Source organism: Danio rerio, chromosome 23, assembly GCF_052040795.2.
Source record: "Danio rerio strain M-AB ecotype USA chromosome 23, GRCz13ab, whole genome shotgun sequence".
NCBI lineage: Eukaryota > Metazoa > Chordata > Actinopteri > Cypriniformes > Danionidae > Danio > Danio rerio.
In genome coordinates, this window is record NC_141043.1 from 45,790,634 (window position 1) to 45,862,722 (window position 72,089).

General features: G+C 38.5%; 5 protein-coding genes and 1 long non-coding RNA gene across 16 annotated transcripts in view; 5 read left to right on the plus strand and 1 right to left on the minus strand.

Moving 5' to 3' along the window:
* Positions 1-2,325, plus strand: part of cyp2aa9 (cytochrome P450, family 2, subfamily AA, polypeptide 9) — an 18,708-nt gene extending 16,383 nt beyond the window's left edge. For 2 of the 4 annotated variants that reach the window (XR_015522980.1, XR_015522982.1), the window contains 2 exons: positions 49-674; positions 1,454-2,325. Coding sequence is in view for 2 of the 4 variants with exons in the window: in XM_087306215.1 (XP_087162341.1) it covers positions 49-239 (191 nt within the window). In the remaining 2 variants the exon portion in view is untranslated. 4 annotated transcript variants of the gene reach the window in all.
* A 3,984-nt stretch (positions 2,326-6,309) lies between these two features.
* On the plus strand, positions 6,310-24,300 carry cyp2aa1 (cytochrome P450, family 2, subfamily AA, polypeptide 1). 2 transcript variants are annotated; one of them, XR_015522951.1, is made up of 10 exons: positions 6,310-6,532; positions 8,780-8,933; positions 13,059-13,211; positions 13,381-13,541; positions 13,648-13,821; positions 13,907-14,048; positions 16,522-16,706; positions 19,673-19,814; positions 23,272-23,986; positions 24,167-24,300. XR_015522951.1 is itself a non-coding variant. In NM_001025557.2 (9 exon segments), coding segments are annotated over 9 exon segments (1,497 nt in total). In that variant the 5' UTR covers positions 6,310-6,337; the 3' UTR covers positions 23,463-23,820.
* A 1,977-nt stretch (positions 24,301-26,277) lies between these two features.
* Positions 26,278-38,873, plus strand: cyp2aa2 (y cytochrome P450, family 2, subfamily AA, polypeptide 2). The gene is given in 9 exon segments (NM_001077458.1): positions 26,278-26,500; positions 29,835-29,988; positions 31,477-31,629; positions 31,764-31,924; positions 32,796-32,969; positions 33,055-33,196; positions 35,144-35,328; positions 36,461-36,602; positions 38,410-38,873. Coding segments are annotated over 9 exon segments (1,497 nt in total). The 5' UTR covers positions 26,278-26,305; the 3' UTR covers positions 38,601-38,873.
* A 5,063-nt stretch (positions 38,874-43,936) lies between these two features.
* LOC147838292 (uncharacterized) lies at positions 43,937-47,109 on the plus strand. Its single transcript, XR_015524121.1, has 3 exons — positions 43,937-45,300; positions 46,376-46,476; positions 46,551-47,109. It is a non-coding gene; the product is annotated as an uncharacterized LOC147838292 (long non-coding RNA).
* A 6,980-nt stretch (positions 47,110-54,089) lies between these two features.
* Positions 54,090-66,814, plus strand: cyp2aa3 (cytochrome P450, family 2, subfamily AA, polypeptide 3). Of its 4 annotated transcripts, none has more exons than XR_015522711.1 (10): positions 54,144-54,366; positions 54,455-54,608; positions 54,802-54,954; positions 56,192-56,352; positions 58,546-58,719; positions 58,817-58,958; positions 62,180-62,364; positions 65,289-65,427; positions 65,510-66,236; positions 66,514-66,814. XR_015522711.1 is itself a non-coding variant. In NM_198369.2 (9 exons), exons 1-9 carry the CDS (start codon positions 54,172-54,174, stop codon positions 65,695-65,697), a joined length of 1,491 nt encoding a protein of 496 aa, NP_938183.2. In that variant the 5' UTR covers positions 54,090-54,171; the 3' UTR covers positions 65,698-65,828. The 4 variants fall into 4 exon arrangements, 1 of the variants encoding a protein (NP_938183.2); XR_015522712.1 differs by having other exon boundaries at positions 65,510-66,054; NM_198369.2 differs by lacking the exon at positions 66,514-66,814 and having other exon boundaries at positions 54,090-54,366; positions 65,510-65,828.
* Positions 66,815-71,623: 4,809 nt separating this feature from the next.
* Positions 71,624-72,089, minus strand: part of LOC103909720 (pogo transposable element with KRAB domain) — a 15,455-nt gene continuing 14,989 nt past the window's right edge. For 3 of the 4 annotated variants that reach the window (XM_087307780.1, XM_087307783.1, XM_087307782.1), the window contains one exon: positions 71,626-71,947. In XM_087307780.1, the coding sequence (XP_087163906.1) occupies positions 71,787-71,947 (161 nt within the window). In that variant the 3' untranslated portion in view covers positions 71,626-71,786. Of the gene's footprint in view, positions 71,948-72,089 lie in introns of all 4 variants that reach the window. The other variant, XM_087307781.1, reaches the window with a different exon arrangement.

Consider the following 72,089-nt stretch of genomic DNA (forward strand, 5'->3'; position numbering starts at 1 on the left):
CAAGCACAAGCAATAGTTGCTGGATTGATTTGTGTGTTTGTTTTTCAGGGCCAAGGATCTGTCTGGGTGACACGCTGGCAAAGACAGCGCTCTTCCTGTTCATCACGTCTCTCCTACAGAGGATTCGTTTCTCTTTGCCACCTGATGCAAAGCCCATGGACATGGATGGCATCTTGAGTATAATCCGCTATCCTGAAACCTTTTGCATCATCTGCTGCAGTAGAGACACTAAAGAGTGACCTTAAACACATCACGTCATCACATACAGAAAAAAAACAACAACATTGAGAGCATTTCAGCTCATCTAAATCATGCATAATTAACTGTTCTCAGGTCATTTTGATAATAAAGGTCACATGGGGAAGGAAGTGATGAAATGAAGCTTTCTGAATATCTCTATCTCAGTTAACATATTCTACGCTGTGTATAATTAATATTATGTTTAATAATTTCATGTTTTTTTTTTCACGTCATACACTTGTTTTCTGAGATGCAACAATAGCAAAATACCATTTTAATTGAATTACTTTTCATTCAACATTAATATTTAACTGCTCCATATTGGAATACAATATATTCACATATAGCAAGGGTTCATTGTCCTGCATGAAAATAACAGACTAATTGGCCGATGAACACAAGGAAATTAATATTTCTAAAGGAGCTTGTCATAAGCCCCTTTCACACATACAGACCTTTCCGGAAAATTACCAGCAATTTTCCGGAAAGGTGTGTATGTGTGATCAGGCCCTTTTTGAAAATACCGGTAAATTCGTTGTGGCTATTTTCCGGAAAGAGAAGTTGTAACATTACCGGCAATTTGCCGGAATGCTGCGCTGTGTGAACGCAGAAGGAAGATTTCCGGAATAAGCGTGTGCACGTCTAGAACGTGCTGACGTAAGACGTCTGCTTTAGCCAATCAGAACAGTCAGACGCATTTACGTCCGCGCGGTTTATGAGAATAAAAGCCTTTGAATATTTTCCCAGACACATTTAGCTGCTAGAAGTTAGTCAGATCACGTTTATATGTTCTTCTTAATGCCAACTGTGTAAATGATCATCGATGAGATGCTTATGATAAGCCGTTGTTTGTTTACCTTCAAGCTTTGCGTGTGCCCATGAAACAGCCTGTGAGCGCCTGCACACGCACATATTATGAACATCTCGACATGCGAAAGTGATCCTGCGAAAGTTGTTCACAATATTGATCATCCACAGAGTTTGTAATTTAGTCAAATGTTTACAAATACAAGCGCAGCCGTTTAAAGCTCATTTGTGGTGAATGATGTCAGAATTTACCGGTATTTTGGAATGGATGTGTGAATGCTCTTTTCCGGAAAAATTCCGTAACGTCCTCGCCTGTGTGAACAGCGCTTTTTTGAATATACCGGTAAAGTCGTTCCGTAAATTTTCCGGATATTTACCGGTATCACTGTGTGAAAGGGGCTTATAGACATATGCAATCAAAGTGGCTGATGATCTGAATGTGTTTATTTTGATCAGCATTCTTTTACAATCAATTCATTTTAAAAGGATAGTTCACACGATTATGAAAAAATTCTTACCATTTTGATGACGTAGGAGAAGCCACTGTGGGCCCTTTTCCTTATATCAGTGTTGCAAACTTGACACATTTTGGCAAAAATCACTATTTTCATCTTGAAAATGGTCATTCACGTGAATCAAAGATCTGTAGGGTTAAAAAAGGATAGTCACCTTTTTCATCACGGCAATTTTTTTCGGCAATTTTGATATTTATTTCATTCCTTAGAACTCCTAAACACACACTGGATAGTCAGAATTGTATTGGTATGTGTGTGTACTGTGCACATGTAATTATTGGACACTAAACTTGTCTCTTCATTGTCACGATCAAAAGATTTTATTTAATAAACCAGTTACAACTGTGGCTGTTAACATATTTTTTTTTTTTTAGACAAAACTCAATTTTCAATTATTAAAAAACTGAATTTCGACAACAGGTGGTTTTCTTAATGTGTTATTTTTCTTAATCCTCTGATTCTGATTATTCAAATAGTCATAAATCAACTAAATATAGTCATATCCTAACATAAATCATACATTAATGGAAAGCTGGTCTTTTCAGCTATAAGATGATGTATGAATCTCAGTTTACAAAAACATACTCATGATTGGTTTTGTGGTCCATGAACACTAATGTAATTTTGTGTATATGTAATTTACGGTAATATAGTTTATTCTATTTTAATGTTGTATTTTTAAATCCATTTGAAAGTTACAGATGTATATAGATAAATTATTTCTGTAATTTTTTTTTCCATTACAATTGCTTTTTGTTCTCCACATCAGTGATCTAAGAACAGATGAAAGGGTTAACTATTCAAACTCTCGCTGTCTCCTCCCTCTTCCTTTTGTCCATTTGATTATTGCAAAATTATGCAATCTGAGGGCCACTCAGACATAATATGCAGGTCTATTGTGTGGGAGGGCAGCACGATGGCTCAGTAGTTGGCCTCAGAGCATGAAGGTTGCTGGTTCTAGTCCCGGTTGGGCCAGTTGGCATTTCTGTGTGGAGTTTGCATGTTCTCCCCGTGTTGGCATGGGTTTCCTTCAGGTGCTCTGGTTTCTCCCACAGTACAAAGACATGTGGTACAGGTGAATTGGATGAACTAAATTGGCAGTAGTATGCATGGGAGTGAGTGTACTTGAGTGTACTTTCCCAGTACTTGATTGAGGCTGGAAGGGCATCCACTGCGTATAACATATGCTAGAGTAGTTGGTGGGTCATTCCATTGTGGCAACCCCTGATAAATCAGGTACAAAGCTGACATTTTTTTGGTCATGGAGCAGGTTGGACTGTGCCCAGTGGCTGTGGCCTTCGGGTTCTGATACAATGCCTTCTGTCTCTATAAGAAGGTGTGGCTGGGTCTTCACAGGTCATTCTTTAAATTCCACTCATCAATACTAGACCCTGAGGCAACGATGACCTACTAGTTCAAATCCCACCCTTATTCAACAAACAGAAGTCTTTCTTTACCTCCAGAGTGCCTATTGCCCCTGATAAAATGTTCTTCGTGACTACAAAGATGATCACGAGATCTCAACATTCTACAGCAGTAACGGGGAATGTTGATCTTGTGGGACCGATGTCCCTGCAAAGTTAAGCTCCAACCTACAAACACAACTTAGCTGAGATCTGCAGGGGACATTAGCCCTCCAGTATCAATGATCCCCATTATTGTTCTGCAGTATTCATTCATTCATTTTCTTTTCATCTTACTCCCTTTAATAATCAGGGGTCACCACAGCGGAATGAACCACCAACTTAACCAGTATATGTTTTATGCAGTGGATACCCTACCCAACACTTGGAAACACCCATATACTCTTGCGTTCACACACACACACACACACACACAAACTACGGCCAATTTAGCCTACCCAGTTCACCTGTACCCCATGTCTTTGGACTGTGGGGGACACCGGAGCACTTGGAGGAAACCCACGCGAACACAGTGAGAATATGCAAACTCCACACAGACATGTCAACTGACCCAGCTGGGGCTCAAACCAGAAACCTTCTTGCTGTGAGGCAATCGTGCTACCCATTGCGCCACCGTGACACCCCTCTACAGTATTCAATCATTGGTTTATTGCATTGTCCAGTTTTCCATCACAGGACAAGTGTATAAAGTAGAATGATTTCCCAACAGTCGTCCCGATAGGTTTAATCTTCTTTTTTCCCTTTGCAAAAATAAACAGGATTTTTGAAATACGGCTGTTTCATTCCCTTCAAACAGCAGATGTCATGCAGTGGCTGAAAACTACTGTTTTTTTTATTTTTAATTACTTTATTTTAAGCATAATTTATATATATATGTACACACAGAACAAGAACAAACATTGGCTCGTACTTTAGACAAACAAAAGACAATATAAAAGAAAACAACAAAAAAAAAGAGACAAAAAAAAAAAAACATGCATCATAGTCACAAAACATACAATCAAAACTAGAGAGGGTGTATTGTTTAAACCGGTTAGTGGATTGCTCTTGAGATGTAGATTTGTCAAATAAATGAGGAAATTGACCCCAAGTACCCAAAAATTTTCTCGGGGAGCTAGTCCCTAAAAATCTAAGTCTCTCCATCTGAATAACAGTCTTCATATCAGAAATCCAGTTCTGGAATGAGGGAGGTAACGGTGATTTTCAGTTATTAAGCAATAGTCTTTTAGCCACCACCATGCCTTGCACTAAAGAGTCTTGCACTGTTTGAGGGACAGAAAATGTGTTTTTGTAAAAATCCAAAAATAGCAAGTTCGGCATCTGGCAGAAAAAGTGTACTATAAGCCTTGGAGTACCAGTCAAATATGTTGGTCCAGAGTCTGTTCAGTAGGGGACAGAGCAAAAAAGCATGAGCAACCGTGTCCTCTGCTATTTTGCATCTATCGCACATTGGTGAGACAGAAGGAAAGATTTTATGGAGCTTGGCTTTAGTGTAGTGTAGACAATGTATGACCTTGAATTGTATCAGTTGGTGTCTGCTGTTGACTGAGCATGATTGTAATGAAGTCAAACAATTTTCCCATATGTGTCTGCAGAGAGTCGATTCCCAAATCTTTTTTCCCAGGCAACTTTAAAGCTCATGGAGGATACTGTAGGAAACAAGAATTTATAATAAGATGCATGTTTCTGAAAGTTTTAATTAAGATCTAAGAGCTGCTTGGAGCTCAGACCCCTGAATACACTGAGGTAACTTTTAGTGCATGCCAGAGTGCGTGTATGGACACGTGATGTGCATTTTGTACTCTGGATTTAAGGTTTTTCACAAAAGCTAGATAAAGAATCACATCATTCAGGAAGAATGACATCACTGGTGGTGTAAAAATCACAACCTATGGTTTGACATGCACATAACACATGGATTAATAGCCTTTTTCCTTGTAAACTAAATCCACCATATGTATAATTGGAAAGAGGGCTTTTCATTCAAACCACATGTATGAAAACATTTGGTCATTTCTGCAAATTTAATAATTAAAAAAGGTTGTGGTGGCACCTAAAGGCTTTATAAAAGTTGTTTTCTGTCACTACTTGTTTATCCTGCATAAATGCATTTTGTTTATAGCTGCACAAATAATCAATCTCAATTCAAACACCCATGAAAAACTCATTATAAATGATGGGGATTTGCTTATGTTTATTAATCCTTTGAAGAGTTGCATTCAAACCTGCGTTTGATCGAGAGTTTCGGTCTTTTGAGTTAGTTATAAAGTTACAAACAATTAACACAGAAGTACTGGGATAAGTTTATAGTTGAGATATAAACATTGGTGTTTATTGAAAAGATTAAAATCACTATTTAATGTGCCTTTAACATGACACTCAAAATGAAAATTATAGGCAGCAATTATTTGATTTAACCAGCAATCAAATATATGCCGATGAATGATTCTTCAAAAATGAAACGTCTAGTAACGAAGCATGTTTTTTTGAGCGAGTTACTGGATCATTCATTAAAACTTTAAAACTAAATATGATGTGTTGCACAAAATATTATGTTACTTTTATATTTTTAAAAAACAGTGGTGAAGATAATTTTCAGTGTTGCAGTTTACAATTTATTTTTATTCAGCTGTTTATTTCATCATTTTGTTTTTAATAAAATTACAGGTTTCAAATACTGTTTGTTGAAACCAAAAGTTTGTGACTTAAAAACCGTAACTTGATCCGACAAGCGTTTGCGCCCTGCGCATGGACCGTCAAAATAGAGCCCTTTGTCTATTTCACTTCATACATTGATTTTGTATCTTATTCTAAATAAAGAAATGAGTTATTAAAACTATTATATTTGTGTGTGTGTGTGTGTGTGTATATATATATATATATATATATATATATATATATATATATACACACACACATAGATAGATAGATAGATAGATAGATAGATAGATAGATAGATAGATAGATAGATAGATAGATAGATAGATAGATAGATAGATAGATAGATAGATAGATAGATAGGTAGGTATTTTGAAAAATCTCTGTGTTAAACAGAAATTGGGGGGAAAAATAAACAGGGGGCTAATGATTTGGGGGGGGGGGGTAATAATTCTGACTTCAACTGTAGATAATCATATAGATAATTAATCATTTATAATCATAAATAATTTTTGTATTTTTTTTCTTGACATTTTCAGCTGGCATTTACCATTCTCCACATCAGCAATCTGCTGACAGCTGAAAGGGTTAACAGCAAGTCAAACTCTCTTTCTGTCTCCTCCCTCTTCCTCTGTTTTTAAAGCTCCTGACTTTCTGCTGCTCTTGTGTTTGTCCCGAACTCAATCTGTCATCATGTTAGTGGGTCTTGTGAAGTTAGACTTGGCCTCTGTAGGCTTAACCCTGTTCCTGGGTTTGATTTTTCTGGTTCTGTTTGAGATCTTCAGGATTCATTCCTACAAAGGTCGATTTCCTCCTGGTCCAACACCTCTGCCTTTTGTGGGAAACTTACCACATTTCTTGAAGAGCCCAATGGAGTTCATAAGATCCGTAAGTCTTTGCTGGTTTCTTGGTTGGGGTTTAACATTTAAATGTTATTAGTTCACCCAAAAGTAGTTTTTTTTTTTTTTTAATTCTGAACACCACACACCTGCTACAAACACATTTGTAACCGGTCTGTTATCACTTGCTGTTTTTACACTGCGTGTATTATATGACCTTTGCTTTACTGAAGAGGTTTATTAGTATGTAAACTGACATAGGCAGTGCCCACCACAACAGTGTGTAAACTCCTGCATTACAACAGAGTAACTAACACAACAGACAATTATAAAAGGCTAAAACACAATCAGAGATAATTACTGATGGATTAACAATATTGCTGGTGTACATCTGTCAGGGCTCTTTATATCTGCGTGCCCCTGAACGCAATCATTAGCTGGCTATAGTGCAAAATAACGCAGCTCTAGCGCTACTCAAATTCATATACTATAAATGTACAGTATATACTCGTGTTTCTGATTACATGAGTTCAGTTAATACACGTTGAGAACTTAATTTTATAAAATAACGAGCGGAAAGACACTTACCTCAGCCGAACAGGTGCGTAGTCACAGCAGCGCCAGAATCAAATATCAAAATAAAAGTCTCTAGGCGGAAAAGCGTCCAGTCAAAACACTGCAAAAAAGGCTTTTCTTACTTAGATTTTTTTGTCTTGTTTCGAGTCCAAATATCTACAAATTCTAAAAGCAAGAAGCATTTTTTTGACAAGCAAAACATGTTGTCTTGTTTTAAGAAATAATATGCCAAAATGAAGTGAGCTTTTCCTTAAATCAAGCAAAATAATCAGCTGTTTTTCGATTTATAAGATTATTTTGCTTACCTCATTGGCAGATTATTTTGCTTGATTTAAGGAAAAACTATTTTGGAATATTATTTCTTAAAACAAGACAATATGTTTTGCTTGTCTAGAAAATGCTTCTTGATTTAAGGAACTTTAAGATATTTGAACTAGAAACAAGATAAAAAATCTAAGTAAGAAAACCATTTTTTGCAGTGAACAAAAATGATTCAGACATGATTCAGACGCCTGCATTTCTTACAGTAACAGTTTATTCGATATAGATTAGTAAATGACGATAAAACATGTAGGCTAAAGCTTGTCAGATCAAATTAATCATGATGCAGATAACTTTAGTAATCAATATGAACACAACCAAAAATAATTCAATGTATAATATGCTTACACATATTTTCACATTACACATCTTACACAGGCCTAATAATACTTTCTGGTTCAGCCTTAGCGTAATGACGGCATATCTTTGCAAGCCTTTCATTTTTCAACCCTTTCATTGGTTTTAACTAATTTATTGCTGGCTTATTTGCTGTCTATTATTAAGATATAGACTGTTTATTAGTACTTATGAAGTATGATCATTATTCTACATTTCAGATCTTACCCAATACAACCCAACTTGCTTACTAGCTATTTATAAACAGCAAATTGGTTGGTAAAAAATTAGTTAATGGCTTGAGAATGGGGTATATGCCGAAGCATGCTAATAGGACTTTTAATTTGCCAGTAACCTAGGTTAAGCCTTTCGTCAAATTGAATGCCAATGCAAAATCCGGTGCGTTTAAGGTCTGTTTTCTTTATAAATCAGCGACCTCCACTAGCTGAGTAATATCCGATTTAAAGTGGGTCTCAGATTGTACAAGAAGCGCTGTATTACATTACATTTCCCCCGCCATATCTTTATAATATGAGCATTTGTTTTACCCCAGTATATTCAATGGAGCTTCTGCGTTAGCCTGTCGATTCTGACGGGCGCGTGCGAGTAAATAGCTTTTTGTCTCGTTTTACGCTTGAGCAACTAAATAAATGCTAAAGTTTATTTAACTGAATGTATTTTAATGACATTACAACATTGATGCTGTATAAGGAACCGTATAAAATGTTAAAAAGTTCTCAATAACAGGTCACCGGAAGTGTATCAGCATGGGAACTGCACTAGCTCGGCATATACCCGATTGTCCCTTAAGTGTGAGCTAAGTTTTTTAGTTGTTGTTGTTGTTAATAAAATAGGTGTGTTTGCTTCATTTAGCTTTCCTCGCTGAAATAATAATAATAAAAACTTGTCTTGTGCCCACCAGTAAAAAAAAAAAAAAAAAAGAAAATTCAGTACAATACAAAACAGTTGCAAGTATTTTAAAGAAAAATGAAATGTATTACATACAGGTTGAGAAAAGTTCTCTGTAACACATTGAACCTGAACCTAATTGTTTTCCAAACAGATGCCTCAATATGGAGAAATGACCACTATCTTTTTTGGGAGAAAGCCGGTAATAATGCTTAATACAATCCAGCTCGCTAAGGAAGCCTACGTTCAGGATGTTTTTTCTGGAAGACCTGCTATACCTCTTTTTGACTGGATAACTAATGGACTCGGTAAGTAACACTCCTAACAATAATTCTTCCAAAATAGGTGTAAGAGTTTTTATAGAAATAAGGCTGCACGATATTGAAAAATAATAATTCCGATATATATACACAAACATATGACTTGAATAGCTCTTTTTGGAAATAATTTGTCATTTTGGAATGGTTCGGATGGTTATGGAGGGCACCAGTGCCGGTTCTAGTTTAAATGAAACCACCCCAAACATACCCCCTACCCAGTCCCCCAAGAAATAAAGACACTATGTGGTTGACTTTATATATATTTAAAATATTTAAATATACATTTTAAATATAAACATTGAAAATAATTATTCTAAATACATTTAAATTTATTTATTTTTAATAAATATAACAATTTGTTTATTATTTTTAACAATTATTATTCTAAATAAATAACAAATCAATTCTAAATGTAACTGAACAACAATGTAAAGACACAACTGGAGTAATATTCTAAGACTTTTGCATGAATATTAATTATGACAGTTCTACAGAATACAAAGAATATATGTTTCATTGAATTATCTGTCGTCTTAGATCGACTCATGGCTGAGCGCTAATGTTATGATGTCTTAGTTATGTCCCTGATGCATTATTCCTTCTTTCTGCTTCATAGCCATGCTTAGTCAAAGTAACATCATCATAATATGATATAAACTTTAGTTTTGTCAATGCATATCGGTGTGCTTTTAAACAACTGGGATCAGGAGCTGCGTGTGTGAGGCGCACGGGAATGGCTTTCTGCGCATATGCGTCAATTTGCTTTCACCAGGGCTGCTTCTGTTGCACATAAAGAATAACAAACTTGTGCGTGTGCAAAAGACGCCAAATGCAATAGTATCTGGATGCAGCCTTTATGATTCAAGCTGAGATTGCATCACTCAGCGATGCAATGTCAGACACGATGCACTCAAATGGAGCGAGTGACGTCACTGTGACGGATGGGGTTAGGTGAGCCCATTAAAAAGCATTGGATGCAGCTCAGATTGCACTGCACCAGATCTGCATCCAGACCCCTCTCGCCAAATGTGTATAGCTCCTAACACCTTTATTCTGTGATAACCACTCTAAATTAATACACTTGCATAAAGTAAATCTTATCTCAACTTTTACTGGGGCACTTTTTTTTTTGCACCACCTCCCCATGCCGCCTCCAGCAAGATGTTGCCCTGGGCAATCTCCTATACTGCCCATGCCTAAATCCGCCACTCATGCATAGACTAATTAAAATCAAATAAAGTGTGTTTTTCTGAGAAGTCATACAGTATTCAGGCACAGAACCTGAATAATCAAATATTACTTAGTAAAATATCCCTGTATATTCTTCATCTCGTAAATATTTAAATATAATCTTTGTTTTAAAATGTATTGTGCCTTTAAATTCTCTTGGAATCTACTTGATTGTCACAGGTCTTGAAACATTCACAACATTATGGATATACTTTGCAATGGTAAAATATGGTACCTTATCAGCTATAATGCACACTGGACTTTGCACATGCTGCTGTGTAAAGAATTGCGGGTGTGTACATTGCAATATCGATGCTGAAACCATATATTGTGCAGCCCTAATAGAAATGTAATGGAAAAACATTTTGTTTCCTCGAAGTACTTTTCAGAGAACAGGTATTAAAACTACAACTTTTTATGACAAGATCCTTTATGTAAGGAATCATTTAGGATGGTCCTATTAATTATTTATTGAAATAATGCACACATGAAGTGGGGATGTGGCCATTATCCGAAGCATGCATTATTTTCTAATAATTCAATTGACCAGAGTCAATTATTCTGCTTGTACTGTGGTTACCACATTGTTCATATTATGCATTTAAAGACATTTGTCCTTTTTTTTCCTCACACAAGCTGTGTGTAGTAATAGTTTGTTATCTCAGCTAAAACCTGTTATTTTGTTTTGATGTATTTTTTGTCTGATGTATCTGTGAAATAACACATTTAGCTTAGGAACTAAATTAAGGTAGACCTGCAGTCTGGATCAAATGCAGGGCTTGAAATTACCATTTTTATTTGGTAGCACCTGTGCTTCCGACATCAATTATTTAGGAGCACCAGAAAAAAATTAGGAGCACCCACCAAAAATGAATGAGCACCACTGCAAATTGTATATTAGGGATTTATTTTATTTGAATACAACATCAATCAGGACTAACAAATCAAAATCTGGCTGTCCCACAATTTTTTATTATTAAATGAGGGTAAAACAGAAGTGATTGTCTTCAGCCCAGCTTTAACTTCAGATTGTCTTATTGATGACAATAATACTAACAATGAATTACATTTCTCATGATCATGCTGCCTTGAATGTGCTTGAATGCGAGTAATATGCTATAAAAAGTCCTACTGTTACTTTATAAAAATTAATTTATCAAACAAAAATGAAGCATTGCAGTAAGAAATATTTATTTTGTACTATTGTTTTTAAATGCATGTCACTAACACCACTTCCGGCAAAATAAATAATAAGTAATATTTCTGCTACAAAACAAACGAAAGACTATAACAAATCATTCAAGTCAATGCTGAAAGCTGCAAAGCAGTCATCAGTAACGTTAACTAAATAGAAAAATAATACACATCTCAAGAAAGAACGGATAAAAAGTAAAAAAGTCTCACTTCTGCCTCTCTTTAAAGGTTTTTGTTTCGGTTTGTGTCATTGTAAATGCTCAGTCTCGTTATGCGCTGTTTTATATTATTTTGTGTTTGTGGAATAAAGCAGGCGAGTCAGTCGACCCTATAGCGGCACAGACCCCGATTCGTCCGATAACCACCAGTGAATACCTTAGTTATAAGCAGAAGTTTCAGTTTAAACTTAGTAAAGGCGAGCTTCTTTGGCGATGACGTGTACAGTGTTAGATTTTACATTTACATTTAGACATTTAGCAGATGCTTTTATTCAAAGCGACTTACAAATGAGGACAAGGAAGCAATTTACACAACTATAAGAGCAGCAATGAATAAGTGCTGTAGGCAAGTTTCAGAATGTAAAGTGTAAGAAGCAAAGCATTAGTAAAAAAAATTTTTTCTGTAGTACAGTTAGCGGTGGAGCCAGAGAGGCAATTGCAGATTAGGAAGGGAAGTGGAGACTAAATAGTTGAGTTTTTAGTCGTTTCTTGAAAATAGCGAGTGACTGATGCAGTTAGGGAGTTCATTCCACCAACTGGGCAGATTGAATGCGAGAGTTCGAGAAAGTGATTTCTTCCCTCTTTGGCATGGAACCACGAGGCGACGTTCATTTACAGAACGCAAGTTTCTGGAGGGCACATAAATCTGCAGAAGTGAGAGCAGATAAGGAGCAAAGCCAGAGGTCGCTTTGTAAGCAAACATCAGAGCTTTGAATTTGATGCGAGCAGCAACTGGCAGCCAGTGCAAACGGATGAGCAGTGGAGTGACATGTGCTCTTTTAGGTTCATTAAAGACCACTCGTGCTGCTGCATTCTGAAGCAGCTGAAGAGGTTTGATAGAGTTAGCTGGGAGCCCGGCTAGTAGAGAGTTGCAATAGTCCAGTCTGGAGAGAACAAGAGCTTGAACAAGGAGTTGAGCTGCATGTTCAGATAGGAAGGGTCGGACCTTTCTGATGTTATAGAGTGCGAATCTAGCTGACATTTGCGCTAAACACGCAGTTAATGCAATGCGTAGACATTTTGGCACCTTCTCCGCAAACACTTGATTGATCTCGGCAGACGGATCAACATTCACCACATGATCGCTGTCACCGGCGCTAATATTTGTAAATTTAAGTGGGGTTTGCATACCTGTGTGCTTTTCACCCTTCGGCCATTTGTATTTCCCGCCGTCACAAAAGCTCCCTATCATCTGACAGCGGAAAGCCTTGAGAGATTGCCAGCTAATGTGAACTTATACAGCGGCATAAAAGACTTTAGAAAGTTTGCACCACAACCACTATATGCAGTCACACGAATGCTCCCAAATATATAATGAGGTTGCGTAGATTAAATTTCGGGCGCATATGGTCGCAATTTCAAGCCCTGAAATGTAAGCCTTATTTTTGAGTGTACAGTTCTTCTTGGGAGCTAAATGAAAGCATTATGCTAAAGATGTGTGGGTTTGAAGGTGTGTTTCTCTCTTTTTTAGGTATCGTGATGGTCACATTTAACAACTCGTGGAGGCAGCAGAGACGGTTCGCTCTGCACACACTCAGGAACTTTGGTCTGGGGAAAAAAACAGTAGAAGATCGTGTGTTAGAGGAAAGCCGACATCTAATTGCTGAAATGCTCAAAGAAGAAGGTACATATGTAAACAAGCTCTTCTGTGCTTTCTATCGTTTTATGAAGCATTTTGGATTTGTGATAGTGTTGTAGTATTCAGTAAGTGTTGTAGGTTCAGGCTTCTTTTTGTTTATTTCCCATTGCCTAAATAATATTGTATTGGAAATAGCCTCTTTTTTTGTTTGTAGGCAAGTCAATGAATCCCCAGCATGCCCTACAAAATGCCATTTCCAACATCATCTGCTCCATCGTATTTGGAGATCGCTTTGAGTATGATAACAAACGCTTTGAATACCTTCTGAAAACCCTGAATGAAAACATCATGCTCGCAGGATCAGCTGCAGGACAGGTATGATCTAGTCTTTCTTTATGCAACTTTATAGAAAAATATTATTTTCAAAATAAACCTCCAATGGACAATTTAAGAATGTTTAATTGTGGTTTATCTGTCTTAGATTTTCAACTTAGTCCCCTTCATCAAGCATTTCCCTGGTCCACACCAGAAGATCAAGCAGAACGCCGATGAATTATTAGGTTTCATCCGAGACGAAGCTAAAGAACACAAACAAACTCTGGATCCAGACAGTCCACGAGACTTCATTGATGCATATCTACTAGAGATCGAGAAAGTGAGATCATGAAAGAAGGCTTCTCATACGTATTCATTTAATTGTTATTTCAGCAAACTAACACTTTTTTTTTTACCTGGAGCAGCAAAAGCCAAGCAAAGACTCCACGTTTCACGAAGAAAACCTGGTTGTGTCAGCATCTGACCTGTTTCTGGCTGGAACCGACACCACAGAAACCACCATCAGATGGGGACTCATCAACTTGATTCAAAACCCAGATGTACAAGGTACTAAAGCAAATTTATATTGGTCATTATGCCATATTAAACGCTATATGGAATCTGTATGGGGTAATCTGTGGCCCTTACAAGCCATTTCTGATTGTGGGGATTTTGGCTTAAACCAGCCTAGGATGGTTGGCTGGTTTTAGCTGGTCAATCAGCCAGGTTTTAGAGGGGTTTTAGCCACTTCCAAGCTGGTTTCTAGCCATTTCCAGCCTGGTCTTAGCTAGTCAGGCTGGAAAGTGACCAGCTAAAACCATCTTAAACCAGCTTGACCATCCTGGTTTAAGCTGGACATAGCTGGTTTTGGCTGGGCTCCCAACCTGGCTAGGCTTGTAAAGCTGGTTTTAGCTGGTCATCTCCTAGCCTGTCCAGCTAAAACCAGGCTGGAAATGACTGGAAACCCACCTGGAAGTGGCCGAAACCCCTCTAAAATCAGGCTGGTTGACCAGCTAAAACCAGCCAACCATCCTAGGCTGGTTTAAGCTGGATTTTTCAGCAGGGTTTGGCTGCACTTCCAATGTGGATTATTCATGTGGTCTATTAGGCTGCATTTACACTGTATGGTTCAAGTAAGCTAGAAAAAATAATCACATCTATTCCAATATTCTCAGAACAGATTCTTTGTTCATGCATGGAAATTTATGCCCTCATATCTGCATTGTAAACTGATAGATTGGCAGGTAAGCAGGTAGAATTTTGTTCACTGTAAGTCTCAAGTATATGAAAAACAGTAGCAAATGACATCAAATCTGACACTGTCATCTCAGAACAGAGCTCTTCAAAAAGAGTCCAAAAACTTAAACCTCATATACAAGGACACAAAAGATTTTATATTGCCACTTATCACAAATCCATTTAAGCATGTTAACTAGCCTTCCAGTTCTGTTCGGGTCAAATCTGACCGATTTACAACTTAAATCACTCATAAATATTGTGTTTTACATCTGATTGCCTCAAGGCCTTATAATGTCCTCCACATTATGCATTCGAACATTATGCATTCACAGATATAAAAGTGATGTCGCACTAGGCCGACAAGAAAATGAATGAATGAATGAGTTTTTCTATAGATGCTTTACAGATTATCATTATACATTGTATGTGTTTGTATAATTATATGTATTTTCCATTTTTATTTATTTTTTCTTCTCTCGGTCTTTTCCCACATATGCAAGTGGGTGTTTGTGTATCTATGCTGAATTTATGATGATAGTAGACTTTGCTTGTTAAATTATTTGAGTGCCATTTGAGATGTTTAAATGAGTCATGTGACCGTAGTACTCAAAAGAGACTCTAGACGCACCTGATCACTGTTACCCTGATGAAGGCAGACTTCTGCCGAAACGTAGGTTTTTAGAGATTTAGCCAAGTGAATAAAGGCTTTTTAATTTTTTCACTTTATTCGAGTGCCTTGGACTGATTCTTGTTGCTGTTTTGATGAATTTCCTACCCAAAGAGCACCGACCATACATTTGAGCTCACCCCAGAACGATTTTTTTGTTTGTTTTTTCTAGATTAATATAAAAGTGATGATCATCTCTTTCATTGAATTTTGAGTGTTTTAATCAGCCTTGTTACACCTGTGGTGTTCCCGGTCAAAAGTGACCGCCATAGGAAATTAATGGGTATCCAGGCTAAATTCATCCCTTAGACTACAAACAAAAGTTTTCTTTATTAAATATTAAACAACAAAATGGTATCCATATGTTAGATTTTTTTTTTTTTTTTTAGTTTAAACTTTGTCCGTTCTGCTTGACACAGAAAGGAAATTGTCTTCAACACTGGATTTAAGACAACAATTACAAACATACAACGACCACACAATAACAATATTCATCAAGACAACAACATAAGTTAAACGTTTAAAAATCAAATAAGCCTCATGAAAAATACTGCAGATCATTCTTGGCTACATTTACTTCAAACAGTGATCCGATTTAATATAACAGTTGCCACAGGGATAAATGACTTTTTACAAGCATTTCTTCGTGCTTTAGGAATTCTAAACCTGCGTCCTGATGGTAACAATTCAAATGCTGAGTGAAGGGGATGTGTATTATCTTTAAAAATCACAACTGCTGTTTTTTCCATAAAGGAGTCAAATAAAATCTGTAATGAATGTTGTGTGTGACCAGTTATCTTATTTGCCTGATTGATAATTTGCGATAATTTCTTCTTCTGTTTAAGTGTTGTGTTACCAAACCATGAAGCAATATTACATGTGAGAACACTATTTATCAATGATCTATATGTCATGTTTAAAATCTGTGTACTAACATTAAAACTTCTCAACTTGCAGAGAAGATAGAGGCGCTGACTTGCTTTCTTATAAACCACCTCTACATTACTATTAAAATTATGTTTATGATCAATAATTATTAAATATTATAATTATTATGGGGACATTAGGATAATATTTTGTGTTTAATGGGTCCTTAACTTTTTTTCCCTTTTAACCTTTTGTCGCCTAACACAGAGAGATGTCATGAGGAGATTGTTCGGGTTCTGGGTTATGACCGCTTGCCTAGCATGGATGACCGTGACAAACTACCATACACTCTTGCCACAGTTTACGAGATTCAGCGCTGTGCAAACATTGCTCCTAATGTGATGCATCAAACCATTCTACCCACAAAACTACATGGATACAACATTCCTCAGGTAAATAAAAAATGGAGCCTCAGTGAATGAAGTTCAGTTAAAAACCAGACAGCCATCTCAACTGGATTGATCTAGTTCTAATGTCGAAGTAAACTTTAGTTTAAACAAAAACACTTAAACTAGATCATTTTGACATGATGAAGATGACTAAATTAGACTACTTCTATGCCACTAAAGCTCAGTCGTGCCTAGCAGTAAGCAGCTTACCATCTTCTAAGAGGCATTTAGGGCCCTATCATAGACCTGGCGCAGTGTGGCGCAAGGCGCAATAGTCTTTTGGTAGTTTCAGCTTGGCGCAAGAGTCGTTTTGAGGCATTGCTCTACGCTGTTTAAATAGCAAATGCATTAATGCTCATTTGTGTGTCCATAGGCGTTCTGGTCTATAAAGGAGGTGTTCTGAGGCGGACCGCTGGCGCGTTGCTATTTTGAGAAACTAAAATAGATTTTTCATAAGACCAAAACAAAACCCAGTCTAAAGTCCAGCGCAGAGTTGCGCCTCGCTTACACACTGCTTAATACGCACAAGAGATCAATAGGCAAATATCTTTACATATGAAAAAATTTAAATATTAAGGATATATATATAGGATATAATAAGAATAGATATAGGATATAAATATAAAGGATTAAAATATTAAAAAACATTATTTTCTAGCCTACATAAATAGGAAAAATCACTGCTTTTTGAGCACACTTTGTTATTATTGTTCATTTATTCGTTTGCTGGAAATTAGAACTGAATTTAGAAATAGTTTTGAAACGAATATTTGCGCTTAACAATCGCAATGAATTATTTATAGGCTAATTGATGTCTGTGTGTAAAGGTTTCCCTATCCAAGAGCGAATGTGAAAGTAGATCCATTATCTCTCATTCTCACGCAGTAGATGCTCTGTTTAACAGTTTACAGCAGTAACTGTTTGCTGGTGAAATGCTAATTTTTTCCACTTAGACTTACTTTGCGTCCTGTAAATAGCGAATGCGCTCTTGGCATGACGCAGCTGACTCTTAAAGGGAATGGGAGATGAGACTCTAATTGGTTTATTCTCAAAACACACCTATAACTCATTAAGAAAATAAACTCAACCCTTTTAGACCATGCGCCACGGCGCAAAGCGGATTTTCCCGTCCTTAAATTAGCAAAAACGCTTCCTGACACGCCCTGAAAGCGTTTGCGTCCTGCGTTTTGCGCTCTGCGCATGGACCGTCAAAATAGAGCCCTTAATGTCAAAATATTTCATGTCTTGGGCTAGGGAGTGATTTTTCCTGCAGCCAGTTCTCTACCTTCAATTATGTGAGGTGGCTGTGTATCTCGTTTACTCCACAGTCATGTGAGCAGCCCCACTAATCGATATTCGATCGATTTCCAACTACAACAGCATTCAATAACAAAAAAATTCATTATTGATAATTATGGATTAGTTGTTGCAGCCTTCCAAACTTTGCTGAAGTTTTGTTACTGTAGTTACTTTGAATAGACAAGTCTAGTATACTGTTGCTATTGATCTGAATGAGAATGCCACTATATTTTGCCATCATGAATCATTCGTTGTTTGAAGATAACCAGCGATTTCTAATGTCTAAAAAAAGTAATGCTCTTTAAAATTGTTCAGCGTATGTAGCTAAAGCACTAATAATTTGGTATCAACCTTCTTCAATTGAAGTGCTTTTTTTCATGCACAAACACAGAAACTCCAGGGCATGATACAACAAGAGTAATGTAACCTGAAATCACTTGCTTTCTTTGCATAGATATCGTCCCATATAGTGACATGGATATTGAGGGAAAACACGATTGAGATGTCTTCACTTGGCATTTTTTAGACAGAAAAAAGCCTTTTGTGAGCAACTTTGAGCTGTGTAGCTTGGCAGATCTTGTACATGCACAATAATAATTTAGCTAGGCTTTATAACACACTAAAGAAAAAAGCATGCAAATGCTTCAACTTACCTCCCTAAAATAGTACATTATCCTCCTGAGACCCGAAGAATTTTTTTCTGTTTTTCTTTTCTTCTATGATTTCCTACATCCATTGGGTTAAAAACAAATTCTACAATTTAGAGTTTTTACATTTTGTTTTTAATTTTACAGCATGTCCACTGTGAAGGACCACAGGACCATTTTAGTTTGAAACGACCGCCACTCAGACAACAAAACTGTACAGGATATGGCTGTAAAGGGATATTAATCCAATATTTATGTAACAAAAAGTAAACAAAAGCCTTTTATAGAAATTTCTGAAACAGTTTAGTCTGAAAGAGAGCCGGACTCAAAAAAACTAAACAAAAACAAAAAAAGAAATGATGTTAATCCAAAACCATAAATCTAATTTACCATAAAAGTGATTTAAAACTGATTGTCATTCTCTAATTGTCTTTAATTCTCTAATTGAGAGTCTAAATCAGAGTCTCCCTCAACTATTTTATAAAGAATCCTCTCTGCTTCAGTTATGCCTCCTACAACATGCAGTTATTAATTACATTAAGATGGTCCTGGTGTCCACTATAGTGGTCATTTAAAAAAGTAGGATATTTTAAAACACACACAAAAAAAGCTGATAACTATTTTAAAGTTAATAGCTTTGAAAGCTAAATGTATTGTTCCTGACACTTTAATAAACAAATATATATGTAATAATAATAGTAAAATACATGTCTCCTTCCCATAAAATTAGCTTTTTTGTATGTCGGCCATTTTGGATGCAGTGCAAGAAGTGGTTCCCAGCCAATCAAATGACAAATCACTAGAAAGCCCAGGATGTCCTCTGAACAGTACAACAGGACTTGCCAGAGTAGCTCAAAAAAAGTCAAAGAAAATTGATAAAAACACAATGTCCACTACAGAGGTCAATAGGTGGGGTCTCAGAAGGATATATGATAACATAATGTATTCGGATATGGCATACAAAATAACCATTTAATCTGTGAAAAATATCATTATACTTTGCCAAACTTTTTTTTTATACAGGGAACTATAATTCTTACAAACTTAGCTGCAATTTTCAGCAATAAGGAGCACTGGAAGCATCCCGATGCATTTAACCCAGAGAATTTCCTGGATGAGAACGGACACTTCAGCAAGCCGGAGTCTTTCATTCCATTTTCACTGGGTGAGTCAGCTGTTTGTCAAATTAATTACATATTTAAAGGATTAGTTCATCCAAAAATGAAAATTGTCATTACTTCTCATGTCATTTCAAACCCTGGAGACCTTTGTTCATCCTCTGAACACAAATTAAAATATTTCAGATGAAATCTGAGAGCTCCCTCATCTACCATAGACCGCAGCGGTTCAGTCAGAATATTATCAAGCTGCAAAAATACTTTTGTGTGCACATAAAAATTAAAACATAAAAATAATAACTTTGTGCAGCAGTTTCTTCTCCTTAGTGTCAGAAGAAGGGGCTGTTCATATATCACGTCTTTTGTGTGTGTAAGTTTGTTATTTGTGACTCACGTTTTCCAAGCGCACTTATTTCACAACTTGTCAGAATACAGCAAGTGGGTCATGTGACTAGAACTAACCAATCAGCTTCATAATTTGCATGGAATATACACATTTCATTAATAACGGTAGATTATTATAATTGCCTTAATCACAGAGCACCCACACACTGCTACAGTTTTAAATTTCTTAATGAATAAAACTTGATTGTTTGTCATCCTATGAGAAAATGGTTGACGGTGATATAGCAACAACACATAGATATATACACTAGATATCGCATACGGACCCTGAGTATGCGTCAATAGCGTCGCCACATTTGTACAGTGCTTCCAACACAAATGTCATTCAACCGCACTAGTCAAGAAAGTGTGACAACGTGAAGATACTGGACTTTTAGCGCTGTGTACTGGTATAGTAACAAGCAAGCAAATATTACAGTAATATTAATAATAGTAATTTAAAAAAGATATTTGCATAATGACCAGCTGGAAAACTCCCGATCATATATGTATATATGTGTATATCTCTGGATCTAGATGGCCACAAACCTCCACTGCAGGTTGGTCCCGCATTCATTTCAAAGTAATTGCTACCCTGTACTAAAATGGCGGCTCTATTAATGCTTTCCTTATAATAGACAACAACAGGGTAGGCGACATCTAATGTAAATATCTATGGCAACTACTTTAACCATGAGGTATACACAAAACAAAACTTTCCATCTGGAGCTCCTTCACGGGACTCCACACTTGTAAACACTCGCTCCATCGGGCTCGCGCGGCTCTCAGTCCCACCCACACTGGTCAGCGCTACCAAGCCGACCAATCACAGAACTTGCACTACACGTTGTTGCAACGTGTAGTTACATTTTATGAGAGGTGCACGTCAGCGACGTCGACGGCCATGGCGCATAGGCTGCGCCAAAGCATACGCGTGCGCTTGACATAGAAGTATAAATCAGCCTTAAGGCGTGCACCCTGAACTGGCTGCGTTTTCATAAAAAGGTTCAAATTAAACTTGTATGCAAAACTGGAATACAGTATTGCATTAAAAAAAAATTGCAAAAAAATAATAATAATACTAAACCACTGTGATGACTGATTTTGTCTGAGGGATTTTAGAATAAGCAAAACAACATTTCAGAAGTTTTTCTGGTTGTTTTGTCAACTAATGCCATTCCATCTAGCCCATTTTTATAATTACGTGATCTATTAAAACAGAATCACGTGACTCTTTTGATGCACATACTAGAATTTATTCGATATATGTGTTTGTATATTCTTTTCTTATTGTGGAAAAAAGTTTCTCAGTTGTGTGCACACCTTTATTTTTAAATGTGCGTTTTCAAAATGTATACTAGTGGTGGGCCATTATCTGCGTTAACACGACACTCTTATCGGGCGATTAAAAAAATATCCGTTAATCTATTCTCAAAGTTGGGTTGGTAGCTAGGTCTATTCTACACAAGCTATGATGACTTTCACCTTGATATTTTAGCAAAGATGTACAGTTGAAACCAAAAGTTTACATGCACTGTAAAAAAAACCACGTAACCATTAAAAAAAAAGTCAGATGTTAATTTGACTAAACTTTCTCTTTTCTTTGTAAGTTATCATATTTGGGTCACACTTTACAATAAGGTTCATTAGTTAAAGTTAATTAATGCATTTACTATCATGAACAAACAATGAACAAAAACATCTACTACTGTATTTGCTCATGTTAGTTAACGTTAGTTAATGAAAATACAGTAGTTCATTGTTAGTTCATGTTAACTCATGGTGCATTAACTAATGTTAACAAGCATGGACTTAGATGTTAATAATGCATTAGTAAATGTTCAATTATGATTAATAAATGCTGTACATGTGTTGTTCATGATTAGTTCATGTTAGCAAATGCATTAACTAAGCTTATTGTAAAGTGTTACCCAAATTTGTTTCTAATATGCTTAATAGCAGAATAATGAGAGATTTTTTGAGAAATTGGTAAAACCTTTCTTGAAAGTCAAGTTTACATACAATAAGATTATTCTGCCTCTGAAAAAGCTCAGATGATGGTGTCAAGGTTTCTGAAGTTTCTGATTGGCTAATCGACAACATTTGAGTTAATTGGAGGCACAACTGTAGAATAGTATTTAAGGAAAACCCCAAACACACTGCTTTCTTGTGTGACAACATGGGAAAATCAACAAGCCAGAATCAACATTTACAATTTGCTGAATTACACTGGGAACAATAATATTTTTTGGAGACATGTCCTGTGGTCTGATGGAACTAAAATTGAACTGTTTGGCAAAGCTGCCGATCTGTCTAAATCACAATAACATTCTCTGCTGGCTCAAAAAGGTGTCCTCTCGTCATTCACTACACAATGCAGATCAAAAGAGAGTACGGTTACATCTGCATACTCCACGTCTTAATTTAATTTTTGTTCAGTTCAGTTGTGACTTTAGCCTGATTAAGGTCTAACCACTAAAAGCATGTGGTCTGTTTTGTGGAGTACATCAAATTGTGGATTATCTCATATGGTCGCCCACTGAAGCTAAGCAGGGCTGCGCCCGGTCAGTACTAGGATGGGTGACCACATGGGAAAGCCAGGTTGCTGCCGGAAGTGGTGTTAGTGAGACCAACAGGGGGTGCTCATCCTGCGTTCTGTATACTGATAGGGACTCTATACTGCTCAGTGAGCGCCGTCTTTCGAATGACATTGTTAACCGAAGTCCTGACTCTCTGTGGTCGCTAAAAATCCCAGGATGTTCTTCGAAAAAGAGTAGGGGTTGAACACTGGCATCCTGGTCAAATTTGCCCACTGGTCTCTGTCCATCATGACCTCCTAACCATCCCCATATGATAATTGGCTTTATCACTCTCCACCAATCAGCTGGTGTGCGGTCTGGTGCAATATGGCTGCCGTCGCATCATCCAGGTGGATGCTGGTGGTGGATGAGGAGTGTCCAGAAAAGCGCAATATAAATGTAGGGAGTTATTATTATTTTATTATTTTCTGAAGATGAAGAGCTCAGGGGTTTGGAAAGACATAAGCATTTTTATTTTTGAGTGAACTAACCCTTTAGGCACAGGCAATAGTTGCTGAATGTATGTGTGTATGTTTATCAGGACCGAGGGTCTGTCTGGGTGAGACACTGGCGAGGACGGAGCTCTTCTTGTTCATCACGGCTCTCCTACAGAGGATTCGTTTCTCCTGGCCACCTGACGCAAAGCCCATAGACATGGATGGCATCATGGGTCTTGTTCGCTCTCCTCAGACCTTTAACGTCGTCTGCCACAGCAGAGACAACGTAAAGTGATCTGAAACAAATCAGACATCATATAATCACACACAAAAACTCAACAATACCAACAAGCCACTGAGGCACACCAGACCACTTTCTAAACCTCAGGCTACAGCTTTTTCTTTGCAGTTTGGCCAGTTGTCCTCATGTTAACGCAGTATCAGGTCATTGAAAATGAATATTTGTGAAAACCCATTGCAGGGTGAGGATTTTCAGAAACTCTGGTTACAGTGTTATGTTGGAGATTTTACCTCATGGCTGTTTTCTCCTTTATTTGATGTAAGCTTGTGTGCCGCCATCTCTCTTTTTCAGGATTTTTGCATTTTCATGTGGATGTGGATTCTTTAAATATGTAGAAATTGTTAAAAAAAAACAAACAAAAAAAAACAACCATGTGCATGTGGACATGGCTTAAATGTATAATTAACTCTTCTAAGATAATTCTGATTATTTTAGTAATAAAACAGTTAATTTACTTATTTATCTTAATATGTTTAAGCACAGATATGTGTTTATCCAACACAATCTCACGGCAATTCGTAACTTTTTGATTTAGTGGCTAATTCGTATGAATTCGTACAATCTACTTCAAACAATTTAGTACGAATTGCTCATCCCCCAATGACAGTTGGGTTTAGGGGTGGGGTCAGGTGCCACGCCTCCTTTTTAAAATCGTACAATTTCATACGACTGAACTCGTACGAATTTATACGAATTAGCCACTAAACTGGCAAAACGTAAAATACTTATGTTTTCTCATAAGATCATGCTCGTTTATCTATTAAAATTTGAAAGGTAAATTTAATTTTTGTTCTAAAAATTTTTTAATTAAACAATTTATTTTGTAATAAAATTTATCCTCGTGTGTGTGGTTTGTATAATGAGCTTTTTGGGGGGGGGGTAGTAATGTAAAGTGCAACTTTTCCCTCTTCAGCTTCAGATACACATCTCCGCAAACTCCACCTAGACCTATGGTTCTCAAAGTGGGAGGCCACACAGGCACCTAACAAAAATCATACATCAATGAAAATCTCACTTATTCAGCTTTAGGATGATATTCAGCTTTAAAGATATATCGTACCCAATCTTTCACCCGGCGCAAGATACGGCGCAATTGTTGTTTGCTTGTTTTAGCTTGGCGCAAGAGTCGTTTTGACGTATTCCACCACGCTGTTAAAATAGCAAATGCATTTGCGCTCATATGTGTGCCCATAGGCGTTCTGGTCTAAAAAGGAAGGCGTGTTGAGGCGCATTGCTGGCGCATTGCTATTTTGAGAAACTATAATAGAACTTTCAATAGACCAGAACAAAGCCGGTCTATTGTCTGGCGTAGAGTGTGTTAGTTGTGCACTTACACACTGCTTAATACACACAAGATGTAGAGCAATAGGCAAATATCTTTACACATGAAAAAGAATTTAAATATTAAGGATATATATAGGATATAATAAGGATATATATAGGATATAAATATAAAGAATTAAAATATTACAAACATTATTTTCTAGCCTAAATAAATATAAAAACCACTGCCTTCATGCCTTCTTCATCTCGGGAGGCTTTTTCAGTTCATTCATACATTTATCATATCCATATTTATATTTGTTTTATTAAAAGCAAGCTTATATTTGTCCACCTGTCAGGTTTTAGACCATATGGGGCACAGCATGTGTATTAGGATATAAGTCAGGTTTTTGAACACACTTCATTATTATTGTTCATTTATTTGTTTGCTGGAAATTAGAACTGAATTCAGAAACAGTTTTGAAACGAATATTTGCGCTTAACAAACAAAATTAATTATTCATAAGCTAATTGATGTCTGTGCGTACAAGGTTTCCCTATCCATGAGAGCGAAAGTTAAAGTAGATAATGAGAATTGGCTTATCTCTTATTCTCGTGCTGTAGATGCTCTTTTCTTGCTTGTGAAATGCTCAGTTTTTCCACTTACAAAGCCTTCATGTAAATAGCTAATGCGCTTATGGCGCAACGCAACTGGTTCTTTAAGGGAATGGGAGATGAGACTCTTGATTGGTTTATTCTCAAAACACACCTATAACTCATTAAGAAAATAAGCTCAACCTTGTTAGACCATGCGCCACGGCGCAAAGCAGATTTTTTCGTCCTTATAATTGCAAAAGTGGATTCTGACACGGCCCTAATGTGTTTGCAACCTGCGCTTTGCACTTTGGTTGGTCAAAATAGAGCCCATACAGTTGCAGTCAGAATTATTAGCCCCCTTTTAATTTTTTTTTTCTTTTTAAAATATTTTCCTAATGATGTTTAACAGAGCAAGGAAATGTTCACAGTATGTCTGATCATTTTTTTACTTTTGTTTTATTGCTGCCAGAATAAAAGCAGTTTTTAATTTTTTAAAACCATTTTAAGGCCAAAATGATTAGCCCCTTTAAGCTTAATATTTTTTATAATCTACAGAAAAAACCATCATTATACGATAACTTGCCTAATTACCCTAACCTGCCTAGTCAACCTAGTTAAGCCTTTAAATGTCACTTTAAGCTGTATAGTAGTGTCTTAAAATATCTAGTCAAATATTATTTACTGTCATCATGGCAAAGAAAAAAAAATCATTTATTAGAGAGGAGTTATTAAAACTATTATGTTTAGAAATGTGTTAAAAAAAATCTCTCCGTTAAACAGGGGTAACGCTTTTTTACAACCCGCAAAGTGACATAGCTTGCACTCTCCACATCTGTGATCTGATAACAGCTGAAAGGGTTAACAGCAAGTCAAACTGTTTTTTTTTTTTTTTTGTAGTCTCCTCCTCCTTGTTGCCCTGTTGTGAAGCCCCTGACCCTCTGCTGCTCTTGTATCTGTCTTGAACTCAATCTGTTATCATGTTGGCGGCTCTCCTTAAGTTAGACTTGGCCTCTGTGGGCTTGACTCTGTTCCTGGGCTTAATTTTTCTGGTTCTGTTTGAGATCTTCAGGATTTATTCATACAAAGGTCGATTTCCACCTGGTCCAACACCTCTGCCTTTTGTGGGAAACTTACCACATTTATTGAAGAACCCGATGGGCTTCAAAAGATCTGTAAGTCTTTACTGTTTTCTTGGTTAGGGATTAACATTTATCTGTTTTTAATTTAACCAAAAGTTGATTGACTAAATCCTAAAATTAAATAGTAAAAGCAAACACACACAGACACAATTTGTAACCGGTCCGTTATCTCCTGCGGTTTTTGAACTGCATGTATTAAATGACCTTTGATTCACTGGAGAGGCTTATTAGCATTTAAACTGACATAGGCTGGGCTCTCCACAACACAAAGAGTGTGAACTTAAGCATTATGCATTAAACACAATAGAACAATATAAAAGGCTAAAATGCAATGAGAGAATTACTAATGAATTAACATTGTTGCTGATATCTGCAGTTGAAATTATACTATATAAAATATACTATGCTATGTTTATTCTTTTTCAAATTTTACTGAACAGATTGCAGATTTTTTTTCCATAGTATTTCCTATATTTTTCCCTCAGGAGAAAGTCTTATTTGTTTTATTTTGGCTAGAATAAAAGCAGTTTTTCTGCATATTCCTGAAAAATATCACAAATATACTCATAGTCTTCACGCTATATTCAAATACATTCGTACAAAAGCGCTTATAGGCTCGGGTATATTTAAATGTTGAAACTGATACATTTTACACACTATAAGAACTTAATTTGTCAAAATACCGAGCTGCAGACACTCACCTCTGCCAAATTCACGAGAGGGGTGCAGTGCATCCTGAGCTGCATCCAATGCTTTTTAATGCGCTCACCTTTTTTTTATTTTTAAGCAATTTGAAGGCCCCGTGCCTCTGAGTTGCTTGTTTTTTTTGTTTGTTTTTTTTTTATTGTAGTATTTACTAACATAGTACAAGAGAATACATCTTACAACAGTTATGAACATAATAAAAATAAATAAAATAAAATTAAATAAATTCTTTCAGTTATACAAAGTATAAACAGATGCCAGGGGTAGAAAAATACATAGGTAAGATAATAATAATAATAATAATATATATATATATATATATATATATATATATATATATATATATATATATATATATATATATATATATATATATATATATATATAAACTTATTCTATCAATTGAAATTTTTTATGCGCTCACCTAACCCCACCCCTAGCCATCACAGTGACGTCACTCACTCCATTAAGTGCATTGTGTCTGACATTGCATGGCTGAGTTATGCAATCTCAGCTTAAACCATAAAGGCTGCATCCAGATACTATTGGAATTCACTAGCTGCACCAGAATCAAATATCAAAATAAAAGTCTCTAATCTGAATAGAGTCCACCTCCATTTCATACAGCATTTTTTTTTTTTTTTTGCTATACAGCAGTTTTGCCTGTAGTTAAAAAAATGGAGCTAAAATATACAAACTCTTTGCAGTCAGCTCATATTTATCTTGATAATGTCAGATAAATTCAGCTTATTGTGTGATAATTTACCAAACACAATCTAAAATAATTGAATGAATTAATAGTACATTGTTGGTTCACCCTTGGCCCAATGACCCGCTTATCTCTGCAAACCTTTCATTTTTACAATTTGAGAACTTTAGTCTTCTTCACTTTCCATTGTTTTTTAAGTCAACTGTATGATGTAACAATTTTGTTTAAGTATTAATTGCCACTATGCTGGCCTATTACCTGTCTATTATTAAGAAACTGGCTGTTTATTAGCAATTATAAAGTAAGATCTTAATCTACATTCCTAATTTCACTCAATTCAAACATTATTATTAAATAATTAAAAAAAAAAAAAAAAAAAAAAAAAATATATATATATATATATATATATATATATATATATATATATATATATATATATATATATATATATATGTATAACTGATTATTTGCTAAAATTGTACCTATAAAAATTTACATAACTTTTTGTGTGTGTGTGTGTGTGTGTGTGTGTGTGTGTGTGTGTGTGTGTGTGCGTGTGTGTCACGGTTTACTTGGTTTTGATTTCCTTAGTTAAAGGGCACATAGTTTACCTCTTTTTTTAAGATTAAATATTAATATTATGGTTCTTCTGAGTGTGCCAGTTTAGGTTCAGTTCAAAACACAGTTCAGAGGTGTTTATTACAATGTGTTAAAAAGTGTCAGGTTGGGCACGTGTACACAGCTCGCTGTTTTTAGGCGTGTGTTGCTTCACATGAAAATTAGTTTCGGCTTCCCGCCCAACGTAACAAGGGGGCGGAGCCAAAAGCTCCCACGCTCTGTGTTTGCAACAGACAGGCAGACAGAGAGAAGCTAAGCTCCATGAGAGGATCAGCATTCAGCCGTACATGTCAACTCGGACACAGAGTACACAATCATTTGTGTCTTTGTATAGTTTTACAGCCAACTGTTTGCTAGTTTCAAGTGCCGAGCTTGTACACCGAGACTTATAACCACGCACACTGAATTATTTTTGACTAAGGCACCGGATGCGCTGCTCAAAGCCGCGACAGGGCACACCAGATACTCTCAGTGGGGCGGCAGAAACATGAAGTTTCCCGAATCGACGCGCCACGCAGCGCCATGCATTCCAGAACTCCAAACAAAGGCCTACACCAGGGCAAACACAACGGCGGCCCAAGTCGGCGTGCACCCCGACAGAAACCCACGCCCAGAACTCCAAAATGCACGGCGCCACGCAAAAAGGCGCTTTTGGTGTGAGACCTGCAGGCAAGTTTGTTATTTTATTTCCAATGGAGGGACGCACACATCGGGCAACGCGCTTGCACTTTTCCAGCTGTTAAGATCACAGGGAGCTTCTGTGATGCGACCGGCTGAAGTTTAAGGTGGACGCAATGAAAAGTTCACGTTTGCAAACCTACCAAAAGGTACAAACAATAATTCAGATTACAGCGATAATGTGGAGAAAATTGATCTTGTGTTGAGCCCAATGAGCCTTACATCTAAAAATAGAGCACGGGTGTTCCTTTAGAGATATCGCTTTGACTCACATGCTGAAAATGGCGGACGTGAAACAACAACCTGAGAATACAGATACGTGCCTGTCAATTAATTTTGGTGGGCGGAGGACCGCACTTCACGTCAAGTTGCAGTCGCTCTGAAAACCGCTCCAATTAGTCCACCGTTTTTCTGTTGTTAAATTGAAAAAAAAGGACTGTGTGTGTTTATATCACCCCAATATGACAGTCTTTACACTATACTTACACACGTCTGTCCAAACAGCTTGAAAAGTAGATTTTTCACAATAAGTGCCCTTTACATAAACTAAAATAAAAAATAAAGTGCAGTTACAACATTTTCAATGGAAAAGTATTACATGTTGTACTTTTTTTAATCATTTACAAACTGAATCTGCTGTAAATGTTTTCCAAACAGTTGTCTGAATATGGAGGATTGGCCACTGTGTTTATTGGGAGAAAGCCAGCAATAAGCATCAATACAATCCAACTGGCTAAGGAAGCATTAGTACAGGATGTTTTTTCTGGAAGACCTGCTTTGCCTATTTTTGACTGGATATCTCATGGACTCGGTCAGTAACACTTTCATTAACAATACTTTCCAATGAGGATTTAATAGAAATGTAATAAAAAATTAATAATATTGCTGTAAGTTGAAGCATGAATTCATTTCTAATAATTTAAGGGATCAGAGTCAATTATTCTACTTGATGTTCTATATGTTCATAGTTTGCATTTCAAGAAATGTATCTTTAGGTTTGGTAACCATAACACAAGTAGAATAATTGACTCTGATCCATTTAATTATTAGAAATGATTCAATGCTTATAGTTTGCATTTAAAGAAATTCAGTTTTTCTCCCAGACAGCTTGTGTGCAGTACTAGTTTCTCATCTCATCTAAAACATGTTGTATTGTTTGATTGGATTTTTGTCTGCCTGGAACTACTTGAAGTAAAATTAAACCACGTGTTAGTCCTCTCAAGATGAAACAAAGGCTTATATCGTTCTTGATTTTAACTGACATTTATTTGTACACAAGTCTGTAGCATGTCTTGTACATTCTAGCCTTGCATTTCTTTATGTCAATAAAGACAGTGCCGTCAGAACTACGAAAAGAAATTCATACTTAATTTAACCCTTAAAAGATGATGTTGCATGTAATGAACAAAATACATACAACCAATAAAAAAGTGCACATTCAACATGTAAGGAGATACACTTAAGTGGAGTCTCAAAAACTCATTTCAAGAGGAGCACATGATATGATTGAGCACGACTGGCTGCTCATCTGTAATCAGTAATAATCCAGAATCAGAGTGATCTTAGTTTACAATAAATGGATCGTTTTCTCCTTACTGCTCTATCTTCGTTTTGGAAGAATCCCCCCTTCCACCCCATCTCCTCCTTTTCCTCCCTTTCCCAATGGGAAGCTCTCGAGACCTACCTGATCTCGGATCTCCCGATATGCTTATTTGACCGGGCGGGAGCCTTGGGCTCAAATATCTCCGAGCTCAGGGTTCTCTCCCGGGACAGCATGCCAAACCTGCTATAAACGTTAAGCATATCTAAGTGGGAACTCTATACATTAACATACTGACACATAATACACGTTCACATACGTTAACACTATACAACACATACCTCATTGGCCTCTCTAACTCAAGAGGAATAAACTTGAAGGGTTACAGTTTCTTCTTTGTACTTATTAATCCTTACAAGCGTTATTAGTACAACACCTTGTGGCTGTACTAGAGGTGCATCGGAAGAATATTTTGATTGCAACAATGAAATAATTCTCAAGCTAAACATAACAAGAAATAGCCGCCCACCCCCAATAGTTTTAGTTGAATAATTTTAAAAGAATTAACATGTATAAACATCATTTATACATTACTTATTCTAATACTTACTTGAACATTTTAACAATTTTTTTGACTTTTTATCTGTAAAGTGCATGTTATAGTGTGTAATATATGAGAATTGCTTCTGATGGCAGCTACACCATGTAACTATATGCTAAAGATATGTATGTCTGATGGTCTGTTTCTCTCTTTTTTAGGTATAATAATGGTCACATTTAACCACTCTTGGAGGCAGCAGAGACGGTTCGCTCTGCACACACTCAGAAACTTTGGTCTGGGGAAGAAAACAGTAGAGGATCGAGTGTTAGAGGAAAGCCAGTATCTGATTGCTGAAATGCTCAAAGATGAAGGTATGAAATGTTCATGCTGGTTTTGGAAACATTTTAAGGTTTGTGATAAAAAGTGTTCTAGTATACTAAAGGTTCAGGCTAATTTTTGCAAATTATTTTGAAAAAAAAAATTGTTTCTTTCTTTTCTTTTGTAGGCAAGTCAATGAATCCCCAGCATGCCCTACAGAATGCTGTTTCCAACATTATCTGCTCCATCGTGTTTGGAGATCGCTTTGAGTATGATAACAAACGCTTTGAATACCTTCTGAAAATCCTGAATGAAAACATCATGCTCACAGGGTCAGCTGCAGGACAGGTATGATCAAACTCTTCATTTTTCTTTTTGTGCATCTTCATCCTTATCCTTGTAGTTTTTTTTTTGTTTTTGTTTTTTTTTTTAAATAATTGATTATCTGCCAAAGCCAAAATTTGGTAGAATTTAATTATCAATGCATCCCTTCCATAGCTTTATCAGTTGTGTCTGCATTGCCATGAGAAATACCAGAGTAGTGTGTCCTTGATTATAAATTCAAAATGTAAGATGTTATGTATTTGGTATTTCATGTTTTTATTTTGCATTTGATTGCATCATGGGACCTTAATCTTTCTTCAAACAACCTTTAACCTTCGAAAAAGTTATTTTTATTAACATTTTTAATAGTATAAAGTGATATATTGTCTGGGTTGATGTTGTGTATTATGATGTTGTGCTGGAGGCACAGAATATCAGCATGACATCATATTGACGTTGTGCCCCAGTGTTGTGGAGACATTGGCTTTAAAAAAAAAATCGGGTTGACGTCAATGTCCAACCTAAAATCAACCAAATATCAACGTCTAATAATGTTACACCTTGACGTTGTGTAGACGTTACCACTATGACATGTATTAGAATGTTGGATTTTGGTTATTTTCCGACACAATCTAAAATCAACCAAATATTAACGTATATTTGACGCTAGACGTTGAATTTTGGTCACCTGACGTCATGACCTAAATCTAACCTAATATTAACGTCTTATGATGTTATGTGCCTGCTGGGATGCTACAAAAACCTTGTAATAAACTGCCCATACATTTTCTGTAACTTTACAGACCTATTTCTCTATATATTATTTCTTATACATTATATTATTTTGAATACTAAAAGGTTTAACTGATATTTATAACTGGTTTATCTGTCTTAGATTTACAACTTAGTCCCCTTCATCAAGCATTTCCCTGGTCCACACCAGAAGATCAAGCAGAACGCCGATGATTTATTTAATTTCATCCGAGACGAAGCTAAAGAACACAAACAAACTCTGGATCCAGACAGTCCACGAGACTTCATTGATGCCTATCTACTGGAGATCGAGAAAGTGAGATCATGAAAGAAGGCTTCTCATACGTATTCATTTAGTTTTTGTTTCAGCAAACTAACACTTTTTTTATTACGTCGAGCAGCAAAAGTTTAACAAAGACTCCACGTTTCATGAAGAACACCTGGTTGTGTCAACATCTGACCTGTTTCTGGCTGGAACCGACACCACAGAAACCACCATCAGATGGGGACTCATTTACTTGATTCAAAACCCAGATGTACAAGGTACTAAAGCAGCTTTATACGGGTCATTATCCAATTCAGAATCTTTATTTCTATAGTGCTTTTTACAATCTAGATTGTGTCAAAGCAGCTTAACATAAATGACGTTCTAGTAAATTGAAATGGATTCAGTTCAGTTTCCAGTTTAATTCAGTTCAATTTAGTTCAGAAATGTAAATGTCACAGCTGAAAGCCCAAACAGTCGGGTGACATTGCAACATTGGGTGCACACGGTCCTCCAGAATGGTTTGGTAGTCCTTGGCATTGACTTGCCCGTCTAGCACAAGTATTGGGTCTAGGGAATGTCATGATATTGTAGTCCAAACCATCACTGATCCACCTCTGTGCTTAAATCTGGGCATACAACAGTGTTACACTTCTTTGGGGCTTCTCCACACTGTAACTCTCCCAGATGTGGGAGACAGTGAAGCTGGAATTGGCAAAGAAAAACACATGTCCACAGCCCAAGATTTTCACAGCCGGCATCATTGAAACAGACATTTGCCATTGGCATAAGTGACCAATAAGTTTGGCTATAGTGTAAACCCGCCGGTCCTACAGCACCCAACCCGCTTTAAGCAGGATCTAACCTGGCGACCTTCCGCACGGGAGTCGGTTGCTCTGCAAAGGAGGCTAAAGACCATGGCCTCTAGCATCTGTCACTAGAGCACCTTTTAGAGGTCAGAGGTTTGCCTGCACAGCACTTCACTAGCTGTCCTCCGTTACACTCACCCCCTAAACCTCACTCCCATCCAGGTCACGGCACCAATGTAACCCCGCCAGTCCTTCACCACCCAACCCGCTGTGAGCAAGTATCGAACTGGCGACCTTCCGCATGTGAGTCGGTTGATCGACCAAGGGGGCTAAAGACCGTGGCCTCCAACTTTACTAGCTGGCCTCCGTTACAATAGCAGCTCGGCCATAAATATTAACGGTGTCGAGATCCCGATGAACACTTTTGATGGAAGCAGGAGAGTTCAGGTGTATATTTAATTCTACAGTGAATTGGGCAGCTGTGGTTTTCTGTTTTTTTATGGATACACTCTGGGTTAGCACCCAGACATCTCTTTCAGACAGCTCGCTTTTGCGTCCACAGTTACTCCTGTTGGATGTGCATCTTATTCTTGGCGGTTTGCTGACATTACTCTGGATATTGCGGCTCTTGATAATTGCAAAGATTTGCTGTCTTGTTCACAGATGTGCCAACGAGATGCACACCAACAATTTGTCAGATTTTAAACTCTGATATATCACTCATGATGTTGTGTGCATGGCAGTATTTTAAGTAAAACTGCACCACCAACATATACAGTAAAGAGGGCTTAATTTGTGCCAGAACACACCGGATGCGACACCTATGAAATCTGATCCAGCACCTCATTTTACCAATCCCCCTCCTCACCTGCCCTCCTCCCCCATTCGATGTTCACTTTCACTTTGTTTTGTGCCTCCCCAACCCTCTTCACTTTCGTCTGTGACAACCAACTCCACCCCGACTCTTAACTTAAGTCCGCAACACCCCTCCGCTATCCAACGCCTCACATTGAGATTTATGTTTTGATTTATGTTTTTAAAAATGTATCCCTGAGAAGAATTGTAAGGTATTTATCATACATCAATCTGAAAATTCATCTGATATTTTTAAATGTACTTTTTTATATAAGCACTTATTGCATTAATGTTGTTTTCTGTATGTAATAGTGTTTTTTTAATCTATATTGATATTGCTATGAAATTATATGGCATTATATGTTCTCTTCTATGTTGTTTTTTAAGCTGTTAGAACATTCTGGAAAGTTCTGGAAAGTTTAGTTTTTGGTTACCAAAAAAAAAAAAATAAATAAATAAATCCATAATATTCTTATTTGATTTCCAAAAAACAGCCAAATGGTAAGGGAACGCTTGTTTTTGCTGGGTCCTTTGTTTCTAACCATTTGTCGCACAACACAGAGCGATGTCATGAGGAGATTGTTCAGGTTCTGGGTTACGACCGCTTGCCCAGCATGGATGACCGTGACAAACTACCGTACACACTCGCCACTGTTCACGAGATTCAGCGATATGGAAACATTGCACCAAAATTGTTGCATGAAACAATTCGCCGCACAAAACTACATGGATACGACATTCCTCAGGTAAAAAAAGGAGCATGGGTGGATGAAGTTGTTTAAAATTTACACTACCCTTTTTTAAATAGAAATTTTTCAGGATTTCCCACATGATGTAAATATGAAGGTGTTTTTACCTGGTGTTTTCTTTTAGATTTTGTGGCCAACTTAAAGGGATAGTTGACCCAAAAATTTACTTTACCTTGTTTCAAACCTTTGAGTTTCTTTCTTCTGTTGAACACAAAATAAATAAAAAAAACTAACAACCAGTGATTTCCTTAATTCTTATATCTCCTGCTGTGGATTTCAGTGGTTACATGTTTACAGCTTTCATCAAAATACCTTCTTTTGCATTCAACAGAAGAAATAAAATCATAAAGGTTTGAAAACAATTGAACAAGTTTTAATTTTGGGATGACATATCCCTTGAGGCTACATGACAAACTAAAGAAAAAAACAACAACATGAAAAGGCATCATCATGTATTTCAAGAGTTCACACTTAGCTGATGATTTAAAAAAGCTTGTTTGGCATGCTGTCCCAGGAGAGAGCCCAAGGGCTCCTCGAGCCCGGGGCTTCCTCTCGTTGGCAGAGCAAGAGAGAAGCCTGAGCTCGGTGGATCTCAGTACTCCCCTGCTGCGGTAGCTAAGGGAACACAAGGGATTAGACAAAGCTTGATTGTTATGTATGTTGAATGTCTTTGGATGGTGGGAGGAAACCGGAGAACCCGGGGAAAACCCACATGGACACGGGGAGGACATACAAACTCCTCACAGAAACACCCACCGGTCCTGTGGAACCAGGGCTGGCAGTGTTCTTGCTGTGGGGCTCACAGTGCTAACCACTGGGCCGCCGTGCCGCCCAATCAGAGGCAAAGGAGGAGAATAGGGGAGGAGGGGGGTTTCTTCCAAGTGAAAATAAAGTGAACTAAAAACTGAGGCTATTTATAGTAGCTTAGGGCTCATATGATTGGAAGATAGTGATTAGCAAATGCGAGACTGGCCGTGATAAATCATAAGCACGTGATCCTCTCGAAATTAGTTTATGAATAAACTTCACTTAAAAGATTTCACCATATGATACAGTACATGTATTCAGATAGGGGAAGCAAAATAACTATTTAATCTTTAAAAAGTTTCATTCAACTTTCCTCACACAGGGAACTACAATCATAGCAAACTTTACAGCAATGTTCAGCGATAAGGAGCTCTGGAAACACCCTGATGCATTTAACCCAGAGAACTTCTTGGATGAGAACGGACAGTTCAGCAAGCCAGAGTATTTCTTTCCATTTTCACTGGGTGAGTCAGCTGTTTGTGAAAGTATTTACCAGATTTAAATGTTTAGTTCACCCAGAAGGATTATTCTGTTATTAATTATTCCCCGTCATGCCATTTCAAACTCTTGAGACCTTTAAGTTTATCTTCTGAATACAAATGTAAATATTTTAGATGAAATCTGAGACAGTTAAATATAGCGGACTTCGTCTCTCATCATAAAGAATTCCCCAACACCACTGGCTTTAGTGGATCACGTCTGCAGTTTATTAAAGACAGGACAGAGATAATCACCACACAAACACACTCTCAGTTCTCTGTTCTGTGAGAGTTGCATAAAGAGAAAAGTGAACCGCTGTCCCCATTAACACTGAAGCAGATTAACATTCATTCATTTGGCTTAGTCCCTTTATTAATCCGGGGTCACCACAGCGGAATGAACCGCCAACTTATCCAGCACGTTTTTACACAGCGGATGCCCTTCCAGCTGCAACCCATCACTGGGAAAGAAGCAGATTAACAACTCAAAGATAATACATGACTACAAAGACACAACCTGAACATAAAATGACTATTTATTGACAATTTTAACTGCATGATGATTTAATGAATATATAATTCGCCATTTAAAAATTGGTGCGGACGGTAACTTGAACCAAGTCATTAACAGCTCATAACACCAAAGTCATTATATACTGAAAAACAATGCTTAACAGGCACACTATTCGACTCAATCCAGCATCAAAACATGTCATCCACTCATATGAACAAAATTTTAACTTAATCGGCTATATTTTAACCCCGGAGCACATTCACAACGTACCCGTCTCACTCAAGTCCAAATCTGTTCTGACGAGAGCTGGACAGAATCCGAGGGAAGTGACATCACACAACATAAAACTGATTTTAAAACAAAAAATGCACATTTCCCATATACTTATAAAAATACTTTTATAAGGTTATTAATAATGTTATTTGGACGAAAAAGAAAATAATAAGAAAATAAATTAATATAGTTATTATTTTAATTAAGTTCACTGGAGCAATCCAAACAAAAACACTACATAAAGGTACAAAAACAGGCTAAAAAAATCTGATTCTGTGTGGGCCTACTTACAGTATACCCTCATATCGTGAACACACACCTAGTACTAATGGTCTCAATCTCAATTCCTGGAGGGCCGCAACTCTACAAAGTTTAACTCCAACTATCTCCAACTCACACCTGCTTAATAGTCTTTAGTAGTCTTGAACACCTTGATTATTTGGATTGGCTTTGTTTGATTAGGGTTGAAGCAAAACTGCAGAGCTGCGGCCCTCCAGAAGTTGAGTTTGAGACCTATGTCCTATACAAGGGGTCTCCAAACTTGTTCCTAGAGGGTTGCTGTCCTGCAGATTTTAGTTCCAACCCTAATCAAACACACCTGAAGAAGCTAATCAAGTTCTTACTAGGTATACATGAAACATCCATGCAGGTGTGTTGAGGCAAGTTGGAGATAAACCCTGCAGGGACGCCGGCCCTCCAGGATCGAGATTGGTGACCCCTATCCTATACTGACACAGAGAAGAAGCTGTTGAATAAAGTCATTATTTGAGGGCATCTGGTCTGTTTTTGGGTTATTTGTTTTGGGACTTCAAATGTCTCTAAATGTTGCTGTCTATGGAGGATGAGGGAGCTCTCAGACTTAATCTACCGTATCTTAATTTGCGATCAGAAGATGAAGCAAGAGCTCAATGCTTTGGAAGGACTTGATAAATTTCATTTTTTAGGTAAACTAAGCCTTTTATCACAATAAATATTTACTGAATTGATTTCTGTATGCTTTATCAGGACCGAGGGCCTGTCTGGGTGAAACGCTGGCAAGGACGGAGCTCTTCTTGTTCATCACATCTCTCCTACAGAGGATTCGTTTTTCCTGGCCGCCCAATGCAAAACCCATAGACATGGATGGCATTGTGGGTATAGTTCGCTCTCCTGAGCCCTTTAACATCATCTGTCATAGTAGAGACACCAAAGACTGACCGAAACATGTTGGACATCATATAATCACACACTGAAGATCAACAATAACAACAAAGCTGCAGAGAGACACAAGACCACTTTCTAAACCTCACGCTGCAGCTTTTTCTATGCAGTTTGGGGATTTTTCCACATACAAACACGAGTATAGTGTCACTAAAACTGAATCTTTTTGAAAACTACAACTTGAGTGAAGATTTATAGCAACTTTGTTTACAGTAGCTATATTTGGAGATGCCAACATGTGAATAACATTTGAAAATGTGCATTAAAAACTTTATCCAATAAGAAGTTTTGTGCATAGGTTTGATTTATATTTTTGGATGTAAACATAGCTACTAATATTGTGTAAGAGATTTTACCTCAACATCAGACTGCACGCTGTCTTCCTCTATGATTGATGTCAGATCGTGTGCTATCTTAATATTTTTACTCTCAGGATGCAGTCTCAGGTTATATATCCAAGTCTGCATCCAGATACTTTTGGGATTTTTACATTTTCTTGTGGATGGGGATTTTTTTTTAATGGGGTACAAATTATTAAGTGAAGCTTATTTATAAACTAATTTCGAGAGGATCACATGCTTATGATGGAACACAGCTGGTCATTTAATAGCCAATTCATGATTCACCAATCAGACGATTCCTAAGCCACTATAAAAAAACGTAGGTTCCATATCACAGCCATCTTCGTTTTGAAGAATCCCCCCTTCCACCCCTTCTTCTCCTCCTATCCTAGATGGGTGGCTCAGTGTTTAGCACTGTTGCCTCACAGCAAGAATGTCACTGGTTCTAGTCCTTACCAAGCCAGCCGACATTTCTGTGCGGAGTTTACACATTCTCCCAGTGCTCACGTGGATTTCCCCCGGGTTCTCCGGTTTCCTTCCACCGTCAAATAACATGCAACTTAAGTTAATTGATTAATCCAAATCGGCATCATAGACATGCTCCTAGTAAATGGTTATCTCTTAAGAGTGATCACTATCTGTTCATTAGCCACTACAGCAGGTGAGTTCTCGAGATTTACCTGAGCTCAAACTCCCCTCTTGCTTTGCAAATAGGAGGGAGCCCCGGGCTCGAGGATCTTATGAGCTTAGGGCTCTCTCCCAAGACATCATGCCAAACATGCTTTATAAATAATCATCAGCTAAGTGTGAACTCTTGAAACATAAAAATAACCGTGTGCTTGTGGGCATGGCCTAAATGTATAATTAACTGTTCTCAGGTCATTTTGATAATTAAACAATGTTCAACATGTTTGAACATTTAATTAAGCCCTGCTGTGTTTATCCATTAAACTTACACTAATTTGAAATGGGACAGGTTTATTTTATTTTTATTATAACAATTCTGTAATTAAACAATTTATTTTGTACGAAATGTATCCTCATGTATATCTTTTGTATAGTGAACTTTTGTATAATGGCATGCCGTTGAGCAGTTCTCATTTAAACTATGCATAAATTAAAGACGACATGCAAGAAAGCACCCAGAACAACCCCTAGTCCAGGGGTGTCCAAACTCGATCCTAAAGGGCTGGTGTCCTGCAGATATTAGCTCCAACTTGCTTCAACACAATTGCAAGGATGTTTCTAGAAACCTAGGTCTATAGTTTTTAGCTAACCCAGGTGTGTCTGATCAGAGTTGGAACTAATCTTTGCAGGACACCTTCCACCCAGGACCAAGTTTGGGCACCCCTGCTCTAGCCCATTTTGACATCTCCTTCCTTTCTGGTATGGAAAATGGTGTGAACTTTTGTATACTGGCATGCGGTTGAGCAGTTCTCATTTAAACTATACATATACTGAAGACGACATGCAAGAAAGCACCCAGGACAGCCTCTAGTCCAGGGGTGTCCAAACTCGATCCTAAAGGGCCGGGGTCCTGCAGATATTAGCTCCAACTTGCTTCAACACAATTGCAAGGATGTTTCTAGAAACCTAGGTCTAGTTTTTAGCTAGCCCAGGTGTGTCTGATTGGGGTTGGACCTAAACTTTCCAGGACACCTGCCACCCAGGACCAAGTTTGGGCACCCCTGCTCTAGCCCATTTTGACATCTTCTTCCTTTCTGGTATGGAAAATGTTGTGAACTTTTGTATACTGGCATGCGGTTGAGCAGTTCTCATTTAAACTATACATATACTGAAGACGACATGCAAGAAAGCACCCAGGACAGCCTCTAGTCTAGGGGTGTCTAAACTTGGTCCTAAAGGGCTGGTGTCCTGCAGATATTAGCTACAACTTGCTTCAACACAATTGCAAGGATGTTTCTAGAAACCTAGGTCTATAGTTTTTAGCTAACCCAGGTGTGTCTGATCGGAGTTGGAACTAATCTTTGCAGGACACCTTCCACCCAGGACCAAGTTTGGGCACCCCTGCTCTAGCCCATTTTGACATCTCCTTCCTTTCTGGTATGGAAAATGTTGTGAACTTTTGTATACTGGCATGCGGTTGAGCAGTTCTCCTTTAAACTATACATATACTGAAGACGACATGCAAGAAAGCACCCAGGACAGCCTCTAGTCCAGGGGTGTCCAAACTCGATCCTAAAGGGCCGGTGTCCTGCAGATATTAGCTCCAACTTGCTTCAACACAATTGCAAGGATGTTTCTAGAAACCTAGGTCTAGTTTTTAGCTAGCCCAGGTGTGTCTGATTGGGGTTGGACCTAAACATTCCAGGACACCTGCCACCCAGGACCAAGTTTGGGCACCCCTGCTCTAGCCCATTTTGACATCTTCTTCCTTTCTGGTATGGAAAATGTTGTGAACTTTTGTATACTGGCATGCGGTTGAGCAGTTCTCATTTAAACTATACATATACTGAAGACGACATGCAAGAAAGCACCCAGGACAGCCTCTAGTCCAGTGGTGTCCAAACTTGGTCCTAAAGGGCTGGTGTCCTGCAGATATTAGCTACAACTTGCTTCAACACAATTGTAAGGATGTTTCTAGAAACCTAGGTCTAGTTTTAAGCTAGCCCAGGTGTGTCTGATTGGGGTTGGAACTAAACTTTGCAGGACACCTGCCACCCAGGACCGAGATTGGGCACCCCTGCTCTAGCCCTTATTGACATCTTCTTCCTTTCTGGTATCGAAAATGTTTAATTGAATTTGTCTCTATATGGTGGAGTGCCACTTGTTCAGATCCAAGACCTGTGATGAGATGATGCCAACCCTTAGAGAACTTTGAGATCTTGCTGACCATCGAAGAACCTTGAGTACAACAAACATTTAATGCACAAACACACTACATACATTAGTGTAATGTATTATTATTACATGCTAATATTTTTCTTGTTTTGGAAGGTCACTATGCTGTATAACGTAGGTAACCACAACTCCTTAAGCTTTCTGATTTTGACTCTAATGTAATGATGTGCACCATTTGTAAAGCTGCTTAGATAGATAGATAGATAGATAGATAGATAGATAGATAGATAGATAGATAGATAGATAGATAGATAGATAGATAGATAGATAGATAGATAGATAGATAGATAGATAGTGAATTACCCCTTGAAAGGAAGGTACGGCAAAATCAGAAATATTTGATATAAATATTTGATAAATATAAAAGAAAAGAGATCTGGATATTGGACAGCATGTGATTTCCAATCCCATGCATTTAAAAACAGTTCACTACATCAAAGCATTAGGACAGGGGTCACCAATCTCAGTCTTGAAGTGTTGGTGTCCCTGCAGAGTTTAGCTCCAACTTGCCTCAACACACCTCTCTAGAAGTTGCAAGTACACCTGGTAAGAACATTATTAGCTTGATTAGGGTTAGAGCTAAACTCTGCAGGACACCAGCTCTCCAGGAACAAGTGACCCCTGCATTAGGTTTTCCAGCTGCACCCAGCACATCAACCCACACTGTCCACAAAAGGGCATGTTACCATGTTCATCAATTTGGGAATCCCCTCCAGCAACAGTCACCTTTCACACACAGCCATTTCTTTCCATCACACACCACACACACATCCAAATTCTTGAAATTCCACTCATCAGTGCTAGGCCTGAAGCAATGATAAGCTAATAGACTAGACTATGGGGGCAGCCATGGTCTAATGGTTAGAGAGTTGGGATCCAATAGTTCGAGTCAAAGTACCAGTAGGGATTGTTGGTAGAATGAATATCCACCTCAATACCACGGCTGAAGTGATTCCATTAGGAAGGCACCGAACCCCTGCTGCTCCCTAGGCAGCCCACTGCTCTAGGTGTGTGTTAATGGGTGTAAGTCACTTTGGAGAAAAGCATCTACTAACAATGCATATGTGACGGGTGGCAGGTGGGCGGATGGAGCTAAACCTCCAATCTAACAATATTAATGATTTACCCGACTACGCCACCTTGGGAATTTCACCCAAAGAATTTAAATACACGCACCACCCATATAAAAAGGCACGCACAAGTTCGTTCCACCAAAGTGCAGTCAGAGACATTGGCACGGTACAAAAATAGATTTCTTTATTTTCAAATCTCAAATAAAAACAGGATTAAAACCAATATGTCGACATTGACATGACAGTTTGTAAATTTATGAAGGTGCCCCAGGGCCAGAGCTTGCCAGCGTTAGGGAAAGTGGCCAGGCTATACTTCAGGCAAGTGAAAACCACTACAATCCCCTGTGTAAAAATAAGAGAGCACCCACACGCACAAACCAGCACACAGTGATCACTACACACTGTGAGAAATTCTAAAATGTCCAATAAAATTAGCCTCCCACCCCAGGGAGCTCTGGCTCTGTCACCGGCCTTAAAGTCGGACCACTGGCCTGCAATTAAACAAAAATATAAATCAGTTACACAAGTAAATTATTAGATAAACAAAACACACAAAAAATGTATAAAGTTGATAAATGAAAACGAAGAAAAAGCAACTAAATTCCACCTTAAAGGGAGGAAACAATTAAATCTTAAACCAAATTAATTAAAGAGAAAATAAAACAACAACAACAACAACAATAATAATAATAAAAAAATACAACAGTAAAGATTTACACAAAAAGCACAAAAATGTAAGGAAAAATCAAAACATGCTGGATGAATAAGTCAAAATAATAAAGAAACAAATAAATCCAGCCACACTATGTAAATTTATCCTATAAAGAAAATTAAACCCAAACAAACGAAGATAGATAAAAATGTACCAACAAAAATAAGTTAAACAATCCTTGTGTAACCAAAAACAGAACTCAAAAAGATAAACAATTAGGAAAACAAAACGAAAGACCAAAATCTAAGACAACATGAAAAAAAAAACACGGGAAACAGGACAGCACTGTAGCCGCACACGGACGCAGAGTGCCCGACGGAGCTCCCCTCGCGGAGTGCCACCCAGCCTAAACAAATAAGTCAATCGTCATGATAAAGTCCAAAATCTGCTATAAGCCATTTGCAACTACATGTAAACACCTACCTACTACTCACCGAAGGGAATCGGGGTTCAATCAGTCACTCAAAAGGTAGATAGCACGTACATTTCAGTCAACAGCCGGCACAGCCAACAAACAGTCGCGCACCTGCATCTGGTTCTCGCAGCTGAGAAAAGCGGACACAGCGTTTCCAAAACGATCGCGACAACCAAAACATGAGACAGACGCTTGCTTACCTTTTCCAGTCCTTACACGCGTTCTAGCGTTGGCGATTGCAGCCAAACAATTCAGGCGAAGCAACTTCCAGCCCGATCAAAACCCCTCACCGCCCTCAACAGGTGTGGGAAGTGACGAAGCGCGTTCACGGCGCCGCAACTAATCAAGTGACGCATCCCAGGTAGCAAATGCTTCCCTCTTTTTATAGCCCGTATGCCGTATTGTGATAGGACAGAGAAAAGGACCCGTAAATTAATGACACTAGGCAACTAATTACCTCTCCTGCCACACATAGATAGATTGTTAATCCAACCCTAACTCAACACACAAAAGTCACAGTCTAACTTAATCTCAGGAGGGACTTTTGCTCCTGCTTGACTTCCAAACGCTCCCACCACTCACAACCTGCTTCGTTGTGTGGTGATCAGTATTGTATGCCTCTTTTCAAACCATAGGTCTCAAACTTGATTCCTGGAGGGTCACAGCTCTGCACAGTGTTGCTCCTAACCTAATCAAACACAACTGATTCAACTAATTAAAGTGTTCAAAACAACTATCGAGACTATTATGCAGGTGTAAGTTGGAGGTGGTTTGAGGTAAACTATGCAGAGCTGCGGCCCTTCAGGAATTGAGTTTCAGACCATTGTTTTAAAAAGTCCCTTGGTATTCTGTCCACAGGTTAATCTAATCAGAGAAGATTCTCCAAGAGATCTTAACATTCTACAGCAGGGTGGGGAACGTTGATCTTGTAGGACCGATGTCTCTGCAGAGTTTAGCTTCAACCCATCTTCAGCGTTGGAGATGAACTCTGCAGGACAGTGGCAAAATGACAGAAAGGGAGAAGGAACGGTTTGCTTCTTTTTTAATAGTCTGTTACAGTGCCCTATATACTATATTGTTTTATTTCAAGGTTAGGTGGTAAATGAAGAATATAAGCATTTAAGCAAACGTTTACTGTTAAATCTGTGTATCTGTACAAAACTTACAAATTGCAGATTCATTCTGCCTCAAATTAAATAATTAACTAGTTTTAACATATTTTTTTTAACACAGGCCATTCTGAAAACGTAGCACCACGGACGTTTCTGGAGACCGCCAATTACGTAGTCGGCGGTACGTATGGCTGCATTTCATTTTTTTAAGGGAACACTGCGGTGTGACTGCGTTCTTTTGGTGCTTGCCGGCTGGCCGCTTACCTCTGTGTGGAGGGCTTTCCCGCAGTTACCAATCTGTCCAGTTAGCTCGTCAAGTAAGTTGCTGGACTTTAGACGCAGAGAGAAGTTGACCACGATGACGTCTTCCAGGGAAGATCGGTTCCAGAAATCAGGGAAGACAAAAACAGAATCCAAAAAATTAAATTAAGGAGTGAATAACAGGATGAGAATTTGTGGTAAAATCCAAAAACGTGTTGAAAAATCAGACGAGGGCTTTTCTTTTTCTGGACGACTTTTGTAAACCGTCGGTTGGGTTTAGGGGAAGTAAGCGGGTGGGCAGGTCAATCGGTAAAATTGGTTGGGTTTAGGAAAGGAGGAGGGTGGGCCGGTCGCCCAGTCAATCATTCAGTTGGTCGACTTCTGGTGGGTTTATGCGAGAACAGCGCAGGCGTGAATGGCACTCGCAATTTAGAGATGCGAAAATGCTCACACAGGGACCTCTCGTGGATTCACGAAAGCAAAAACTGCAAAAATACGTACCTCCCAGGATGGATTTCGCGGTCTCCATTATAATTTAATACTTTTTTTCAAATTTCCCCAAAATGTTTGTAGTTTCTGTTGTTTGTTATTTTTGATTTATTTGGATGAAGACAGGGAAAGTTAACAACATGTCAGTCACTCTCTGTCTCCACCCTCTTTTGCTTCTACTATTATCAAGTTCCCGACAGTCTTGGTTAATGTTAAAGAAATGCCGCACATCTAGGATATGTCTGCAATCACAGTAATGATAACCTGAAACCATGCCTCCTTTCTTTGGGATATCAAACAAAATGACAAATATATTGAGGTAGAATTCAACTGAGCGGTTTTCACCAGGCTTCTTTTAGACAGAAAAATCTTTTTGTGGGCAAACAAAATTATCTGTCATTTTTTAATAAATAAACAAACAAGCGAGAAAGAAAAATAAAGAAAAAAAGCTTTATGAAAAACTTATAGGGAACTGCAATCGTGACTAACTTTGAAGCAATTTTCAGCAGTAAGGATCACTGGAAGCATCCAGATGCATTTAACCCAAAGAATTTCTTGGAGGACGAACACTTTAGCAAGCTGGAGTCCTTCATTGCATTTTCTTTGGGTGAGTCAGCAGTTTGTGAAGTTTTTAAATAGATTTAGGCACAAGCACATTGATTTGTGTGTGTTTTTTATCAGGACCTACTGTAGGTCCTGTCTGGGTGAGATGCTGGTGAGGACGGAGCTCTTCTTGTTCATCACGTCTCTCCTACAGAGGATTCATTTCTCCTGGCCGCCTGACGCAAAACCCATAGACATGGATGGCATCATGGGTCTTGTTCACTCTCCTCAGACCTTTAATGTTATCTGTCGCAGCCGAGACACCAAATAGTGACTGAAACATGTCAGACATCATATAATCACATGCTAAAGAGCATTTCCTTTATACGGGCCTCTGAATGGTCATCATGGCTTTATTATTGGAGTTGTATCACCACCTGCTGGTCTGGCGTGCTCTTGACAGTGCATTATAACATGCTTTTGTGTTTTCATGTGAACAGAGATTTTTTTTAAACAGAGGAAAATCTGCTTTTTAAAAATTATTGAGTACAAAAGAAATCTGTGGATATGGATTGAATGTATAATAAGATTTTCTCAGGTAATTCTGATTGTTTTAATAACAAAAAAGTGCTAAATAAAAAAGCTGACTGATGTATCTTAATCTGTTTGAACATGTAAATACAGCCATATTTTTGTTTGTTTGTTTCTTTGTTTGCTTTATTTATAGAGCACATTTAAAAACAACAGATGTTGACCAAAGTGCTTTACAAAACGACCAGCATACAAAATCTATACCTATATATAAAAAATTTGCAAAATATATAAAACAGATTAAAATTAATTACAATCAAAGGCAAGAGACAGAAGGTGATTTTTTAGATGAGACTTAAAAGCACCAAGTGAAGAACATGACCGGATCTGTAAAGGCAGACCATTCCACAGTCGGGGGGCTGCAGCAGAAAAAGCCCTGTCACCTCTTGATTTCAACCGCGTTTTGGGGACAACTAGCTGAAATGTGTTTTCAGACCTGATTGGCCTCAATGAAGTGTGCCAGTGAAGAAGCTCAGAAATGTAAGTCGGTGCCAGACCATTCAAACTTTTAAAAACTAGAAGCAATAATTTATATTGAATTCTAAATTGGACTGGGAGCCAGTGAAGAGACAATAAAACTGGTGAGATACTAGAGAATTTTTTTGTCCCAGTTAAAAGCCTAGCAGCTGCATTTTGAACCAGCTGCAGGCGTGCTATTGATGCCTGTGAAACTCCAGAATACAAAGAGTTACAGTAGTCCAGTATTGACATAATAAAAACATTAATGACAGTTTCCAGCTCTTTAAAAGAAAGAAAAGGCTTCAATTTGGCAATGTTCCTTAATTGATAGAAACCACTTTTGACGACTGAGTTTATTTGCTTCTCAAACTTTAACTCAGTGTCAAAAGTAACTCCAAGATTTTTTACGTGACTGTGGACCTTAGGCTTGATCGAACCTAATTTATTAATTGTAGATTCACAGACACTCGGAGGACCAAACACTACTACTTCAGTTTTTGATTCATTCAAGTGTAAGAAATTACCAGCCAGCCATTCCTTAATCTCGTTAAAACAGGTGAAAAAGGACTGTAAAACAGAATTTTCTCCCATTTTTATAGGCAAGTAAAGCTGAGTATCATCAGCATAGAGGTGGTAGCTTACATTATGCTTCTTACAAATTGCTGCCAAGGGAAGCATGTAGATAGAGAAAAGAGCTGGGCCCAAAATTGAACCTTGGGGGACACCACACTCCAAACGTGCAGATGAGGAAGAAAAGTTACCCAATTCAATAGAAAAGGTCCTCCCTGAAAGATAAGAACTAAACCAATTTAAAACATTTCCTTGAATCCCAGCCCACAATCTTAAACGCTCAATCAAGATATTGTGATGTATTGTGTCAAATGCCGCAGTCAGGTCTAGTAAAATTAGAAGTGCGCATTTTCCAGAATCAACCGTCAGAAAAATATCATTAGACACTTTTAGGAGAGCTGTCTCAGTGCTATGCCGTGTCCTAAAACCAGATTGAAATTTGTCAAGAATGTCATTTCCAATTAAGTGACTAGAAAGCTGTTGAAAGACAACTCTCTCCAAGATTTTAGACTGAAAAGACAATTTTGAAATTGGTCGATAGTTTTTTAAATCTGATGAATCCAGATTGGTTTTTTTTAAAAGGGGTTGTACTACAGCATGCTTAAAACAAGAAGGTACGACTCCACTCAGCAAACTAGAATTCACTATTGATAGAAGGTCTAATCCAACCACCTCCAATACCTGAATGAAAAGATGTGGAGGGATAATATCCAGTGAACAATGGGAGGGCTTCATATGGAGGACCAAGTCCACCAAATCATGTAACGTGATTGGTTTAAATTCTTCCAAAAAGTGTGCTAGTGAAGGTGGGGTGGTACTGTCAAGGAAAGCGTCTTGACGCAGAATCCCAGCTCTAAGGGCTGTGTTACAGAAAATGCAGTAATGCAACATGCAAATAACATGCAGTCGAGCAGCTAATGAAAGGTTCCTCTAAAATCTGGTCCTCTTAAGTCTGGTTCTCTCCAGACTGGACTATTGCAACTCTCTACTAGCCGGGCTTCCAGCTAACTCCATCAAGCCTCTTCAGCTGCTTCAGAACGCAGCAGCACGAGTGGTCTTTAATGAACCTAAAAGAGCACATGTCACTCCGCTACTCACCCGTTTGCACTGGCTGCCAGTTGCTGCTCGCATCAAATTCAAAGCTCTGATGTTTACTTACAAAGCGACCTCTGGCTTTGCTCCTTCTTATCTGCTCTCACTTCTGCAGATTTATGTGCCCTCCAGAAACTTGCGTTCTGTGAATGAACGTCGTCTCGTGGTTCAATCCCAAAGAGGGAAGAAATCACTTTCCCGAACTCTCGCATTCAATCTGCCCAGTTGGTGGAATGAACTCCCTAACTGCATCAGAGCGGCAGAGTCACTCGCTGTCTTCAAGAAACGACTAAAAACTCAACTATTTAGTTTCCACTATCCTTCCTAATCTTCAATTGCCTCTCTGGCTCCGCCGCTAACTGTATTACAAAAAAAAAAAACTAATGTTTTGCTTCTTAGACTTTACACACCTGAAACTTGCCTTTAGCACTCACTCATTGTTGCTCTTATAGTTGTGTAAGTTGCTTCCTTGTCCTCATTTGTAAGTCGCTTTGGATAAAAGCGTCTGCTAAATGACTAAATGTAAATGTAAAATCTATTACACAATATAATTATTCAGACAATCAAGGATCAACCTACACTGAACACTTCCACTATATGGAGGTGTGACTCTTTCAATTCATTCATAAGCTGTCCAGAGGCTGACCTTAATTACTCGTTCATTCGCAAAATCCCAATCGTTCCTTCAAAAAAGGTGTTACTTTATAGGTCCTTTTTGAAAGTCCACTCATCAATACTAGGCCCCGGTGCAATAATGGGCAGGGCCAGACAGAATCTGCGGACGTTTTTTGCTATTTCTGCAGAGAATTTTGGTAAAAATCTGCGGATTTCTGCGGAATTATTTTGGGAGTATCCAGCGGAGTACCATAACTAAAACCTTTAATATATAAAAATATATTAAATAAAAAGTAATACATTACTGAATAAAAACTAAATAAATTCAGATTTACACATTTATTCAAGTAAATAAACAGAATTATTGATAGGCTAAAAATCTGCGGAATTCTGCGGAAAATCTGCGGAAAATCTGCGGAATTCTGCGCGCACAGATTCCGTGTGGGCCTAATCATGGGCTACTAGATTGTTAATTTATTCCAACCTCACAACTCAGTACCTTGAAGCTCCTGCTTCTGTGTTGTGCATCTCTATTTAAAAAAGTCTATTTGCATTCTGTCCACAGGTTAAATCTAATCAGAGCAGTCACATGATCTCGAGATGTCAACAATCTACAGCAGGGATAGGGAAAGTTGATTCTGTACTTTAGCTTCAACCTACAAACACAACTGAATAAGCTAATCAAGGTTTTATTAGTCACCATGAATTTTAAATTTACTCTTCTTATTTTTATGTTTATAATAGCTCTTGTGATAAACAATGTATCTGTGCAATTCATTATTTTATAAAAATTGATTTGGCCTCATAAACTTTAGCCAACACCATAACCTTCCCTCTACTTAGAATTGACTTTCTTCACCTCCTGATCACATGAAAGTTGGGGTTATCGGTGGGTCTCGTTTCTGCCCTGAGTTTGTCCATTTGTCAATCTTCCTGCATTTTGTCAGCAGTACTTATCTTTCAACAATTCCCAAAGAACAAAATCACAACTCTACATTTTTCTCAATGTCACGATAGTGGGAAAAAAAGGCACGCTTTTGTCAACTTTAAAGAGCCCCTATTGTGCATTAAATAAGTCATATTTTAGTTTTGGGAGTCTCCAACAACAGACTGATATGCATGCAAGGACAAAAACACTTTTATTGTCTTATAATATGCATTTATTTTTACTTGATTATCTCAAAGACTCCCATATGATTCGTCCAGCAATTCATTTGTTTCCAAACCCCTCCTTAGCACGATGCGAATCTGCGCTGATTGGTCCAATGACCCAGTCTATTGCGATTAGTCGACTGCATTCACTGCGCGACAGAGAGAAACGGCCACCGAAGCTTATCCACAATTTTAAAGCAGTCAGAGTGCAAAGTGTATGTGTGAGCATACCTGCCAACACTCCTGTTTTTTCCAGGGAGTCTCCTCTATTTCAGACTCATCTCCCAACACCCTCCCGTTTTGTTATTTCTCCTGGTAAAACTCCCATAATTTAACCCGTAATTTAAAGTACTTGAAAACCCTTGTGAACTTTGAGTTTTTTTTTCTGTAAAAGGAAAGGAAATGAAACAGGAAAAGGAATGTCTTTCTCTTGTAAAAGACTTTACTGCTGTTTATTTTTGTATCAGTGTCAAAACTTTAGGAATTCCAGATTCGTGGAGAAAACTACAATTATAAACTTGCGTTTGCCAAACAAACCAAAACGTTTTTAATGTGTTACTTTGATGAATGCTGCAAGCAGAGAAAATTTTAAATATTATATATTATTCATTTGTTCCTTAACCCTTCTTTAGCATGATGCTAGTCTGAGCTGATTGGTCGGATGACCCAGTCTATTGCGATTGCATTTAGTGCAAGACAGAAAGAAACGCCCACCACGGCTTATCCACAAATTTGAAGCAGTCAGAGTGCAGAGTGTATGTGTGAGCGTACCTGCCAACACTCCTGTTTTTTCCAGGAAGTCTCCTGTATTTCAGACTCATCTCCCAACACCCTCCCGTTTTGTTATTTCTCCTGGTAAAACTCCCGTAATTTAACCCGTAATTTAAAGTACTTGAAAACCCTTGTGAACTTTGAGTTTTTTTCTCTGTAAACGGAAAGGAAATGGGAAAAGGAATGTCTTTCTCTTGTAAAAGACTTTACTGCTACTGCTGTTTATACTTGTATCAGTATCAAAACTTTAGGAATTCCAGATTCGTGGAGAAAACCATAATTATAAACTTGCGTTTGCCAAACAAACCAAAACGTTTTTAATTTATCACTTTGATGAATGCTGCAAGCAGAAAAATTTTTAAATATTATATATTATTCATTTGTTCCTTAACCCCTGCTTAGCATGATGCTAGTCTAAGCTGATTGGTCGGATGACACAGTCTATTGCGATTGCATTTAGTGCAAGACAGAGAGAAACGCCCACTATGGCTTATCCACAAATTTGAAGCAGTCAGAGTGCAGAGTGTATGTGTGAGCATACCTGCCAACACTCCTGTTTTTCCAGGGAATCTCCAGTATTTCAGACCCATCTCCCAACACCCTCCCGTTTTGTTATTTCTCCTGGTAAAACTGCCATAATTTAAAGTACTTATAACCCCTTGTGAACTTTCAGTTTTTTCCTCTGTAAAGGGAAAGGAAACGGGAAAAGGAATGTCTTTCTCTTGTAAAAGACTTTACTGCTACTGCTGTTTATACTTGTATCAGTATCAAAACTTTAGGAATTCCAGATTCGTGGAGAAAATTATAATTATAAACTTGCGTTTGCCAAACAAACCAAAACGTTTTTAATGTGTTACTTTGATGAATGCTGTAAGCAGAGAAAATATAAAATATTATATATTATTTACTCTTGTAAATAACAGTCTTGTGATCCGATCTATGCTAATGAATGACTGCTGACTTGAAGAGATTGCTGTATGGTAATGTACTTCTCCCCCTCTCTATCTCCTCACCTTTGATTTCACAATGCTGATACTGGGGGTTGGTATTTCACTCAAGGTAAGAAGAAAAGGCAAATGGTTTTTAACCCTGTTGTTTTTTTCACATACCAGTTAATAGCCTGATACAGTAACAAAGTTCTTAACTGCTACTAGACTGCAGCTCTACACAAGAAGTTTGGCCAGTGGAGAAATGGTCGTGCCCAACTGAGCATGATTTCTCTCTAGGTTTTTTCCCCTTTACTTTCGTCACTTGGTGAAGTTGGTTCCTCACCACTGTCGCCACTGGCTTGCATGGTTCGGGACTTGTGGAGCTGCGCATCGATGGATTTTCTCTTTAGTGTTTGGACTTTCAGCAGTGAAAATTAAACCACACTGAACTGAACTAAACGGAAATTCAACTCTGAAAACTGGACTGACACTGTTTTAATTTACTATGATCTTCTATGTTAACCTGCTTTGACACAATCAACATTGTAAAAGCGCTAGAGAAATAAAGGTGAAAGATGAAAACATGCTGGACAACAGTAACAGACTTTTATATATACTGATTTGCATTTTTCATCACCAAGGACAATGTTTTTTTTGTATGGCCCGAGGGTAAGTAAAATTTTCATTACTATGCAGAAAAGACACTGCTTTGTTACTTTATAACCAGCCTAATCTCACGAGAAAATGTAAGTATTTTACGTTTTGCCAGTTTAGTGGCTAATTCGTACGAATTCGTACGAGTTCAGTCGTACGAAATGGTACGATATTAAAAAGGAGGCGTGGCACCTGACCCCACCCCTAACCCCAACCGTCATTGGGGGATAAGCAAATCGTACTAAATTGTACAAATTAGATCGTACGAATTCATACGAATTAGCCACTAAATGAAAAAGTTACGAATTGCCGTGAGATTGTGTTGGTATAACAGTATGTTATACGGCTATGTTATACGGCTATGCACTGGTGTGTCAGAGAAGCAGGGTTTACTCTGGGTTACCTGGTTCTAACAAAGCAGTTTCAGTGTCTTTTCTGCATAGCAATGCATAAGCTACAGTTAAGTTTCTTCATAAACTGTTAGTATGTTTCATTCTACTGAATGCATATTTAAATATGCAACCTAATTAACAACTTTTAAGGCAATGAAACTATTTCTCATTAATGTCTCAATGATAACAACTTTAATGCAGTCAGATTAATTATACAGTAGTCTGATAAGTAATTGTTTTATACTGCTCCCTCCTCCAATTATTGGCAGTGCAATAATATATAATGAGATAATTTTTCCACAATAATAAATTTGTAAGTGATTATTTTAATTAAATAAAGTGATTTGAGGAGATATTTTTGCAAATCAGCAGGTTTCAATTATAAGATGTGGGGCTCTGCATGAGTGGGGGTGAAGACAGGGCTGAAAGGCGCTGACAGCAGGTCAATCACTCTCTGGCTCCTCCCTCTTCTGCTGTTATAAAGCACATGACCTTCTGCTGCTGTTGTGTTTGTCCCGAACTCAATCTGTCATCATGTTTACGGCTCTCCTGAAGTTAGACCTGGCCTCTGTGGGCTTGACTCTGTTTCTAGGCTTAATTATTCTGGTTCTGTTTGAGATCTTCAGGATTCATTCCTACAAACGTCGAACTCCACCTGGTCCAACACCTCTGCCTTTTGTGGGAACCATACCTCATTTCTTGAAGAATCCATTGGGCTTCATAAGATCGGTAAGTCTTTGCCGTTTTCTCTCATTGTGAAGCTCTGCTGCTATATTCTGAAAAACATATACATGCATTGTTTATGTCCTTCAAACAGATGTCTCAATATGGAGACATGTCCACTATGTATCTCGGGAGAAAGCCAGCAATTTTCCTTAATACAATCCAGCTTGCTAAGGAAACCCTGGTTCAGGATACTTTTTCTGGGAAGCCATATCTGCCTGTTATAGAGTGGATATCTAAAGGATTCGGTCAGTAACACTTTACTTATTAAAGCTTCCAATTGAAAGATTTCACAGACATGCAATAGACGAACCATTTTGTTTCCCTAAGGTCAGTTTATAAATCCCAGGATACATTTTGTAAGAGTGTACAATTGAGCAAAATTAAACCATGTCACTATGCAAAAGATGTGTAAGCTAGATTTGTTTCTCTCCTTCTTAGGTATAGCAATGGTCACATTTAACCACTCCTGGAGGCAGCAGAGACGGTTCGCTCTGCACACACTCAAGAATTTTGGCCTGGGGAAGAAATCAGTTGAAGACCGTGTGTTAGAGGAAAGCCGATATCTGATTGCTGAAATGCTCAAAGATGAAGGTATGACATGTTTATGTTCTACTTGAGCACATCCCCCACTGTGTCAGGCTCCAAACAAGCTCACCGGTGCTTTTTAAATGTCAAACTATTCATTCATTTTCTTTTCGGCTTAGGGCACACTCACACTATGCTATCCAAACCGTGTCCCGGATTGTTTGAGAAGTGTGAGTGCACTGAATTGGGCTCAAGCATGGTTCACTTGGCTGGCCCTGGCCCGGTTGGAAGAGGTGTGCCTGAGCACGATTCACTTGGGCTTTGGCGCGGTACACTTGTGTGTGAGTGCAAAACGCAACTAAGCCCGAAACTGAAAGCGAGACGTGACTTTTAAGGGACTGTTTCATATGGATTATTTAATCATTCTTACCGTTACGAACACAAACTGTCGTAGTTTATTAAAGACGCAAACCCCTCACTACACCACAGCTGCGCGGCTTCAGCAGACCTCCTCATTCCTGCAGCACGAGGACATTATGACTGTTTATGAGCGTCAAAAGTGGCGGATCTGTTCGGCGAAATATTTGACTGTGTGTCACCGCATCCCAAACAACTAAAACAATATAACTAGAGAAATCTCCACTGTGTTGAGCGAGAGCACTTCCTAAACTTTGCATTGATGATGCAAGCATGCCCAGGCCTGAATGTAATGTGAGTGCAGGCCGTGGGGGAGACGGGAGGGGGGACAAGCGTGCTTTGGCCCGGTTCAAAGCAACTGTACATAGTGTGAGTATGCCTTAGTCCTTTTATTAATCCGGGGTCGCCACAGCGGAATGAACCACCAACTTATCCAGCATGTTTTTACGCAGTAGATGCCCTTCCAGCCGCAACCAATCTCTAAGAAACATTCACACACACATTCACACACACACTCATACACTACAGACAATTTAGCCTACCCAATTCACCTGTACCACATGTCTTTGGACTGTGGGGGAAACCGGAGCACCCGGAGGAAACCCACACAAATGCATGGAGAACATGCAAACTTTACACAGAAACGCCAACTGACCCAGCTGAGGCTCGAACCTGTGACCCAGCGACCTTCTTGCTGTGAGGCAACAGCACTACTTACTGCGCCACTAATGTCAAACTAAATCTAAGAAACCTTTCCGAAACATTTATTTTATAATATGGATATTTAAAAGTTCAGGGTTATTTATGCAGATTTTACACAAATATTTGTCAATCACTCAATCATATGTATTTTTAATCTAATTGTAGTCTTTTTTTGTGTTTGTAGGCAAGCCAGTGGACCCCCATCATCCCATACAGAACGCAGTTTCCAACATCATCTGCTCCATCGTGTTTGGAGATCGCTTTGAATATAATAACAAACGCTTTGAATACCTTCTGAAAATGCTGAATGAAACCATCATGCTGGCAGGGTCAGCTTCAGGACGGGTAAGAGCAAAGAGCAACATTTTCTTAATTATGAATGTACATTTGGATCTTCATCCACCTGGAGTATTCATATTAATTTTGCTCATTATTTACCAAGACCATTCTATGTAAAAATAATTATAAGCAGAATTAAATGTTTAATATGATCTTTTTTTTTTTGTTATTTTTTAATAACTGCTCTAATATTACCTGTATATTGTTGAATGTTCACTTGTAATTATTATTATACTATGGGAATATTAATTGTTAAATGAACAAAATGCATGACTAATAAGCATCAATATTGGGAAAATTAATAACATGTAGAACAGGGAGAGGGGTCTGGCTGAAGACTGTGCAGTACAACCTGAGCTGCATCCAATGCTTTTTAATGCTCTCACCTAACCCCAACCCTAACCCTACCCATCACAGTGAAGCACTCACTCCATTCAGTGCATTGTGTCTGACATTGCATCGCTGAGTCATGCAATCTCAGCTTGCATCATAAAGGCTGCATCCAGACACCATTGAGAACAGGGGCCTGTTTCAGTAAGGAGGTTCAAACAACTCGGAGTTTAAACTTGAACTCTGAGTTGATTTACCGAAAGATTAAAAACTCAGAGTTTCAGAATAGCTGATCTGAGTTAGATCAATGAACTTTGAGTAGACCAACTCAGAGTTAAGCGCACACACCGTGACTATAAAAAGACATTATCAATGGAGCACAGATATTACGAGTGACCATGGCAACATCTTAAAAAAAAGAGATCACCATTTCTTTCTCCGGCTGAATTTGATCTACTCATGCAAAGTTTTAGCAAATATGAGTGTATATATTTAAAAAGAAGCAACCATCAGTGAAACAGACAGTTAGCGTGAGAAAACAGCTGCTCAAGTTAATGCGTAATTTTTAATTTAAAGTATTTAAATATTTAAGTATATTAAAATAAGTAATGTAATGTGTGACGTTTATAAAATGTTTCTAAACTTTTATACATGTTTAGCAGTTTTAATAGATTTAGCAGTGCACTTGTGTGTCTGCCTTTTTATTGATCAAGTGATAGAGGTTGATATGACATTTAGAAGGTAAGCAGTGCTAAAAATACTTTTTAGAAAGAATAATAATTCCATTAATCTAGTAACAGTACATGTCAACGGTTAAGCTAATTATTTGTGAAAAAAGGACGAGCCAATCTAGTACGTGACTTTGTTCTGTGTGTGACAAAAATGTAGGTAATATCTATGTTTCCATCCAAATATATTACATAAATTTGTGCAAAACTGGAATAACGCTTAAAAGATGCGAATAAAGCAGCGTTTACATCCAACAAGTCAAAGAGAACAAAATCATCACTTTCTGATTAACTTGCGCCAAATATCCACAGTAAAAACAGAATTTACTGCGGTAGAAGAAGCTGCGCCCATTATTTTTATTTAATAAATGTACTTGCACCTCAGACGACAATGCTGACACACAATGAACACGTGGGAGTGTTTGAAGCCATGAGATGCGGAGATCTTGACACGCTCCAGACGCTCGGAGGTAATTAATAACATACACTAATACTGAAACTGTTCAGGCATTGTAGAATGACCAAAACAACATTTAAGATGTTCTGCAGTGTGCTCAGTCTGCTGGTTTGTCTATTCACACACATTTTCATCATCATCTCTAACAAACCTTTTTTTTATTGCACATACTGTAATTTGTTAAGTGTTTCCTTCGTAGTTCCTGCGCATCTTTTCTTATCAAATAAAAGTTTAACCTACTCAGTTATTCACATGTTTTATTATGCATATTTTCAAAAGTTATGTGAATCATGACGTTTCCATCAATCGTTTTTATGCACATCTCCAAAATGAGCTCTAAAATGGGTGCGCTGAGACGTAAGGCTAAGGTGAGAAATACGCTTCATCTTTAAAAAAGGGGGAGGAGACCGACAGAAACTCAGAGTTTAGAGATTAAAACCTGCTCCTGACCAGGTTAGATTCACAGAGTAAGTTACCATGGTAACTGACTCTGAGTTAAAGTTACCTTTCTTTCAGAAACAGGCTTGACTTACCCTGATTTCTCCAGTTTAACAAACCTGCCATTTTGAAACGGAAAATCCAGAGTTTCTTTCATTTCAGGGTTAAAATACTAAGAGTTTTCACTTAACCTCCTCTCTGAAACAGGCCCCTGGTCTGTTACCTCATAATGGTTTTCTGTTTTAGATTTTCAACTTGGTGCCCTTCATTAAGCATTTTCCTGGTCCACACCAGAAGATTAAGAAGAATACAGATGATTTATTAATTTTCCTCGGAGATGAAGTTGAGGAACACAGAAAAACTCTGGATCCAGGGAGTCCACGAGACTTCATTGATGCCTATCTGCTGGAGATTGAGAAAGTGAGATCATCTTTCAATACTTTCCATATTTATTAATGTAGAAACTGGAGCTAGCTGGAGCTTCAGTTAACTAACAATTTTGTTTGATTTGGAACAGCAAAAGTTCAACAAAGACTCCACGTTTCATGAAGGCAACTTGCTTGCGTCAGCAGGTGACCTGTTCATGGCTGGAACTGACACCACAGAAACCACCATCAGATGGGGACTCCTCTTCTTAATTCAAAACCCAGATGTACAAGGTACTAAAGCAAAACATCAGCAGTAGACAATATGAATTGTAATGATTGAATTTGTACTTTAGCCTTTATCACTGTTTTCTAAAACTATTAGCTTAGACACATGTTAATAACTCAGTGTTTCCTCAGAATAAATGCTGTTTTTTGTGTTTGTTGCTACATTAATGTAAATAACATGGCACTTTTTACAATGTAGATTGTGTCAAAGCAGCTTAACATACAGCGGATGAAGAAAAAAAGAGAGTAAAAGCCATATACAGGATTGGCTAATCGGGAGGACCGGGAGAATTCCTGGTGGGCCGGTCTGTTTTTTTTGGCCATGAGGGCCGGTGTCCCTAGCTCCAGAATCTGTTGCTCTCAGCACTCACACTTTTTTAATTAATTTATTTATTTGACCACAGTCTTCTTATTCATTATTTTACCGCAGCTCTGCTCTGTTTATATATAACCAGCCTGCAGGTTATTGATGATATAACTCAGATGAGTCACTTCTTGCTATACAACTTCTGTGGTCCAGTGGTTAGCATGTTAGATTATGACGCCGCTGATTGGGTTTTGATCCTTGTCTGAGTATGTTTTTTTTTTTTTTTTTTTTTTATTGTTAAGACATATAATGCTGTTAGGGTTGTTGAACATTTCAAGTTCTAAAGCAGCTGTTTTCTTAAAAAAAGACGTGATATTGTAATTAGAAACTGAATTGGAAATGACCTTATTTTAATATAGTCAGTCGTGAACTGACACATGTCTTGTGCTGGAAACCAGGGCACCCGAAGGAAACCCACGGCAACTCGGGGAGAACGTGCAAACTCCACAAAGAAGTGCCAACTGAACCAGCCGGGACACAAACTGCGACCTTCTTGCTGTGAGGTTATTGTGCTACCTGTGCCACCATGATGCCTAGCTCAGATCATTCATTCATTTTCTTTTGAGCTTAGTCCCTTTATTAATCATGGGTCACCACAGCAGAATAGTCCGCCTACTTATCCAGCACATGTTTTATGCAGCGGATGTTCTTTCAGGTGCAACCCATCACTGAAAAACACCCATACACTCTTGCATTCACAAACATACACTACAGACAGTTTTAGCTTACTCAATTCACCTATAGCACATGACTTGTCGGGGAAACCGGAGCACGCAGGGAAAACCCACACAAACACAGGGAGAACATGCAAACTCACAGAAATGCCAACTCGAACCAGCGACCTTCTTACTGTGAGGCGATTGTGCTACCAACTACACCACCGTGACGCCTAGCTTGGATCAGTTTATTGCAAACGTCAATGGTGAAGGAAGATCCACTGAAGAGCAACTTCTCCAGTCTTACGCCCCATTCACACAAGGCTTCAGCATTAATGCTTGACTGAAGGCGTGTCTGAAGTTGGGGCTAAAGCGATCGTCATAGAAGCGTCAGCCAATGAAATTCAGTCAGCAATAGGCCACTGTCTAGCTGGTGTATTTGCATACAGCGATCTGATTGGCTGACACTTCTGTTGGCGCTTAAAGTTGAGCTAGTCCCAACTTCTGCAGCGAGCAACGTCTCTGAAGCAGCGCCGACGAATCCACAATGCAGTTCGGCAACGCCTATCGTCACCCATTCGAAGTGAAAGGGAAGCGTTGACGCTGACGACTCGTGTGAATGGGGCGTTAGCCAAGAAAGCCAGAAGTGACAGTGGCAGGTAACAAACTTCACCAATCAAGGAAAGTGGAAAAAAAATTAACCGTGAGATAGGGCTGTGCAATTAATCGAAAATCAGATTTCAATTTCGATTATGGCTTCTAACGATTATGAAAAACCATTAATTGAGATAAACGATTATTGCATCATATACCAAAAGCGCGAAAGACAGCGTGCTTATGTTTGTGTGCAACACGCGCACACGCATAATCGCGCGGTCAGCATTCGGTCTCATTCACACACTGAGACGAGCAAAGGAGCGCAGACATCGAAAGTGATCTTAACATGAGCGCTTTATTGGTCAAATAGGTGTGAAAACGCGGTGATTAGTGATTATTCATATTAACCCTCATTTGCGTAATAAACAAACTAGTTGAGAATCAAAAGACACGTGAAAGAGAAACCATTAAAGTGACAGTGCGAAATGCTGCCACCTGTTTTATCATTAATCAAACGACGAGAACATCCCTTACTGCTCCTGACTGAAGGATTTTTTTGTAGCTAAAGTGTTTTTCTGAGGGTGAAGATGCTTAAAGCACAGTTTGTTTTATATTTTTATTCTATTGTATTTATTTCTCTTTCCTTTGCAGGGTGGAAAATAACTGTATATATATACAGTTGAAGTCAGAATTATTAGCCCTCCAGAATATTAGCAACCCTTTTCCTCCCAATTTCTATTTAATGGAAAGAAGTTTTTTTTACTTATTTCTGAACATAATAGTTTTGATATATCATGTCTAATTACTGATTTGTTTTATCTTTGCTATGATGACAGTACAAAACATTTTACTAGATGTTTTTCAAAATACAAGCATTCAGATTAAAGTGCAATTCAAAGGCTTAATTAGAGTAATTAGACAAGTCATTGTATAACAGTGGTTTCTTCTGCAGACAATCAAAAAATATATTGCTTAAGGGGGCTAATAATATTGACCTTGAAATGGGTTTCAAAATATTTAAACCTGCTTTTATTCTAGCTAAAATAAAACAAATAAGACTTTCTTTAGAAGAAAAAAAATATTAGAGGAAATACTGTTAAAATTCTTTGCTCTGTTTAACATAATTTGGGAAATAGTTGTTTAAAAAAAAACAAAATTCTCAGGAGCGCTAACAATTTTGATTTCAACTGTTAATTGTTTTGAATAATCGTGATTACAATTATGACCAAAATAATCGTGATTATGATTTTTTCCAAAATCGAGCAGCCCAACCGTGAGAGTAATCAGGCTCACCTGGGCATAACCGGTTCATCTCTGGCCAAACATCTTGTGCGGAGTTGCAATCTGTGGATGGTGGAGGTTTGATAAGCATCCATCTTACAGTATGTCCAAGTAGGTTTTTAGGCTGGTATTCAGACTAGCCAAAGGGATCAGTGCAGGGACTCGTCTGTCACTGGGGTCTTTGCAGGAATCAGATGCTTTCGACACAACATCGATCTGCCAAAATTATGTAGCCGTAATAAAAATAGATAGGCTAACATGATCATAGATGCCATTAAAATTACAGTGTCTCTTTTTTCCCCCTAACCCTTTGTCGCACAAAACAGAGAGATGTCATGAGGAGATTGTTCAGGTTCTGGGTTACGACCGCTTGCCCAGCATGGATGACCGTGACAGACTACCTTACACACTCGCCACTGTTCACGAGATTCAGCGATATGGAAACATTATACCTATTTTGATTCACGAAACAATTCTGCCTACAAAACTACAAGGATACAGCATTCCTCAGGTAATAAATGGAGCATGAATGAATTATTGAAGTTATTCAATTCAAATCACTTTTATTGTCAATTTATTCAAGTGATTGTTCACGGTAATACTTGACATGCATCTGTGCTTTCATGTTTAAGTTGTTCATATTGAAATTTGTTTGGTTGATTAAAAAAAAATCCATCTAAATGATTTGTACACAAATAACAAGATAAAGATAAAGCTTCAGGCATTTTACACACTTCATTTTGCATAAATGTATTTATACAGATGTTACTGTGGAGCCAGGTCAGTCTTTCAAATTAAGGTCATCTGGCCTAGAACTGCTGAAACACAACTTCTACATACACAAATCATTGGAATTCTTGGTTGCTGTCGAAAGTGGTGTTAGTGAGACCAGCAGGGGGCGCCCAATCTGTGGTCTGTGTGGGTCCTAATGCCCCAGTATAGTGATGGGGACTCTATACTGCTCAGTGAGCGCCGTCTTTAGGATGAGACGTGAAAACCGGGGTCCTGACTCTCTATGTTGTTAAAAATCTGCCCACTGGCCTCTGTCCATCATGGCCTCCTAACCATCCCCATATCATAATTGGCTTCATCACTCTGTCTCCTCTTCACCAATCAGCTGGTGTGTGGTGTGCGGTCTGGCCCAAAATGTCATCCAGGTGGATGCTGCACACTGGCGGTGGATGAGGAGATTCCCCCAATGTGTAAAGCGTTTTGAGCAACCCAGGCTCATCGTGGAAACGTAGCCCCGCGGATGTTTCTGGAGGCCGTGAAATACGTCCCAGGAGCTACGTATTGGTGCAGTTTTTGTTTTTGCGAATCCGTGAGAGGCAGCTGTACCGTGCTTTTTCGCGTCTCTAATGCCTCTCGGGAGTGCGCGCCGTTCGCACCCATGCTGTTCTCGCGCAAAAAAGCCGCTGAAGGCCACTGTCGGGCAACCGTCTGTCCAAATGACGGGCTGAATGACTGAACGATCAACTGAGCGGCCGGTCATTTGGCAGACCCAGCCACCCTCCTCCTTTCCTAAACCCAAGCGACGATTTACAAAAGCCGTCCACATAAGAAAAGCAAAAGCCCTCGTGCGATTTTGACTACGTTTTTAAAATTCGCCGCATTCTCCTCCAACTCGTTCCCTTTTATTTTTTGGATTCTGTTTTTCATCTTAGCTGATTTCTGGAACCGCTCTTCCCCGGACTCGAACCCGTTCGTCGTCACCGCGGCCGGCTCCTCCTCCTCTGGGCTTCCGCTCCGCCGACGTGACAAAGCGAGCTAAGCGGACAAACTGGTTGTGGCGGGAAAGCCCTCCAGGTGAGCTGTCACAGCCGGCGAGCGCGAAGAAGAGGAGCGGCGTCACACCGCCCTCCAGCGTTCGCTCGAAAAAACCAAATGTGGCAATACGTACCATCGGCCATGTAAATCGCGGTCTCCAGAAACGTCCGCAGGGCTACGTTTTCAGAATGAGCATGGGTTGGTTTTGAGTGTCCAGATAAGCGCTATATAAATGTAAGGAATTATAATTATGATTTTTGCCAGGTCATGTTAAGAAATAATTTTGCTCAGCAGATTAGTAACATCCCCTTTCAAACCCTATGATTAGTCCGTTCACTAGCAGGGCAAGGGCCTTGTTACCAGTGTAAAGTATATTCCCTTTTAGCCAAGTGTAGCTCACTGTATGATTCATTTTGAATCGCATCAAAGAATATGCATGAGTTCCTTTAGACACTCTATTAGCAAATGATTAATTCAATAAAAAGCATGGCCAATAAATGCACACTTATTTTCATTATATATGTCAGGAAATGGTAACCAAACATGAGCAGCTCCTTCACAACTGAGGTGTGCTGGCTCTCCAGAGGTCAGGTTATTGCTTATTAAGCATCAATTCAAGAACCAATAGGAGCTCTGAATTTGATGGCGCGATTCATGCGACAATTCAATTGACCGCAGGGAATTTTTCTCCTGGTTTTATTATTGAGACGCGCTGTGTGCAAAATTGCAGCTACAGATTGTGTAAGTTTGCTGTGAGGAGTCATTTCAGAACACGGGATAGTGAAAATGTCACAGGTGGATGACGTCCAAATCTGGGAGAGTTTCCGACCGTGTTTGGTTATCTTCATCGGCTGTTTGGCTGAGATCATCCAGTGTGACATGAAAGCCATGTTGGTGCAGTCTGACATGCTACAAACGTTTAGGATTATAAAAAATCTCGCAGTGTGAGCCGGCCTTTAGATATTGAGGTTTAATGCAACTTTTCATCTGGCCTTCTCTTTTAGACAGAAAAATCCTTTCGTGGAAAACTTTGAGCTTTGTAGCTTTGCTTATCTTGTGCATATACGAACAGTTGGTAACATAACAAAGTAAAGAAAAACACAAAACTCATCATATGACCCTTTTAACACTATTTTCATTATGTGATACATGGATAGGGCATATGTAACCCCGTTGGTCCTACACGACCCAACCCGCTCCAGGGTGGGATCGAACTGGCGTCCATCCGCATGGGAGTCGGTTGCTCTACCAAGGAGGCTAAAGACCATGGCCTCTAGCATCTGTTGCTAGAGCACTTTTTTTTTTTTAGAGGTCAGAGGAGTGAGGTTTACCTGCACAGCACTTACTAGCTGGCCTCCGTTACACTCCCCACCTAAACCTCACTCCCATCCGGGTCACAGCACCAATGTAACCCTGTCAGTCCTACACCACCCAACTCACTCCGGGCTAGGATCGAACCAGCGACCTTCCGCAAGTGAGTTGGTTGCTCTACCAAGGAGGCTAAAGACCATGGCCTCTAGCATCTGTCGCTAGAGCACCTTTCTTTTAGAGGTCAGAGGAGTGAGGTTTACCTGCACAACACTTACTAGCTGGTCTCTGTTACACATACGAAATCATTTGTAAAATAAATAATAAAAAAAAGCTTAATTAAAATCTTTTATCATATAGGGAACTACAATTGTGACCAACATTCAAGCAATTTTCAGCAGTAAGGATCACTGGAAGCATCCAGATTCATTTAACCCTGAGAATTTCTTAGAGGACAGACACTTCATCAAGCCGGAGTCCTTCATTATGTTTTCTCTGGGTGAGTCAGCTGTTTGTGAAATTAATAAACAGATTTAAGCTCAAGCCATAGTTGCTAAATTGATTTGTGTGTGTGTTATCAGGACCAAGGTCCTGTCTGGGTGAGATACTGGCAAGGACGGAGCTCTTCCTGTTCATCACGTCTCTCCTACAGAGGATTCATTTCTCCTGGCCGCCTGACGCAAAGCCCATAGACATGGATGGCATCTTTGGTCTTGTTCACTCCCCTCAGGCCTTTAATGTTATCTGTCGCAGCCGAGACACCAAATAGTGACTGAAACATGTCAGACATTATAACATGCTGAAGAACATCTCCTTTATTCGGCCCTCTGAATGGTCATCATGGCTTTATGTTTAGAGTTATATCACCACCTTCTGGTCTGGCGTGCTCTTGACAGTGCACTATAGAATGCTTTTGTGTTTTCATGTGGACAGATTAAAAAAAAAACAGAAGAAAAACTATTTATAAAAAAATATTATTTGTACAAATGTATGTGTTGACATGGGTTAACTCTATAATTGGCTGTTCCTAGGTAATACTGATAGTTTTAGAACAAATATTGCTAATTAAAAAACTGATTTATCTTCCATCCATCCATTTTCTTTATAGTCCCTTTATTAATCTGGGGTCGCTACTGCAGAATGAACCGCCAACTTATCCAGCATGTTTTACACAGCGGATGCCCTTCCAGCTGCAACCCATCACTTGGAAATATCCATACACACTCATTTACACACATACACTACAGCCAATTTAGCTTAACCAATTCACCTGTACCACACGTGTTTGGACTTATGGAGGAAACCAAAGTACCCGGAGAAAACCCACGCGAACACGAGGAGAATATGCAAACTCCACAGAGAAATGCCAACTGACCCAGCCAAGGCTCAAACCAGCAACCTTCTTGCTGTGAAGCGAACGTGCCACCCACTGCACACTGGTGTTGGACAAGAAGATTCCCCCCAATGTGTAAAACATTTTCAGCGTCCAGAAAAGCGCTATAGAAATGTAAGGAATTATTATTATTATTATTATTATTATTATTATTATTATTATTATCATGTTACTGGTTCAAGTCCTGGCTAGGTCAGTTGGCATTTCTGGTTGGAGTTTGCATGTTCTCCCCGTGTTAGCATGGGTTTCCTCCGGGTCCTCCGGTTTCCCCCACACTACAAACACATGCACTATAGGTGAATTGAATAAGCTAAATTAGCCATAGTGTATGAATGTGAATGAGTTGAATGGATGTTTCCCAGTACTGGGTTGCATCTGGAAGGATATCCGCTGTGTAAAACATGTGCATGTGGTGACCCCTGATAAATAAAGGGACTGAGCAATACAGGAAACTGAATAAATCAAGTTGGTCTGTAATAAAATGTAGACAAGAGTACATCGTTTGTAGTGAAATGTTTTTTACTACAAGAACATTGCAAATAACATGCAGTTGAGCAGATAAAGAAAGGCTCCTTTAAAATCTATTACTCAACTCTCCAGCCAGTCAGTTGCCCCTTCCTGAGTGAGCACTGAGGATTCAACCTCACCTAGCCCTTATGTTAACCCAGCCTGATCTCAAGAGAAAACGTAAGTATTTTACGTTTTGGCAGTTTAGTGGCTAATTCGCTAATTCGAGTTCAGTCGTAAGAAAATGTACGATTTTAAAAAGGAGGCGTGGCACCTAACCCCACCCCTAAACCCAACCGTCATTGGGGGATACGCAAATCGTACTAAAATGTACAAATTAGATTGTACGAATTTGTACGAATTAGCCACTTAATGAAAAAGTTACGAATTGCCATGAGATTGTGTTGGTTAACCTGGCAATGCCGATTCATTTACAATCAATGAGTTTAGCACATGAATGCATTAGTGTTTCCAGCTGAACCCAGCACATTAACCTACGCTGCAGACAAAAATAATGTCACACACAGTAATTTGTTTACACACCCACAAAAATGAGTTTACAACATGTATGCAGAAAAACAATCAAACGGACTGTAGAACACTTCTGTTAGGAGGGATGACTTATGGCCCGTTTCCACTGAGTGGTACAGTACGCGTAATTCTAAAGTTGCAATTATTCCTTATTTACTAACAGTTAATAAATTAAAAACAGCTGCAACTTTAGAATAACGTCCCAATAACTGATGTACACTATTAACTGATACTCAAGTCTTTATTAAGTTATTTACTTACCGCTTGTTCATGATCTATTAGTAATGTATAAGGTATAGTTATAAATCATTAAAATACAGTTAAGAAGTCATTTACAACTTGTTAACTAACAGCTTGTAAGTTATCCATTAGCCATCTGTAAGGCACAGTTATAAATAAATAACAAACTATTACCTTTTATTTAAAAAGTAATTTATAACCCATTAACAAACAGTTTATTAGTGGTCTATTAACTAGTTATAACGGATAGTTATTCTAAAGTGTTACCCAGTGTAAACATTGAAAGCTGAGCTTGGTAGATTAAAATAACGTAGTGTGAAACATCAATATCTGTGCATTGTCCATTAATATGTAAAGCTTATCAGATCCATAGGTATTATGAAGTAGGCTAATAAATGTATAGTTTTAGCCATTATATTTATCTTTTAAAAAGCTTACATTAGCGGATAAATCACAAGGTAAGGCCTACTGGGTAAAAAGGGGATGTCTTTCACACAATTTTAGAAGATGTCATTTATTCATTTATTCTCACCATACTTAAAGGTTCAGGACACCCCGGAGAACTTTTTATTTTTATTTTAACAGATTTGTGTGTGTTGAGCATCAGTTAAGACAATGTTAGCACCTGTCAGCTTTAATTGTGGGGAAAACTGGATAATTTTGAGCTTTTGTCAGCTAATTTCAGCTTCCGGGTTTAAAATGATTTTTGAGGCGGATCTAAATCGGCGACGTAGCGCAGTACTGCAAGTGCAATGATGAGAAGAGAAGAGCTGGCTGCTTAATTATTCATGAGACCTGCCAGAGTCAAGCCTGAGATGTGACACACGGAAACCACGGCACAGTATTTAGCCGTTCATGAAGGCTCATATGTGTTCCATCATCCACGGTGTTTGTTGCATGTTTTCCCCCGCGATCTTGTCAGGGCCGATCATACAGCAAAGCTGTGTGTGTGCTGCTAGCATTTTTGTCGAGAGAGCAGCACGAGAATTAGAGAATGGCGGACGCTGTCTTTTATCAGGAGTTCGTTCACATTCAGACACATCGCCGTGCTGCTGTGTTTGCCTAAATCCTCCAGATTACCAGCAGGGCTGATGGTTAAAATAGACAGGTCAGGAGACCTGCTGCACTGAGTCTGCTGGATATGGGGATTGAGGGAGAAGTCCTCATTTATAGTGTTTACATGAACTCACTTATCTTTATAATGATATAAATTGTGGTTATGTGTATATGAAATTACGAATAACAAATGTAACAGGTCATTAAATCACTGTTCATTTCTTTGCATTTTAACTTTGTAAACTATAAACTCATGCGTCTCCTCACGGTTTGTCTCATTTTGTGAGCTAGCTTCGTTCGCTCACGTTCTCCCCTGCTGGCCACGCCCACTCCTGCTCGATGCTCACGGAGCTCCACGCCCATTTATCATGCATCTTTTGAAAAAATTCTAAAGTAGACTTTAACCGAAAGTGGGGGGTGTCATGGCCCTTTAAGGTCTTAGTCTCTTGTTTATCCTCATAGCATATACATGCGATAAAAGAACGGCATCTTAACTCTGTCTTTCGTGAAACGCAGTTTCAGTTTAATGTATAGTGATTCGGACTCATTCAAAGTGGCATCGCTGCGCAAAAGCACATTATGAATGCATGCTACACTTCTGACTGTACAGTGTGTTTTCTTTTTCTTAAAATGCAGAGAGTTTTTTGGCGAAAGTGTGGTGTATAGCGGCATTTGCATATGAACTCTTCAAATATGTACATACATATAAACATAAACACCTAACTTAAACACAAACATATTTACAGTCTATAATATTATAGAAAATAATACACATTTACATAGGCTACATGTATGTATACCTACTCATACATATACATATCTGTACACACATACATCCATCGATATACACTAGGGGTGTCAAAATTAATTGTTTCTTTGGTGCACCACGATGCAGACGCGGACAATTCTGTATCGGTTCAGTAATAATCATAACCGGTTATTATGTTCTGACGTCATTTATCTCCTATGCTGTCTGTCGCATGGGAGGTGAGCGCGAGTATTTACAACACTCAGCCAACTCAGGGCCGGTTTATGGCATAGGCACCATGGGCAAATGCTAGGGGCGCTGTATATCCAGGAGGGCGCCAGAAATGAGCCTGGTTCAGTTGGTTTTGTTTTCGATATTCTTGACACACTTTCAGTTACAGACAGCAATAACTCAAAAACCTCTTACCCTAAAAAGATCTTAAGTGTGTTTCCTACAAAAAGACAAAGCTGGTTATGTTTCACAGCTGTCTTTCTTTTTTTTCGCTCCACACTACGAGCACTGCTCCGTTTAAGCCCTCGCAATATGTTTTTAGCCGGGATAGCTCGCGCTGAGAGGAGCTCTCAGCAAGGGACCGTCGGAAAAGTGCTTTTTTTTTCGTTTTTTTTTTTTGGCTTTTCTGCTCCGCTCTTCGCGAGCTCTCCCTGTTGCGAGGGCTTAAGTGTGTGTGCGTGTGTGTGTGTGTGTGTGTGTGCGTGTGTGTATGTTTGTTTCTTTGGTGCTGTCTATGTTTGTGTTTGAATGAGAGACAGTGTGGTGCTGTGTCTCTGTGTGTTTATACAGACAGCTTGTTATAGCCTCTCCTCTAAAATATAACACTGTATATGGAAAGCATCGTCAATGCACCGTGATGCACCGAAATATCGAATTGAACCAAATCGAAGGCATGATAATCGTAACCGTAAGTATAGGTTCACACCTCTAATATACACATAGTAATAAACTAAATAAAGTAAGTAGACACAGAATATCAGAGATTCGGGTTGTAGCACATTAACTTCTATTATCCATGAGTCATTCTGCCAGTTTGTCTTTAGCCGCTTTCCACGCATCAATAGTTGAGGCTCTAGCTTTATTTATTCTGGCTGTTAAATTAATTGTTTCTTCAGTGCACCGCATCGCAGACGCGGACAATTCGGTATCGGTTTATAGTAATAATCATAACAGGTTACTATGTACTGACGTCATTTATCTCATATGCGCTCTGTCGTGAGGGAGGCGAGCGCGGGTATTTACAACACTCCAGGACCCAACGCAGAAACTGCACAATTTCACTACGTGTGTGTGTTTTCTTGACAGTTTTTTCCTGACACTTACAGCAGAAGCCCCTATTTCTTTGTGATTGAGGAAATGAAAGTGAAATCCATTTCTTTCTCTCTCTCTCTCTCTCTCTCTCTGTGGCCCATATCACCTGCTGGCGTGACTTTTCCTCTCAGCTGCTGGCATGACTTTTCGTCCCGTCTCTTTTCCTCTCGGTTGTTACAACGATACTTCTTGATGTTGGTCTGCATTTCTGCGGCGGTACCTGAGCATTTTCGCGGGACCTGACCAAATTTTATGCGGCGCGGGAATACATTTTCGAATAAAGCGCGGGAGCGGTTGGTAATGTTGGTGTAATTTTAACAGCAGTGGGCGGTCTCACAATATCGCTCCCGAGCGAGCAAGCGTGTGCGTGTGTGTGTTTGTTTAGTGCTGTCTATGTTTATATCTGTCTATGTTTATATGTGTATCTGTGTGAATAAAAGACAGTGTAGTGCTGTGTGTCTATGTGTGTGTGTGTTTATACAGACAGCTTGTTATAGCCTCCCCCCAAAATACAACACTGTGTATGGAAAGCAACATCGATGCACTGAGATATCGAATTGAACCGAATCGATGGCATGATATTCATAAACGAACCGAACCATGAGACCAGTGTAGGTTCACACCTCTACTAACAATACTATATCATAAAACTGGAATAGCCACATTAATAAATAAAGAATCCTTGCACAATTATCTTTAAGAGCCAATAATGTTGATCTTAAAAGGGTTTAAATAAAGAAAGAACTGCTTTTACTCTTGTCAAAATAAAACAAATAAGACTTTCCCTAGGAGAAAAAAAATAAATAAATAAACAAATAAATAAAAATACTGTGAAAATTATGAAAAAGAATATATTTGAAAAAGAAGAAAAAAAATCACAGGAGATCTAACAACTTTGACTTCAACTGTACATTGTTTATAACAAGAACTAGTATATACAAATCAAAATAAGTAGAGCAAATTTGATTTTCAAGACAACTTTAATATCTCTCAAAGGGGTTACTGTGGATGACTGTAATATTTTCATCTGTGAACAGATTGCAGAAAAGGTTAAAGAGGTTCATCGCTCCTTCAGCTGCTGCAGAGCTGAGGCGAGGTGAACTCTGCCCTCTCTCTGAGTGCTACGCGTGACTTCGCTGACCTTCACAGGACTCAGATCCAGATCAAAGATGAGGCTGTAGTTCAGTATCAAGCGTTTGGCTTGATCTCTGTCCACATAACCTGAAAGAAAAAGATGATTTTTTTCAGGCACAGAATTTTGAATTCATTTTCCTTCGGCTTAGTCCTTTATTTATCAGAGGTCGCCACAGCAGAATGAACCGCCAACTATGCCAGCATATGTTTTATGCAGTGGAGGCCCTTC

Excerpts from the sequence above, each read along its gene's own strand:
- cyp2aa3 (NM_198369.2), top strand. The coding sequence starts at position 54,172 with ATGTTTACGGCTCTCCTGAAGTTAGACCTGGCCTCTGTGGGCTTGACT. Across the intron at positions 54,367-54,454 it reads CATTGGGCTTCATAAGATCG|ATGTCTCAATATGGAGACAT; the intron begins GTAAGTCTTTGC and ends TCCTTCAAACAG. Across the intron at positions 56,353-58,545 it reads CAGGGTCAGCTTCAGGACGG|ATTTTCAACTTGGTGCCCTT; the intron begins GTAAGAGCAAAG and ends TTTCTGTTTTAG.